Source organism: Dreissena polymorpha, chromosome 15 (genome assembly GCF_020536995.1).
Source record: "Dreissena polymorpha isolate Duluth1 chromosome 15, UMN_Dpol_1.0, whole genome shotgun sequence".
Lineage (NCBI taxonomy): Eukaryota > Metazoa > Mollusca > Bivalvia > Myida > Dreissenidae > Dreissena > Dreissena polymorpha.
The window spans coordinates 21592731-21655251 of NC_068369.1; the positions used below are offsets into that span (position 1 = coordinate 21592731).

The 62521-nt window shown below is 35.9% G+C and overlaps 3 protein-coding genes across 3 annotated transcripts in view; 2 read left to right on the top strand and 1 right to left on the bottom strand.

Annotated features, from left to right (window-relative positions):
• Positions 1 to 10167, top strand: part of LOC127859396 (membrane progestin receptor gamma-like) — a 418822-nt gene extending 408655 nt beyond the window's left edge. The window contains exon 3 of the transcript XR_008039352.1: positions 10152 to 10167. The gene's annotated coding sequence lies outside the window, so the exon portion shown is untranslated. The remainder of the gene's footprint in view (positions 1 to 10151) is intronic.
• The window catches only part of LOC127859405 (kinesin-like protein KIF28), a 36914-nt gene extending 19318 nt beyond the window's left edge, over positions 1 to 17596 (top strand). Inside the window, exons 13-23 of the mRNA XM_052396779.1 lie at positions 640 to 923; positions 1703 to 1851; positions 2554 to 2688; positions 5427 to 5510; positions 6972 to 7034; positions 8828 to 8974; positions 9398 to 9523; positions 11769 to 11927; positions 12638 to 12718; positions 13118 to 13256; positions 13534 to 17596. Coding sequence (XP_052252739.1) covers positions 640 to 923; positions 1703 to 1851; positions 2554 to 2688; positions 5427 to 5510; positions 6972 to 7034; positions 8828 to 8974; positions 9398 to 9523; positions 11769 to 11927; positions 12638 to 12718; positions 13118 to 13256; positions 13534 to 13961 — 1795 coding nt within the window. The 3' untranslated portion in view covers positions 13962 to 17596. The remainder of the gene's footprint in view (positions 1 to 639; positions 924 to 1702; positions 1852 to 2553; positions 2689 to 5426; positions 5511 to 6971; positions 7035 to 8827; positions 8975 to 9397; positions 9524 to 11768; positions 11928 to 12637; positions 12719 to 13117; positions 13257 to 13533) is intronic.
• Positions 17597 to 21476: 3880 nt separating this feature from the next.
• On the bottom strand, positions 21477 to 54692 carry LOC127860011 (cyclin-dependent kinase 4-like). Its single transcript, XM_052397705.1, has 8 exons — positions 54595 to 54692; positions 42453 to 42972; positions 38282 to 38417; positions 36799 to 36966; positions 35648 to 35757; positions 33050 to 33100; positions 30601 to 30736; positions 21477 to 29008 (listed from the first exon to the last, which is right to left on the bottom strand). Exons 2-8 carry the CDS (start codon positions 42689 to 42691, stop codon positions 28835 to 28837), a joined length of 1014 nt encoding a protein of 337 aa, XP_052253665.1. The 5' UTR covers positions 42692 to 42972; positions 54595 to 54692; the 3' UTR covers positions 21477 to 28834.
• Between the last annotated feature and the right edge of the window lie 7829 nt (positions 54693 to 62521).

Genomic DNA, 62521 nt, shown 5'->3' on the forward strand with positions numbered 1-62521 from the left:
TGATATATATGAGTATCCCTTTGGGGAAATGGGACTTAGTGCATGTGCGTAGAGTGTTGTCCCAGATTAGCATATGTGCAGACCACACAGGCTTATTAGGGACCCTTCTTTCCGCTTGTATGGTATTTTTGTTTAAAGTAAGTCTTTTCTTAGGGAAAATCCAGTTCAGGTGGTTAGTGTCGTCCCTGATTAGTCTGTGTGAACTCCACAGGCTAAACTGGGATGATGACACTAAAGCACATGCATTGAGCCTCTTTTTATCAGAGTCTGAGGTTGATATATAGTAGGGTGATGTATGGGGAGCTTTAGAAGCGACACAGTAGGGCGTTTGCTTTGGAACCAGGAGGACCAATTTTGATCTTAAAAGGGACTGGGGATTTTTCTAGCTGAATTACATTTTAAGTCCATAAATAAGCAACATTTTAAAACATATTTTCAGTTTGTGGAGTTCAATTAATTTACTTATGTTGTTTTTTTTTAAATAAGAGTTTTGAACTTTTATTAATAGTTATAGATGTTTACAGTAATAACAGGCTTTGTTGAAATTAAAAGCTCAATCCTGAGATAAATATAATGTTTTTGCTTTTGCATTATTTTAATAACTGTATTTATATTTAATAATTTCTTTGTTTTCTTCAGTATTACTGACATGCACTGCAAGATCATGCACAAGGATGGCGTGTTCACCTTGGAGACATTCCCTAACGCTCGCACGCTCCGTAACGGCAAGCCCGTTACCGCAGAAACGAAGGTCCTGAAGAACAACGACCGTCTGCTGTTTGGCACTTCTCAATTTTATGTGTTCTGTAACCCCAAGGACACGACACCCTCAAAGGTCACAGACCCGACCTTTGAGATGGCCCAGGCAGAAATTGCAGAGAAATCTGGCGGCTTTGATATGTCTGGCAACAATAAGAGCAGAGGTGGGTTGAAAATAGGGGTTCAGGTGGGTGGACAAATAGAGGTGCAGGTAGGTTGATAATAAAGGTGCAGGTGGGTTAAAATTAAACGTATAGGTGAGTTAAAAATAAAGATGCTCTTGCAGATTGGTTGAGAATAAAGTTGTATGAGGGTTTAAAATAAAGATATCGCTGGGCTGAAAAGAACCTAACAGGTGGGTTGAAAATAAACTTAAGTACCAATTATAAGATAAATCTTAAATGTTATTTAACTGCTTATCACATAATATCTGAGAGGTAATAGTGCAGTGTTCTACAGAAGCACCAGCAGTCGGGGATTTCACTCGTTTCTAGCAATCTTGGCACAGGCTACCCTCCCCAAATATATCAATTCAAAACAGTGCAAAAAACACCTGTTTTAGTTCTTAGTTGCTGGTTTCTTTGAAAATATAACTGGCTACTCACATATTTATGGAGAACACTGAATAGTGGCTTAATATCGCAAAAGTCCAAACAAAGTGGACTAATGGCAGTTTTGTTGTGTAAAAAATGGGCAAATTGCATGTGCGTAAAGTGTAGTTCCAGATTAGCCTGTGCAGTCCAGACAGGCTAATCAGGGACGACACTTTCTGCCTAAATTGGATTTTTGCTAAGAAGAGACTTCATTTAAACGAAAAATGTCATTAAAGTGGCAAGTGTCGTCCCTGATAAGCCTTTGCGGATCTGGGACGACACTTTACACACATGCATTATGCCCAGTTTTCTCAGAACACGACTTAATGGCAGTTTATTTCCTCCACCAGATGAGTCTCTACTGCAGCAGGACCTCATAGAAATCATGCCGGGTGTGGAGGAGGCCAACAGCATCAGTGAGGCCCTCGGCAAGCAACGACGCTTTGACCTCGTGATTGTCTCCCCTGAAGCACGCGGTGAAATGACTGGACGCACTGAGGTAGGTGGGCGTGGCAGTTTTGGGGTGTTGTATGGAGTTGTGTGCTAAAAAATATTAATGTTGCAGTGGTGTAACGGTTATGGTGTGCTCCTAGTGACGGGGAGGTGACGGGTTGGATCCCCACCGTTGGATTTTCTTTAGATCTCCCCCAAGACACCAAGGACTGGTTCTAGACCCAGGAAACGGACTTGAGAATTTTTCAATAAGCCTCAGGCTTTCGACACAATGGAACTAAAATATATAGGTTTAAACTAATAAATATTAACTATGTTAAGTTAAAACAATAGAACTCATGTATTGGATCTTCATGTCAGGTATGCAAACTGGGATGTTGTGTAACTGTTATTGTTGTATAAAGTATAAAATGCTGAAACTATTTAGAAGTAGTTATTATACCTGTAGTTTGTTGTAGTATGTGGGAGATATTTTAAAAAAACTTTATTTGATCAATTTTATTTTTCAATTATCAATACATTTTCTTTGTTAAACCATTTAGATTGATTGCATGGGGATAGAGCCATTTTTCAGAGTCTCTGTAGAACCAGTTCTTTGTTACTTTGAGGTACCTTTTGAGAACATTTGTAGAATCGGGATTGAACCTAAGATATTACGGGGCCTCAATATGCGATACACCGCCACAACCTTAGTGTGTAGTATTATACAGTTAAAGTGTATTTCCAAAATTCCTTCCCTAACCTACAGGTCATGGTGAAGATGACAGATATTGAGACGAAACACGAGTGGTTCTGGAACAGACAGAAATTCCTTGACCGCAAGTGCCTCATGTCCGAACTGTTCGACAAATTTGAGGACGGGGTGGACGTTAATGTACCACAGGTAGCTATATTTGCAGAACATAGAGGGGATGATGGTTTTGGATTGTATCATTTCTATAGTGCATTTTTTTAAATCCTTAATTTGTATGATTTCTATTGAGCTTGTTTACATAAAGTTGTTTTATACAAAATTAGTCTCTTGAAATGTTTGCTGTAATACTGGCAAACCATGCGTTGCCAAACTATAGACATACCTATGCAGGAGCTTTTAAGCATCATAAACTCTTGGGTATATGCTTAATCAGATATACATATCTAAAGAAAAAAAGTACAAATGAAATAATTATTAATAATTATTGTGTGGCGTATGGTACTAAATATTCTCGCATTATATGTTATCCTCTGCTAAAAATACATGTTTAGCCTCAATTTTATTATGCTTCCTGTTTCTGTTTCATGGCCAATGGGAATAAGCCATAGACAGTGTCACTAAAAGTCTTGAAAACTTTTCAAATAATTTTAGCATTCAAAACCTGTTTAAAATGTACTGCCTAAATCCTGCTTTGTTTGAATAAAATGTTTGATTGATTCAATATATTTTTGTAATTCTTATACTCATTAATCAATAAACACTTGTGTTAACAGATTGATATGTTCAAAATAGAAGAATTGGCATCTGTATTAATGACATGTCGCTATTCCCAAGGTATTTTAATTGTGCCCCCTAAGTGTTGTCTAAATGTCAGAGTTCATGACCCAATTTCCATTCACTGTCAGAAAAAAGGTGCATCTAAGAAAAAGAGCAATGAGCTGGTAAGTGGTTGTTGTAATCAATAAGAAACACGGATTTTCACCAAATTTAACGATATTTTGTTGGATTTTTCAGTATTTTAGCTAATTTACAACTTGTATACACTTTGTTTTTTCACACTTGCCCAATCTCATTAATATGCAAAGTTTGCTAGATTTGTGCATCATAGGTTGCACATCACTATATAAAGATAAGGCCTGAAACCACTTGGATCTAACATTGTTGGATTCTCACCCTGAATATGAATCAGGTCTTAAATGGACCTTTTCACAGATTTTGGCATGTATTGAAGTTTGTCATTAAATGCTTTATATTGATAAATGTTAACATGGGATCTAAAGTCAGCTCCTAGCATATACATGTAACAAGAATAAAACTAAAGAAAGAAAAAAAGTAAACCTCAACTTGGCTTGAACCACTGACCCCTGGAGTAAAAATGTATAGCTTAGAACACTCGGCCATCCGTGCTCATACTATTGGTAGCATGTTTTATACCTTATATAATCAATCCTCGTCACAGTATCACAAAATATACTGACAACAACAGAACTCTCCAAATTATTCAATTCTTTCGCATTGCAATGCTTTATAAATGTCATTTTTTAAATTCCCAAAAGATGCATATCATGGATATTTTAGAGATTGGTAAATGTTCAGTATAACTGTTTCCTCCCAATTTTCATAACTACAACAAAAATTTGCGATTTTGAAACAATTTATAAAAAATAAAAATACCAAAATGTGAAAAGGCCCCTTTCAAGGTAAGATTATTAGTTACTTTATTTACAGAAAAGAAGAGGTTGTAAAGAAGCTCTACATTATAATATCTTTTCTTAACCAAATAGTTGCGTGCCAAATTTGACCAACCTTCTGTGCTAATAATTAAATGGTATAATTTGTGTTGGTTTTTAGAAACTTTGCCAGTTCTTGGCATCACACATTCCATTAAGCAAAACTAACAGTGTAGGTTTCTAGAAATCAACAAACATGGGAATTTGAACCATCTAAATTTTCAAGAAATTATTAGCCAAGGTCATCTTGTTTGTTGGTTCTGTTGATTTACTAGGTTTGAACATATAAAGTGAACTTTAATAGAACTGTAATGAATCTTAATAATGTCCGGTTTTCTGTAAAATAAAAAGCTGCTATAGCTTTTCACAGATCAGATGTACAAACATTGTCATTAAGTGTAGGTACATTAATGATTTGCAAGCAATTCACATTTTGATGAAACATGATAGTCTAGTCCATATGTCCAGCAGTGCATGATACATTTACATGTATTGCCATTCATGATTATCAAATAAACTTGTGCCCTTAAATTAGATAGCACCTAGTTTGTACTATGTATTATCCAATCACCAGTACTTTAACCCTTTGCATGCTGGGTAATTTGTCTTCTGCTAAAATGTCATCTGCTGAATTTCTAAAATTAGCATTTTCTTTGATTTTTTTCAAAGAATACTATCAAAATAGCAAACAGTTTGGATCCTGATGAGACGCCACGTTCTGTGGCGTCTCATCTGGATCCAAACTGTTTGCAAAGGTTCAAAAATCGGTTCCCGCACTGAAAGGGTTAATAAATACATGTAAAGATAAAATGTTTCATAAAAAAATAAACAGATAATATTTTCTCATTGAGACATTTATTAACCACTTTACCTTAGTTGAATAAATTCTGTATAAGTGCATTGGAGAAAGGGATTTGGGCAGCAAAACCTGATGAACATGAATCACCAATTATTCAGGCATTTTGGAAGTTAATAGAAGTTTTATATATATTAATAAAATTAAATTGCAGCAGCCAATTCCCCCACGGAATATAATGTAGTGATAGTGGAATATATACACTTGATTTTCAAGGTGTGTTAAAGAATGATATGAGTTTTAAGACTCCATTCTAATTTCTCCATGCCACAGGGCTTATGTATGATAAAATGGCCACATGGCTGCTAATTAGGAAATTATTATTGTTAATTGTATTATAGGACAAAGACCCGTTTTATGATGATCCAAAGGCTGATTTCCACATTGGAAGTGTGAAGATGTGGCTGCAGTCCATTTCATACATGGTAAGATTGCATTTATTATGTAGTAACGGTCCTGCTGACATATGGTAAGGTAGCATGTATCATGTGGCTACAGTCTTTCTGATAAATGGTAACTTAGCCTGTATTATGTGACTACAGTCTTTCTGATATATGGTAACATAACTTGTATTATGTGGCTGCAGTCTTTCTGATATATGGTAACAAAGCCTGTATTATGTGAATGCAGTCTTTCTGATATATGGTAACATAGCCTGTATTATGTGAATACAGTCTTTCTGATATATGGTAAGGTAGCCTGAATTATGTGACAACAGTCTTTCTGATAAATGGTAGCATAGTGTGACTACAGTCTTTCTGATATATGGTAACATACCTCTATTATGTGGCTGCAGTCCTTCTGATGTATGGTAACATATCATGTATTATGTGACTACAGTCTTCCTGATAAATGGTAACCTAGCTTGTATTATGTGAATACAGTCTTTCTGATATATGGTAACGTAGCCTGTATTATGTGAATACAGTCTTTCTGATATATGGTAATGTAGCCTGCATTATGTGACTACATTCTTTTTGATATATGGTAACATACCTCTATTATGTGGCTGCAGTCCTTCTGATGTATGGTAACATATCATGTATTATGTGACTACAGTCTTCCTGATAAATGGTAACCTAGCTTGTATTATGTGAATACAGTCTTTCTGATATATGGTAACGTAGCCTGTATTATGTGAATACAGTCTTTCTGATATATGGTAATGTAGCCTGCATTATGTGACTACATTCTTTTTGATATATGGTAATGTAGCCTGTATTATGTGACTTAACAGCCTTTCTGATATATGGTAACGTAGCCTGTATTATGTGACTAATAGCAGCCTTTCTGATTTATGGTAATGTAGCCTGCATTATGTGACTACATTCTTTCTGATATATGGTAATGTAGCCTGTATTATGTGACTTAACAGCCTTTCTGATATATGGTAACGTAGCCTGTATTATGTGGCTACAGTGGCTACACATGTATCACTTAGAATTGAGGATATCCCAACTTATTGTCTCACAGTTGGAAAAAAAAGAGAATAGCTTTTTCTTATGGTGTTAAATAGCAAGAACATGGATAATTACAGTATATACCGGTACAATTACATAACTGAGTAATTATCACTTGCAATTTAAAAAATAAGGATAGAATAGTTAGGAATCTGTTGTTGTACATAAGATTCTGTTTTCAATAATAATTTTTAAATTCAAAGAGTAATCTAATACCAAGTCAGTACAATTACTTTGCACTTTTTAGTCCACTAGCTTCAGTATAATTGATTTTAATTGTATTGTTATTTTATTAAAATAATTTCAATAAACATATGTATTATAAAAAGTAATAATAATATAAAAATTAATAATACAAATAAAAATAATTATTATAATTATAAATTTTAAAATTAACATTCCAATGTATATCATTGTTGTTTCCAGCTTGAATCCAGTGAAACTTTGGATATCACAGACTTCAAAGGATCCTCGGTTGGAAAGATGGCTGTAAGTTTGAAATCATTATTATTCAGAATTAAAAAGATAGCTATAAGTTTTATAGACCCATAAAGACTCAAAATCAAGGAATCTATTTCTGAACATATACCAGCAAACGCGAGACTGGATCCGGGTAGTTTTGGAAGAATCATGTAATCATGAGAACAACGCTGTATTTTATGACACTGCCCGAAGCCTATCTCGTGTTTGCTTATAAATGTTTGGATATCATCACGGGAAATTCACATGGAATATATTGTCTGTATTTTTTGAAATATTGTACTAAATATTCATTGATTTTGAGCATGTGTGGACTTTAAAATGTATATTGTTTAAAATATAATCAGATAAAACAACTTGAAATACAATAGGAATTCCTTTTGTTTGTTTGTTTTTAGTCCCCTTACAGTGTTACCTAAGGGGACTATAGGTTTACCCCCAGTTTGTCTAAATCTGGATCTTGCGATCACTCAAGAAGTATTCTAAAGTACTTTAGCTAGGGTGAGGAAACTTGGTATGTTGATAAAGGACCGTATTGGGGTCATGCACATTATTATCCCGCGCCATAGGCAGAGGGATATTGTTTTGGCGGTGTCCGTCCGTCTGTCTTTCCGTCCGTCTTTCCGTCCGTCCGGAGCAATATCTTGGAAGTGCTTTGGCTGATTTCATTGAAACTTGGTATGAGTATTTATATGGATAATAGGATGATGCAGGCCAAATGGAATTGTACACCATCTGATAATAACAAAGTTATGGCCCTTTGTATCTTGAAAAATGCTTTTTGTGTGTCCAGAGCCATATCTTGGAAGTGCTTTGGCGGATTTCATTGAAACTTGGTATGCGTGTCCAGAAGCATATTGGTGGGGGATATCAATTCAACGGATTTGCTTGTTTCAGTTGTTTTGTCCGACCACAATTTTGGTTGCTATGTTTACAGACATGATTGAAAGTCAGAATATCCATCCTGCCATATTATCTATAAGGTACCAAAGCTAGGTGAATACATTTGGTGGGAGAATTAGATCTTTAGATCTCCCTCGTAGACACAAAGTACTGGTTCTAGTCCCAGAAAACTGTAGAGTGTTTAATATAACTTAAATAACCCTTTGGCTTTCAATACAATACAATACAATACAATCAAGCTCAAATGAATAGGTTTTAAGGAATCAGACAACATTAACACAGTAGGGGATGCTGTTTTGTCTGTGACAAAGTTCTTGTTTAAGTAAATACTTAATTGCTCATGAGGTCTAACAGATTTTAGGTATTTATTTGTGTGTCAGTTGTCTTAAGACTTTTATAATATTGTTAATACATGTAATACAATTATTGTTGTTAACTCCAGCTCAGCAGTGTTTGTAATTGTTCTAAATGAAATTATAACATAAAACATTTAAGTTTTATGTTGAACATATTACAATTAAGTTCTCAAATCAATTTGGTCTAAAGGAATTTAAACTGAATTGAAGAAAATAGTAAAAACAGAATTTTAGATAGATTTCTACAAATTGACGAAAATTCACATTGTAAAACAATTGTGTCCCCTTTGATTATCCCCCGTAAAAGGCGGAGGAATATAGTTTTGGCATTGTCCATCGGTCAATCAGTCCATCTATCTGTCACAAACATTTCAGGGATATGTCTCAGAAACTATGTAAGATGTCAACATTAAACTTCATGGGTGTATAGATATCAACGAGGAGAAGGCGGAGGATATTAATTCTACGAGTTTGCTTGTTTCTTTTGAATTAAAAAAAAAAAAAGGTTTGCAATCTTTTACCCATTTGTTATTACCATAACAGATCGGGGCATATCCTTGCGATGCAAAGGGTAAAGAATACACAGAGAAAGACAACAAGTTTGTTGAGGATCCTTCAAAATTGGTCGGTGTTCCAGTCGACTTCAAGGTGAAGATTTTGAACGCCCGAGGTCTGCCAAACAGATTCACTGTAAGTTAAGTTTGCTTTTCATGGTTATGCTTATGCCATTTAATTAATATAAATAGTCTATAGAGATATGTTTAATTATGTTCAAACCTGTTTATTAAAGTTTCTCGTAGAAAATGATAGATATTTTTTGAGAACAAGTATTTGTATGTTTGGGAAATACTGATAACTTATATTTAATTTAATGTTCTTTGTTACAAAAACATTAAGTTTGCTATTATCATTAACAGAACGTGGCATCTCATCAGGATCCAAACTGTTTGCTATTCTGATAATATTCTTTGAAAAAAATCGAAGAAAATGCTAATTTTAGAAATTCAGCAGACAACATTTTAGCAGACGACAAATTTCCCAGCATTCAAAGGGTTAAAGCCTTGTTTTCCAATACCGCGGCTAAATTATCCTAAATGCCTCTGTTATGTTCAGGATGTCTACTGCAAGTACAAGGTGTATTTGGAGGAAGGATTCACTCAGTCCAAGGTGATGAAGGACACCATCAATCCTGACTTCAACCACGAGAGAGTTATCTCCCTTGGAGCTGGAACACCGGAGGTAACCAACCGCCTGTTATCTCTTTCAAGCTCAGAAGCAAAGTTGAAATGGCTAATGTAACCAGCATAAAACCAGAACAGTCTGCGAGTCTAAAAATACTAAAAATTAGTATTGTATACACAGATATCTGGCATTGGGATAAACATGTAACACATTCAGACCGGGAAGTCGCATTAATGTTTAGCCCTGTCAAAAACAAGTGTCCCCTAATGATTATTTGCAGACATAATAACTTGGAAAGATTCTCATTATGGTTTTATCATGTATTATTGCATGTTGTTTTTGACTGCAGTAAAATAAACATTATCATGTTGCAACTTGTGATAAAAACCTCGTGATATAAAAGCCAATGACACCAAACTACTTGTATATTAAGGTCTAAGGAGAGTTGATTTACTCTTTATAAAAATTATTATATGGGTGTTAGCACAAGAAGCAAAAAAAAAAAACATGTACAATTTTCTTACAACATGATTTTAGGGATTTTAGGGAAAATAAATTGTTGAGCTTGTAAGTGTAAAATTATACCTTTGCTTTTTAACCCTTTCCCCATCAGAAGCAAGTGAAAATGGCTTGTGCAACTAGCATAAAACCAGAACAGACTGCGAGTAACTCGCAGTCTGTTCAGGTTTTATGCTGTTTGCTGCTCATCAGTATCTAAGGGTTGGAAATGAAGACTTTAAAACCTGAATCTAGAAAGAAAGGTCTTTAATTAAATTTAACTTTCTAAGGGACTTCAAACAGGTCAAACTAGAGTTTTGTCACAGACGTGACGTATACCCCCACTTGCCACATTGACGCAGGCTATTTGGCATGCTGTCTTCACAAAACAAGAGAATCTAATTTATGGCGATTTTAAAGAATTATTATGCCATTATTATTAATGGCCATTTGACCTTTGCACTCTTGAATTCTTTCACATGACATGCCGTCCATGACTGTGAACAAAATTAATGTACAGAGTCATTATAAAATCTCACAATGAATGACATAGTTATGGCCCGGACGAGCTCATTTATGGCCATTTTTCACTTTTGAACACACAGTGTGACCTTGACCTTGAAGAAATCGACATAATTCTATCGCGCGACACACCGGCCAATGATGGTGAACTAATGTGCCAAATGATTTTAAAATCTCACAATGAATGACATAGTTATGGCCAGGACAAGCTCATTTCTGGTCATTTTTGACCTTTGAACTCAAAGTGTGACCTTAACCTTGGAGATATTGACGCAATTCTTTTGCGCGACACACTGGCCAATGATGGTGAACAAATGTGCCAAATGATTTTAAAATCTCACAATGAACAACATAGTTATGGCCCAGACAAGCTCATTTATGGCCCTTTTTTACCTTTGAACTTAAAGTGTGACCTTGACCTTGGAGATATCAACGTAATTCTTTTGCGTGACACACTGTCCAATGATGGTGAACAAATGTGCCAAATAATTTTAAAATCTCACAATGAACGACATAGTTATTGTCGGGACAAGCTAATTTTTGATATTTGAACTCAAAGTGTGACCTTGACCTTGGAGATATCAACCTAATTCTTTCGCGCGACACACCGCCCAATGATGGTTAACAAATTTGCCTAATGATTTTAAAATCTCACAATAAATGATAAAGTTATGGCCCAGACAAGCATTTGACCTTTGAACTCCAAGTATGACCTTGACCTTGGAGATATTGACCTAATTCTTTCGCGCGACACACCACCCAATGATGGTTAACAAATTTGCCTAATGATTTTAAAATCTCACAATAAATGATAAAGTTATGGCCCGGACAAGCATTTAACCTTTGAACTCCAAGTGTGACCTTGACCTTGGAGATAACGACATAATTTTTTTCACACAACACACCGTCCCATGATGGTGAACAAATGTACCAAGTTATTTTAAAATCTAACGATAAATGACATAGTTATGGTCCGGACAAACTTTCGGTTTAGAACACACTAAGTGACCCCCTTACCTAGTTTTTGATCCGGCATGACACATATTCAAACTTGACCTATACATCATCTAGATACAACTTGTGACCAAGTTTGGTGAATATCGCATGAAATTTTGGGACAGACTGACAGACCGTTCGACCGACAAAGTGACTCCTATATAGCCTCCATTACCAATGGTAATGGGGGTATAAATACGTATCTAAGTGGTAAAGAGTTAACATGCATAAATATCAACCTATACAGATAATACAGTATTTCTAATTAATTGCTTTTCTATTGAAGATTGTGGAGTTTCTGAAGACGGGGGCGTTCACCGTTCAGATCTGGGGCAAGCAGAAGGACATGAAGCCAAAAGGCGGTAAGGGCGGAAAGGTCCTTGTTCCAAAGACGTCCACTGTCGTCCCAGGTGGCACTATTCATGCTGTGAATGACAACGTCAAGGTACTTCACTCAAAACTTGCGAAAAGGGCAAATAAATCACTTTTCTGCAATCACTATTATTCCCAAAACTTTCTTTGGAATTGATGACTTCATTTAGCTTTACTTCTACAAGTTGCAAGATACAAGAATTTATACTTACTTTTTTTTTAACTGCAGTAACTGCAGTTAAGTAAGATAAATATGAAGCTTGCTCTGTGAAAAGGGGGTTTAATACATGTGCGCAAAGTGTCACCCCAGATTAGCCTGTGCAGTCTGCACAGGCTAAACAGGAACAACACTTTGCTTGAACTGAATTTTGTCAGGAAGGGTCTTTCTTTAAACAAAAAATACAATAAAAGCAGAACGTGTTTTTCCTGATTAGCCTATGCGGACTGCACAGACTAATTTGAGACAACACTTTACGCACATGCATTTAACCCCCTTTTCGCAGATCGAAGCTTGTGTCTATTGTATTAACCTATTTATATTAGTCAAATCATAATCTTTTTGAATGGAAACCCAAACTAATGGACTCAACTTAAATGCGCTGGTGGCAAAATGTAAAGCTACCAAAACCGTCAATTATAGAATATACAACGTGTGCAATTGGTCAGACGATATTAAAAACTGATTGAGTCGAATGTAAGAATGTGTTAAATGTTGTTTATATAAATATGGTTGAATGGTACTGTTCACATCATTTTCAATGTTTGTTTTTTTTAATTTTCCAGCGTTTTGACCCTGAAAAGGTCAAAATCATGATGGAAGTGACGGCCCTGAAGAAACGCCAGGAAAAGATGGAGCAGAAACTGGTACATAATTGTCCAGAGGATTTTCATAGTCACACAACAGAATAATACAAAGATGTTCATTGGCTGATGAACAATGAATATTTTATACATTGTTTATTTGATAATTATACATGTCACTATCTTCCTCCCCCCCCCAATTATCTTTTACACCTGCATACTCTCGATTGTGTTTCCCAGGCACTCATGCAGTGGATGATTGTTTTACAATTTGGGGTTGAAAAACATATATATTTTGATACATTCAATTCCAATTAAAAACATAATGATTTGAACATACATGTTATATTTTTCCAAAACTCTTGATCTACCCCCCATACTACCCCCCCCCCCACTACCCTCTCACTACTCCCCCCACTACCCATCCACAAATACCCACGCCATCTCGTCTGTGTTTGCCAGGCCCACATGCAGAAGATGATAGCGGTTGCAGAGGAGCACAACAAGCGCAAGCTGCGCACAGCGCTAATCAAGGACATCTATGTGGCACCCACCAACGACCAGGCAGAGAAGTGCATCAAACTCATCCCGCTGGAACAAGGTAGGAAGCAGTGGTACGTGTCAACGCCGCTAATTTTCTACTTTTCGTTTTTTTTTATTAAAAAGGGTTTATTGTTGACTTATTTTATGTTTGTCGTCTAGTTAATATAATTAAGAAAACAACAGCTAACAATTTATTGAAAAATGTGCATTCTATTGTTGTTTTATATGATTAATTAAGAATATAAACTGCAAAGTATCAAGAATAATGAATTGACTTGATTCATTTTGAGCTTACATTAATGTGACCCATCTTACAACTGACCAATTTCTTACAGATTCTGACGATGAAGATGGCGGGGGGATTGTAGGAGGGTCAAAGGTCGTGGGTGTGGTCATTCCACAGAACAAACAAGACATTTCAGGGGGTGAGGCAGATAAGGGGGGAGTTGATGGGAAGGGTACAAAGGGGGGTAAAAAGGGCGGGGATGGAAATAAAAATTCTGACGAGGAATCAAAGAAAAAGAAAGATAAAGGTCACAAGGGTCCAGATTCTGATGATGATTCTAAGAAAAAGGAAGTTAAAGGTCACAATGGAGGTCGCCGTGGCAGCCATTCTTCAGATTCTGAGGATGAATCGAAGAAAAAGAAAGCACCTCCCAGTCACAAGGGAGGTCGCAGCGGCAGCCATTCTTCAGATTCTGAGGATGAATCCAAGAAAAAGAAAGCACCTCCGAAGAAATCCAGTGCTTGTGTATTGCTTTAATTGGCTTCCTCCAAAAAAATCATTCCTGTGCATTGAATACACAATTAAATTTTAAGTTTATTTTTTTGGATTAAAGAGGCTTACCACTAAAGAGTAAAAAAAGATTTTGTGTAAGTCTTGATGTCAGTCTTTAAAAATGGGAAATTAAAAGCAAGTTCAAATCATTATCAAAGTGTGACCACTGACAATTTGTTTAAAGTAATGTTGTATTGTTACAGTTACGGTTCTTAAAAACATAAAAAATAAAGTTTTTATGTTCCTTTTGTTATTAATTGTTTGAATTTTAAAGAATAGAGACGAGGGACTGAGCCCCGGAACTCTAATCATGTGCAACCCCTTGAAATGGTCATGTTTGTTGTATATTTATAAAACATGTTTCTGGTATTTAATGTTTTTTCTACATTTGCATGTAGAAACAGATATAGTAGTATTATTGTAAGTATTAAATATTTTATTATTAAATTTGGGTTGAGGTTATGCCCACTGATTTCTGTTTTCGGTTTTGATGCATATAATTGTCTATTATGACATGAGCACATTTGTAATATGTTGATGACATGGTATTGTTCATTGTTCAATTATTATGATTTTTGTGTTACGAGTTTTGATTTTTTTTTGGCCTGTCTCCATTCCGTCCAACATTGATTAAAAGTGTGTCAGTATGTATTTTTTTTTATTGTTTGATTATTAATATACAAATGTAGTATACATGTACATGTATATGGTTTTTATTTTATTATTTTTATTTAATATTATCCCTTTTCACAATGCTTATTCACATATCTTGTCGTTTCATTATCACATTTCAATAGCTTATCTGGATATATTTTTCATCCTCATTTTTCTGTAATTTTTTACATAAAACATTAACAATCTATTATTAATATATTATTAACTTGCAATACATTTTGAATGCTCTTGTAGCTTAGCATACAAACTATTTACATGCTTGCATAATCTAATTTATGAGGTACATGTATGAAACTTACTCTTTTTTTAGTGTGAAGAAATTTCAAGCTCATATCGCCCCATTACTGCAAAAAGGTACCAAGTGACATTACATTTCAATGTAACATGGTACTTTTTTGCACCAATCGGGCTATATTCAATAGCATGACACTACACCCTGCTTTATCATTAACTGCTGGTCCAGTACACACGTTACTCAATTCTTCTCAATTCTTTAGCACACGAAAAGCTTGCAAGATGAAGGCAAATTACGTAATGAATAATACAGCTGCATATTACTGTTTTCATGAATTCTCAGACTATGAATATTTTTGCAAATTGCTTTCTTTATAAATATGATATGTATTCAACTACAATTATTGTCCTAAACTATATTAGCTAAAATCAGCAGTGTGACCTTATTGTGTTTGTATTTACTGGTAATGCATATGTATTCATGCAATGTTTAATTATTTATGATAAAATTTATTTATAATCAGAAAGTGTAACCCAAGTAGTTTAGTTTATACTGTTGAAATGTTGCTAAATTGTATGTTGTCATCGTAACAATAAGAAAAAGCTTCTTATGTTTCTTAGCAGCATGTAATTTAGTGCCCATTTCAAGCTCAGAGGCAGTGACTGTGATGATTGATGAATTGTTATGGACTTTTTTGTTGCCATAGCAACAGAAGTTCAGCTCGGAGCAAAAACTGTGATTTGTTGGAGACTGTGATATTAATTTAATATAGTTGATTTAAGTAGAAGAGTTTTATATCATTATCAATTAATATTTTGCAAATAATTATTAGTGAGGATTTTTTTTTAAGTTTGTTTAAATGATAATATGTTAATTAATTCACATTTTTATACTAAAATAGACACAAAAGTTCATTTTTCCGTATGCAATTGTTCTTTAAGAATAATAATTAACCATAATCACATTAATCCTTACATTTACATTATCATATGTTTATATTCATATGGTTTGCTGTTCGGATATTTACCAATCAATAGTGCTCAGTCGTTTTTGCCCGTACCCACACTTTTGTATTCACTAAGTCTATCTTAAGGAAATGTCTTTTTCGTTTTGGAAAAAAAATATTGTGCTTTCATAAATATATATATATATAAGTTCAAAAAGTAAAACCAAATTTATTGATTTGTGTTTTTGGTTACAATTTTTATTTTGACATGTTTTTGTTTGTGTGTGTTTAAAATGGTGTGACTAGATAACGGTTTTAGGGTTATTAGCTTTGATACTTTGTTTTTTGCCTTCCAGTTTCAAAATTGTTTGTTAGTTGATTTGATGTTGATCGAAACTGGGATAAATATAACAAACAAAGTTCACATTTAGATGTAGCAACAGTTAAAAATAGTTAACTGCCAAAATATTTGACAATTCCTTTACAAAGGGATAAACGCTTATCAAAGCAAAACTGTGATATTTTGTATATAATTTTGAATCATTTTGTTTTGATTTAACAGTAATTTATTGTTAACATGTTTTGCTGTGTACACACCATTTTAACATAACATTTTCATTTCATATGGATTTTGTTTCATTAGTTCATGAAATTAAAACTAAATAAGAATAGAATCTAGAATATAAAGGTAAAGATTTTGAAAAAGGCATTGAATGGTAGTTTTAGTACCGGTCAGATGTTATTTTTTATGTCCTATCAAATTGTATGTTAAGAATGCTACTTTGTAGAATGCAGTTTGATAGGCTTATATTGTCCATTATTTATAAAGCTGAGTATTTTCTAACAAAAACACCTGTTTTTAAAGCACTTTTGTTTGTTATTTGTTTCAATGTTTGTGAATACATATGCATTACCAGTAAACACATAAATGGGTCCTCTGTTCGAAATATACCATGCATGAGTGTGAAAACGTTCGAAATTATTTTTATGAAAATGTATCTTATTTCAATGTCTTGTATTTCGTTTTCTCTCTGAAATTACATAATATCTGTCTATTATATGGCGAGCTTTTTACCATAATTTCTGCATATTTCGTAATGTACTTTGGTAGAAATATCAATTTAAAATAACTAACACAATTTTTTGAATTTTATTTGTAGATTTAAATGCACAATATTTTGCCCATTTCACAATCTGCGTTTATACATGTAGTGATAAAAATAAGCTTATGGATTGCCAATGAGCGACTTGAAATCCACAGAAACACACCTTAAGAAATTGTATTGACTTGTACATTCATGCTATGATATTTCTATGTAAACAATTTTCTGTATTTTGTCTTCTTTAGTTCTATAAATGGCTTTTAATATGACCAATTCATAGATAGAGTATTTCAGTGATTATATAATAAATTTATGTTTTCTTTGATTAAACACAATTTTGTGTATTATATACAACATGTATTACAACTATACATACTTAAAATTTAATTTGTAGAAGTCGAGTATAAAAAACCATTGTTGGAACTGTACAAAATGTTAAACATGAGTTACTGACTGAACAAAACACATTTAATTCTTCACAATATTTCTAAAATAAGTTTTTGGAACAGAATTTAAAGAAATGCTTTCAATTAATAGCAATTAATCAATTAATAGTTGTACATTTTTTTTGAAATCCAAAACCATTCATGATTTTACAGTTTTTTGTAATATTAATTCTTACTTCACGAGTGTTTGATGTATGAAGGAAAATTGGTATAGCTGTAGATTGTAGGACATAAGCCCCCCAGGACAAAACCCCCCCAATGAAAAAATGAACATTTGGACAATTGCCCCCCAGTAGAAATGACAGATAGGATATCAGCCCCCCAGTGCTTATTTTGCATCTGGACATTAGCCCCCCCAGTGCTTATTTTAGAAGAGGACATTTGCCCCCCAGTGCTAATATCATATGTTGTTTCCATTAAACTAGTATATCTCTGTCTTTGGATTCATTATTATTTCATATCTCACAAATATATAATCATAGAAACTTGGATCATTATAATTTAAAATAAAAAAGGTCCAGAAACTCACTTGAATTTCCTAATCTTAGGTAAAACAAACATCTTAAAGAATTGTTCTTTAATTAATCAATCAAAAGGATTATCAGCTTGTTAAAGGTGTGACATGTGGCTTTGATCATATACTTGTTAATGAAAATTAATGGCTTCTTTATTTAATCAATCAAAAGGATTATCAATAATAATCATCATAACTTAGTACAAATAATGATAATTAAAGTGAACACATATAACAACATTTAAAGGCAATAATTTGTGTAGTTACATTGTTTGAGTGACAATTAACTAAAACTTAGTATATAACGAAACTATCACATTTCAAACGATACATTTCATCATGGAAATTATTAAGAGTAATAAAGGGTTTGAGAAATTACTGAAGGATGGGTACTCTTACACCAAAAAGAAGTCTCGTAAAGAATCAATACATTGTGAATGTTCCAAGCGCAGAAGCGCTTCATGTAAAGGAACCTTGACAACTAATCTTGATGTAAGTATAATATTAAAATGCTATTTGTTATCTTTGCTATCATAACTTTTAAAATAGCGATTTGCAAAATTAATTCCAGACAGTATTGCATAACTTCACAAATTTAATTATTTGAAGTAAAGGTAAATGTAGTATTTGTAAGCTTTACCAACATTCAAAATATCAATTCATTTACATAATTAATTCCAAACAGTTATACAAAACGTCACAAAATAATTTTATATATAATAAATTAAATGTTTCATTGCTATTACCATTAGTTACAATATTAAATAATTGTTTTTATATATTCAGGTTACTTTGTTACTATGGTCACATCATCCACAACACACAGTAACAATGCTGACCACTTAGCCATAGAAGTTATGAAAGTCAGAGAAGAGATCAAATCCAGTGTAGCCTTATTTATCCCTTCCATTATTTAAGCCTTTCAGTGGTGGTAATTGGATAAATGGATTATCATCTCAAAGGTTTCGAGTAATCAGGTGGTGATAATTGGACATGATTATCTGCTCAATCGAGTAATGTCATTGAAAATTAGGCACTGGGGGGCAAATGTCCACTTCTAAAATAAGCACTGGGGGGCAAATGTCCAGATGCAAAATAAGCACTGGGGGGCTTATATCCTACCTGTCATTTCTACTGGGGGGCAATTGTCCAAATGTTCATTTTTTCATTGGGGGGGTTTTGTCCTGGGGGGCTTATGTCTGGATCCCATAGCTGTAGTCTATGATTATAATTATTGCACAATCAAGTTAAAAGCTCAATGATTTTTATTTATTTACGAAGACCTTATTCGGTAGAATTCCATGAATAACTTCAAAGTATTGCAGATGTATACCGGTATGTAATTATTATTGTTATAATTTAATAATGTAATTTGTTTTGTTTTTCTGAAAGAAACAGAAGTTTGAAGAAGACATTGTTTTTCCTGCATACATATTCTGTCTGTCTGTTTACTTGAAAGGAGTCATAAAGATATTGTTTGCCTTTTGGAATCAGAAGTTTTAAGTAAGAGCTGCTCCCTAAATGTTAACATATATTTCCAAACTTTGAGCTGTTTTCATCAGACTGACACAGAAACAACTGTTTTAAAACGACCATGTCTTTACAACATCAAAGTGTACGAAAATGTCTTTTTTTATCATTAGCAGATGTATTTTCTCATGCCGTTGTTACAGATTGCTGCGTGAACTTGAATATCGTGTTGTGATAGGCTCAATAAATAAAATTATACAACACCATGTTGCAGTTTGGTTGTCTATTATAAATGCAAATGCATGTATGTATAGTCTTATTACATTTGCCCCCCCCCCCCCCCCGCCGATCAATTGAATATAAGTTGTCCATTTACATTCGGCGTAGTTTGCAGCCAGCACAGTGGCTTTTTTCCCTCAAAGGTACCCATTTATACTCCTGGGTGGAGAGTAGCAAGCGTGGGATTAATTTTTTGCTCAGGAAAATTCTGTGGTCTGAGCAGGATTTGAACCAGGGACCTTCCAGTTGGTTCCTAGACTAGCATCCTACCACTAGACCTACCACATTATACAACACCATGTGTCACTTTGGTGGTCTTTTCTTATACTTATTATACAACACCATGAGGCAATAATGGTTGTCTTTTTATTATACTTATGCTATGCATTTAGAGCAAATTTGTTGATTTCCGAGTAAGATCCTATGAAAGGCTATGATAATTTTGTAAGCACTTGTATAGAACTTTCACGAGTACCTGGTTCACCACTTATAATATTTATTTTACCATTATATATGACCACAAAAATGATATGACAATACATTAGACCCTTCAATGAATGTGCTTTTTATATCATGTTTTTTTGAAAATGAAATTAATAAATGTGAAATTTCACTGGGTGTTATCAAATCATACATATATTCTATTAACTCATTTATGCCTAGTGGACTCTCCCATCCTTCTAAATTGGATCAATTTATTTCTAAAATTAGGGATGTCTAGTATGTGTATTTCTATATTTAGAATATTTCTTACAGAAATTCCTTTAAGCAAACAGCGCAGACCCTGATGAGACGCCGCATCATGCGGCGTCTCATCTGGGTCTACGCTGTTTGCCAAGGCCTTTTTTCTAGACGTTGGGCATAAATGGGTTAATATTCTCTGGAATACCTTTAGATGTAGGTCAACAGTCGGAGAAATAAACAGAGAATAATAGGTTGGTGACGTGGATGGAGAATGGTTATCTGGCAAGTCGGAGATCCTCCGACGAGCCAGATAGCCATTCTCCATCCACTTCACCAACATATTATATTATTTATCATGTCATTCAACAGAATCCAACAATTTTGTGTTTTATTTATGCCTTTTTACCGTTCATTTACATTGTGAAAGAGTTAAACCAGAGAATTTCGCTGATATAATGACGTCACTTTGTCAAAAAATGACGTCATTTCACAGTAACTTTTGGGTTATTAGGTTACATGGTCAACTAGCCTAATAACTTGGGTTTTTAGGTTACATGGTCAACTAGCCTAATAACTTTTGGGTTATTAGGTTACATGGTCAACTAGCCTAATAACTTGGGTTTTTAGGTTACATGGTCAACTAGCCTAATAACTTTTGGGTTTTTAAGTTACCTGGTTATCAGTCTGATTTAAAGGCATGTGACAGGATAAACGCTCATAACTTTCTTGTTGATATGGCTCAAAGTGAGCAGCATTTAAAAATGAAACATTAAAAAGATTATCTTCATTAAGTAGTGGTGGCTCTGACAGTTGACCTGCACCTTGAGGCATTCTGCCTTGATGTCAATAAGCTAATTTCTAAGTGTTGACTGGCTCATAATTTTGACATAATGTCAAATTAGTTACCAAATATGGCTCTTGTGGTCATTTGAAAATGTTTGATGGTTGAATGTGATCCCTGAAGCCTTTCCTGAGAAACTAGCTTAACGAAAGATTAAGCTAACGTTGATGCCCATGCGAGTAGAATAGTTGTTTGATGTTGAGCCAACAAATGTGAAGTGCAATATCCTTTTTTGTCTATATATGTCAATATTTTCAATGTACACATGGGTTTGTAGCCTTCAGGCAACAAGTTGAAGTAAACTTCATTTTATTACATTACACATTTTATTAGAAAAATAATGTACAAAACCATAAAGAGAGAATATCAAAATACAGCAAAATCATCACAACCACGTTCAAAGAGGTTATAACAGAATGCCAGATATTTTTTTAGTTGAAAACTCAACTATTCGACACAGTATGGTCCCATTTTATAAGTCAAGAGCCAAAATGCCCTAACATGTGACCCAAAAGTATAATACAGGTACCCTTAACATGCTTTCAAAAAGCAATATAAGGCAATGTACCAAAATAGCCACTGGTGATGCTTTTTAACCCTTTCCCACTTAGATATGTATTTTGACGTGTTTGTAGTTCCTTAGAAAGTTAAATTTAATTGAAGACCTTTCTTACTGGATTCAAGTTTTAAAGGCTTCATTTCCAAGCATTAGATACTGATGAGCAGCAAACAGCATAAAACCTGAACAGACTGCAAGTTACTAGCAGGCTGTTCTGGTTTTAAGCTGTTTGCAAATAGCCATTTTCACTTTGCTTCTAAGTGGGAAAGGGTTAAAGGACCTGAACCATGTTAAAAAAATTAGTTATAACAAAAAAGTTCTGAGCATGTTTTATGATGAGTAAGCCAAAAAAAATGTGACTAAGGTGGTTTTAGTATAGCTTTAACTGACAAAAACAGCCCTGCCATACATGCCATACGTCCCGATCTCGGCGGGACAGTCCCGCTTTTGGGCCCTTTGTCCCGCCGTCCCGCCATGAGACGATTTGTCCCGACATTCGTAAAAAACGATGTAAGGTGTATAGGTTCCCAATAAAATTCGCTATTCAAGCTCTGTTTCGCTAACACTTAACACCGCTAATCCCTTTATTGCCCCCCAATTAACAATCCGATTCTACTTATCGTGTGTACCAGTGTTGTTTATGACACCTTATCAGCGATTTATCGGCTAATTATTGATTTCATCAGACATTCACACCATGGTGGTCTTCCAGATAGTGGTCGCTTATTGCTATCGATAGTTTTATAATTATGAAATAAATGTTGAAAATGTGTTTATTTTGTATTTGTTTGAAACGGTTTACAAAACAATTGTTTTGTAATATTAACGCTACGTCATAAATGAGTCTTTTACATTCAATGTTTAGTTCCAATATAGCGGGATATTCCGAATGTGCAATATACCAAAATCGCAACAAACAGTCCAATAAGTGATACCCATCCTGTCTAGTGTAATTGTAATAAAAACAACGAGGTGCTATGCATGACAGTTTGACCCTACTCCAATTAAGCTAAATACAACGAGGTGCTATGCATGACAGTTTGACCCTACTCCAATTAAGCCGCGACAATTGACAAGTAACAAACTGCGCATGGACACATGCTTAAACAAACATCGCAACAAACAGTAAAAGAGTTACCCATCTTGTCTTGTGTTATTGTAATAAAAACAACGTGTTGTTATTCATGACAGTTTGACACTACCCCAATACAGCGCCTGACAATTCACAATTCAGTTTAATCTGTGTATATAGGAAGAAAACAAAATACGGAAATGTGTACGGCCGCGCATTCCGTGTGTAACTGTTCGGTAGATAGTGTACTGTAACCCGTACTTTCAGTCAACTGGATAGCCTCCCCTGCGTTAATGTTTGCCATTGAAATTAATATAATGAGTATTGTTGTCGTAATGTTCTAGATTTTGTACTCTTAAACAGATGAATATTATCTTCGTTGTTTGCTATTGTCTTATTTAATAAAACTGTTATTGTTATGTTTTAGATTTCATGCTTCATATCAGATGTTTTATGTCTTGAATAAAAGTATCAAGAGTTTTTGTTAGTACTATACTGACTATAGTAAAGGTGGAATGATAGATCGTTTTAGGTGTCCTGCTTTTTGGTCAAATGTCCCGACATTTTTTTATGAAATGTCCCGCTTTGGACCTAAAAAATTATGGCATGTATGAGCCCTGCCCATGCTAGCCATATGTTTCAAATGGAGCGAAACCATTTTCCTACTCTGCCTATCATCAGTAGAATACGTTTCCAAGAAAGTGTAATGATGATTGTCAGAAGAAAATGTCACTTTAAGTGTTCATAAACTTTTATCGCTTTGATCTCGTTTCAATCCAATTGGACCCATTTGGAACACATTGAAGAAATCATTATGGCAAATAAAAATAGCCTCAATCATTTGGATCGGGATGGTAAATGACAGGCAAAGGCAATTACAAAAGCTCTCCATGAGCGTATTACGTTCAGGTCAGCTAAAGATAAAATCTAAATTTCCGTTATCCTTAAACATGAAATCACCAACAGCAACCATTTCAAGATTATTTACAGTAGATCAAACTTCATTTCTATATCATTTGGTAAACAGAGCACAGAATTTATGACGCACATTTACACAAGAAATTTCCACCTTGCAAATAAAAGAATACTTTTGAAATATCACAAAAGACATTTTCATTTAAGTGGACTTGTTCACAGATTTAAACTTGTATAAACCATTTAACAGGTTAACCTCAACCAATTAGATATGTATTTTGACGGGTTTGTATTCCCTTCAACAGTTAAATTTTATTAAAGACCTTTCTTGCTAGATTCAACTTTTAAAGGCTTCATTTCCAACCCTTAGATACTGATTTGCAGCAAACAGCATAAAACCTGAACAGACTGTGAGTTACTTGCACATAGCCATTTTCTCTTTGCTTCTGAGTGGGAAAGGGTTAAGCATACCAACTAATTGTTCAAGTGATAACCTGATTTTTGTTATATATTAAAATATGTGAATGTGACAAATCCAACAAAATTATATGCTATAGAGGAGAGGGGGAGGAATGATAATTAACAATGAACAGTATACAAAGTGTAGAAAGTTCATTGTTAAAAGACTTTGGCAAACATGAAAATTCTTGACTTCTTACCTTAAATTTTAATCTAGTAGAATACAAAATTGTACAAGACATATCAAATGATCATTATAAGAAAAACACTTAAAAATAAAATTAGTTTTCACCAAGGCATTATAAGTCACAGAAAGGAAATTCAGGTTATTGACTTTTGACCTTCAATGGTTTGACCTTTTGTTTTAGCTCGACCTTCAACTGAGGATTGATAAGAACTATATGATAAGCGTAATTGTTATTAATAATCCAAAGTTATATTAAAATCATCCATGACATGAAAAAAGTTACAAAAATAACTCGAACTTTGTCATGTTATTGACCTTGAATTACGAACTTGACATTTGACTGAGGAGAATGGGAGTTCTTTGGGACAGGTTGTCTGATCATGTGGAATAAAACCCCAAAGTTTAATTAAAATCCATCCAGAGTCCAGACATGGGGAAAGACCATCACAATTTACAGGCCAGGCTGGCCAACCAACAGGGAAAAAGTTACAAGCCAGTTGTGAAATTCACAGGCCTCATCTTTTGGTGTTTTAAAAATCAGACACAGATGTTAAAGTAAAAGAGCAAACAGGTATAAAATATGGATAACTGGAACCCACCCCCTACAACTGTATAAACATTTTCCCAAACCTCGAGTGTTTTTCTATCATGACATTGAGGTAAGACAAATGCATTGACCTCACTATAAATAGAATGGCTCCTTGGCAAGAAAGCAAACATGTGCTAGACTGTTGACCTCAGAGAACTGAAATATGGTGTAAATGACAATATATGAAACAATATTTCATCATGAAAAACATCAATACATACTAACAAGACAAGTGACTTCAAACACAAAATAATGGGTACCGGTACATCAACACACCTGAACACAAACAAATACACACAATGACAGCAGATCCAAACCAGTCTAAATGTATTCAAAATATCTAGAAAGCCAGTAAGTCCGTCAGTATATGCACAAAGAAGGCTAATACTCCATGCTGACTTTTAATGGACCTTATAATTTACTCGTGTTAACCAAACAAAATGCATGCACATTTTATCTATTGTCAAGGATATAAAATGGAAGTTGAGACTATAAACAGCTATTTGTTACATTTTAATGCGTATAGTTTAATGTTAAAAAAATTCATGCGAAATAGGATCTCTTATATTTAACTGTCATATACACAGGCAGATTGGAGATAGTCATAACTGTTCATGGAAACAAATGATGTGGAGAAAAAACATGTGACTTTTGCAGCCAATCAAAATTTAGGGCTACCATTACTAAATAAATTGCATCTGATTCGAATTATCATGTACAGAGAGGCCACAGATTGTCCTGTTAAAAATCTCAGTATATTGAGCTTTAGCACACATATGTGAGTAGGCAATCATCGCAATTGTTATTAAAGTATACTAAAGTTTACTATATGGTAAATCATACCAATATTTGTGAATTACTTCTATATTTTTTTTAACATGATAAACAATATTTGATAGTATGAAATAATCTTTTGGCCAAAATTGTATGTGGTAGAAGACTTGAAATTGAAAATCAGGGTTATTTGTTTACTATTTCTTTAACCAGCAGCCAGTTACCTTGCAGCAAGTGGACATTCTTAACAAAACGAATGCAAGAAGAAAGGGAACTTCAGCAAATTGCAGCTCTGTCCCCTTTACCACTTAGATATGTATTTTGACGTGTTTGTAGTCCCTTAGAAAGTTAAATTTAATTAAAGACCTTTCTTACTAGATTCAAGTTTAAACGCCTTCATTTCCAACCCTTAGATACGGATGAGCAGCAAATAGCATAAAACCTGAACAGACTGTGAGTTACTCGCAGGCTTTTCTGGTTTTATGCTGTTTGCACATAGCCATTTTTACTTTGCCTCTGAGAGGAAAAGAGTTAATCCACAAAATATAATTAATCTGTCAGGCCTTCAAATCAACAATTGGTTGAACAGCATCTAAACAATGTTTTAATACATAACTATTTGGAGCAACACAGGCCCATACGCCTCACGTTTGAATATCATAATTATTCAAGCCATTCCATTCATTCATAAGGCACATCATTCAAATATTATGTGAGAGGATAATTTCTTGACAATACGATAACAAAAATACACAACAAAAAAATGCATATCTGGCAAAAGGTAAGGTACATACATGAAAACCAAAATAGCACACTAACAACGATTCTAATACATGATCAGAGTATAAAAAGAAAACTTTAAAAAAGCTTGTGAAAAAAAGTGACATCAACCATTAGGCTCTTTTTAAACATAATTGCAATATACAAACACAAATTCAAGACATAGTTCCAGTAATCATGTTCAACCAATTCAAAAATATGAACAAACAGTCATGTTCTTCACGACACAGAAATGGTTGCAAAACAAGTCCAGAACAAGAAACCGTCGGAGATGGGTGATGCTCCCCAAAGGTTTAATTTGTCACAATATTGCACTATATATTCAGATAAAAGGAAACGTCTTGAGGGCACAGTAGATGGGGGGACAAGGATTTTTTTTTTTTTAATTTCAAAGGGTCATAACTCTGTGAAAAATCATCCGACCGGAACCCGCTGATAATATGCACATCTCCTCTTAGGAGTGAAGCTTCCCATAACGTTTCATTGAATTCCTGTCATTAGTTGCTGAGAAATAGCCCGGACAAGAATTGCACTTAATGTACAGTTAATGGAAAATTTCAAAGGGCCATATCTCTGTGAAAAATCATCCGACCAGAACCCGCTGATAATATGCACATCTCCTCTTAGGAGTGAAGCTTCCCATAACGTTTCATTGAATTCCGGTCATTAGTTGCTGAGAAATAGCTCGGACAAGAATTGCACTCTATGTACAGTTAATGGAAAATTTCAAAGGGCCATATCTCTGTGAAAAATCATCCGACCAGAACCCGCTGATAATATGCACATCTCCTTTTAGGAGTGAAGCTTCCCATAACGTTTCATTGAATTCCTGTCATTAGTTGCTGAGAAATAGCCCGGACAAGAATTGCACTTAATGTACAGTTAATGGAAAATTTCAAAGGGCCATAACTCTGTGGAAAATCATCCGACCAGAACCCGCTGATAATATGCACATCTCCTCTTGGTAGTGAAGCTTCCCATAAAGTTTCATTGAATTCCGGTCATTAGTTGCTGAGAAATAGCCCGGACAAAAATTGTACACGGACAGACACACGGACGGATGGACAGACGAAGCGGCGACTATATGCTCCCTCCGAAATTTTTTGGGGGGAGCATAAAAAGTGTAGGTTTTAGATATGCTGGTGATTAAAAAATAATAATCAAACACCTAAAAACACTTATAATCTATCAGACCTCATCATCAACATATGCTATATATGGGATGATATATTTACAATTGATGGTAAATTCAACATTTCAAAGTCAATCAAAATGCATGTCTAGTTTTCATAATATTGAAAACACATGACAGTAACCGATGATTATACATCATTCTATACTCCAAACGATTCACAGTCTTCCATAAATGTGTGAACAATAGAATTCCTGAATTGATTTCACAAATATGGTGTGAAATGACAACTCGTGTAAGAAATGTTTAATGACATGATGTCATGATCCGTGCTCTGAGAAAAGGGGGTTGAATGCATGTGCGTTAAGTGTCGTCCCAGATTAGCCTAGCCTGTGCAGTCTGCACATGCTAATCAGGGACAACACTTTCGGCCTAAACTGGTTTTTTGCTAAGAAGAAACTTTCTTTAAACAGAAAATATCATAATAATGGAAAAAGTCATCCCTGATTAGCCTGTGTGGACTGCACAGGCTAATCTGGAATGACACTCTACTCACATGCATTAAACCCCCTTTTCACAGAGAACGGCTCAAACATCTTGGTTCCAAGGTAGAACAGGCATGCCCTACGAAACCTAATGAGGCCCTATGAGGGGTATATGTTTTGTTCATAAGAACCACTGGCGCAAATGTTACTGAAAAATGACATAGTAGGCATCACAGAGAACAAATTTCCTTCACTTCCATTCAAATCTAAAAGCCTTAACCCTTTGCATGCTGGGAAATTTGTCTTCTGCTAAAATGTCGTCAGCTGAAGTTCTAAAATTAGCATTTTCTTCGATTTTTTTTCAAAGAATACTATTAGAATAGCAAACAGTTTGGATCCTGATGAGACGCCACGTTCTGTGGCATCTCATCTGGATCCAAACTGTTTGCAAAGGCCTTTAAAATTCGGTTCCCGCACTGAAAGGGTTAAAATTACGATTGCATAAGAACCACACTGTGACAGTGTTTATTTTTCATAAACAATGAGAAATGCATAAATTGCTCCTTTGCAAATATTATAAAATATTCCTTGCATGAACATTCAACCAATAATTTCCCGTGCCAATCACAGGTCCATCACATTTGCATAGCTTTAATATATTCTTTGCCTGAATATTCACCCAATAATTCCCCGTGTCCATCACGGTTTTGTTTCTATTTGCTGACTGGAGTATCAGACCGGCTGTCAGCACTGTCTCCTTCTGAGGTCGATGTTGGTGATAAAGATGCCGATGTACGAATGCTTTCAATGTCCACGTCTTTAATGAAAGGATGATTTAGCGCCTCACTTGCACTGATGCGTCGATGAGGGTTGAACATTAGAAGTTTCTACAACAAAATAAACAGAAACATTTTGGTAGATGTTAATTTGAACTTCACGCTTATGTATGTCTGTTGATATCAAATGAAAGGTGATCATTTTCTTTTTTTTAAATGATACTTTTACAGTTTGGATATTTGTAAACCTTAGATTAAAAACAAAATCCAATTTCAACAAGAGATGTGTTTTTCAGAAACACAATGCCCCCTATTGAGCCGCTTTGAAGCCATATATTTGACCTTTGACCTTGAATGATGACCTTGACCTTCACCTACCTTTCACCACTCAAAATGTGCAGCTCCATGAGATACACATGCATGCCAAGTATCAAGTTGCTATCTTCAATATTGCAAAAGTTATCGCAAAAATTTAACCAAGGTTAAAGTTTTGAGACAGAATGACAGAGTGACAGGCCAAAAACAATATACCCCCGATCATTCGATCTGGGGGCATAAAATGGAAACACTTTGTAAAGAAAATATAAATAAAACCATTTAATTTACACATTGATTAGATCAACTACTGTTTGTTTTAAGGAAAGAATTTTTAACTATTTGGTTTTTATCAAAAACAGTTTGACATTTTTAATTTATGTCAAAATATATCAAGATGAACTCAGGAAATCGCAAACAAGCAAACCTGGAAATATATGAAAACAATCTACGTATGATTCTAGTGGTTTGAAAAATGAGTTAAAAGTATGGGAACCAAGATTCCACCAGGATCAGGCTATGCAGTCCTCCAAGATACCTACGGATGGACATTTCTTTTGAAAAGGAGTGGATTAAAGCTGATTAACAGTAAAATTTACACAATTTCCTGGAAACAGAAAATCCATAGTAGCGGAAACTGGTGTCCTTGAAATTGTCATGAAACGTGCTTGTAAAATGAAAAGACTTACAAACAAGTCTTCCAACAACTACGATAATCATTTTTCATTACAAAATATAATTCAAAATAAAACTGCCACTTTTTTTAAGACTGCACAAGCTGATCCCGGATTAAAACACACAGATATTACGCCCTGGTTTTTCCTTAAAGCACTTAAAGCCCAATTATCACTAAAAATCAACGAATGTTTTGTAAAATAGTTCGTAAATAAAGTTAGCCCATACAAAATCACTATTCCTTAAAGCAATAGCCAAAATTTCCATGTAAGATGTGGTATGGTTACATAGATTTAACAAGATACAAATGCTTGTATTTATTTTTTGTGTAACAATATTTTACAAGTGAATTTCTGATTTCTGGCGACTATATCCAAACATTTACGAGTGATATTTCCTGGATGAACGACACAGATATTTTGCCCTGGTTTCCCCTAAACCCTTTCCCACTGAGAAGTGAAAATGGCTATGTGCAAGCAGCCTTAAACCAAAACAGCCTGCAAGTAACTCGCAGTCTGTTCATGTTTTATGCTGTTTGCTGTTCCTAAATTTCTCATGGTTGGAAATGAAGCCTTTAAAACTTGAAACTAGTAAGAAAGGTCTATAATTAAATTTAACTTTCTTAGGAATAACAAATGCTGAAAAATACGCATCTAAGTGGAAAAGGCTTAAGACACTTCAACAAACTAAAATAAAAGTCTAAAAGGACTCACATCAAACAGGTTGGTGGCCACTTTGTCCATCTCTGGTATGTAGGAGGCCACAGGTCTTGGGGGAAAGGCCTGGAAGGAAGTCCAGGGCAGGGTCACCCCTGCAGGCCAGTCACTCTCCATGGGGCGACCTCGCAATCTGCAAACCATGGGAAAGAATGAAGCCTTGTTCTGGTAAAATAGGGCTTAATGCATACACGCAGTGTCTTTCCAGTCTGCACAGGCTTATCTGGGACGACATTTTCATCCTAAACTGAATTTTTGTTACAAATTGGCTTCCCTCAATAAAAAATGACGTAAAAACAGTAAGTGGCATCCTTCATAAGCCTGTGTAGACTGCACATGCTTATCTGGGATGACACTTTACGCACATGCATTAAGCCCTGTTTTCCCAGAATAAAGCACAATTTCATAGATCCATTGTGACACGTAGAGGGGAATAGTTATCTAAACCTGCACCTGCATACATGCCAACTGTGATTCATTTACTGGTAAAGTAACAGAAGCTGTCACAGGACAGCGCGCTCGACTATTCGAGTGCTTGACAGAATAACGTAAGCCATCATGATGAAATTGTTCATATTCATTAATTTATTAGACGATTTTTCAAAAATAAAAAAAGGAAAAAACATTATTTTATTTCTTTGAGGGGGGTAGGGGGGGTTAATAGGGGGGTATAATGTGGGGTGTGGTCATTTATTAGACGATCTTTCAAAAATAAAAACATTAAAAAAATATTAATTTATTTTTTTGGGGAGGGGGGGGTAGGGGGGTTGAGAGGGGGGTATAATGTGGGGTGTGGTAATTTCTAAGATGATCTTTAAAAAATAAAAAAAGGAAAAAAACAATTTATTTTTTTTGGGGGGGGAGGAGGGGGGGGGGGGGCAGTGATTCTGGGTTAGGGTGTGGGATATTGTTTGGGTGGAATCCATTGTGGTATTCAGGTAAGTGTTGTTTTGTCAAAGTATTAATAAAATCTGATCATAAAAATAAAGAAGTTATGGCAATGTAAGCAAAATGATCAATTATCTCAGTACAAAAGGGGCAATAATTCTGTCAAAATGCTTGATACAGTTGTCTGCTCTTGTTTATAGGTTGGGGTCATGATGGTAAACAAGTATGCAAAATATGAAAGCAATATGTCAAGGGACATTGGAAATATTTGGGGTAGTACGCAAACTTCAACAAAGATTTATCAATAATATGCATATTCTAAGTATAAAAGGGGCAATAATTCTGTCAAAATGCTTGATACAGTTGTCTGCTCTTGTTTACAGGTTGGGGTCATGATGGTAAACAAGAATGCAAAATATGAAAGCAATATGTCAAGGGACATTGGAAATATTTGGGGTAGTACGCAAACTTTAACATTCGCACGCTAACGCCAATGCTAGTCGAGCTAAAAATGTTAATATAAGATAACCGTGAAACCATTTATTTTTGTCAGCACAAAATTTTGTCAGTTTAAAAAAAACAAAACACTTTTTCGTCAGCATTTACGTTCGCAAATGTCTGACTTTGAATTACAAAAAAAAATGCGTCAGTCAATATCTGATTTGTTTGTAAGACAAATCTGCAACACCCTGAAAAACACAATACACACAATGGGTAATAAGTTGTAAACAATTAGCGCTAATCATAACTATTCTACCTAAACGAAGTAAACGCATTCGATACAACTTTATTGCATTTGCGTTTTAGGGCAATGTAACGTGTCAGTTAAGTACACTGTATAATGTACATCTCGTTGTGTCAAAATCAAATTTATCTTGACTAGAAACAGATAAAGTATGTATGCGAATATGTTGGATTTTAATGTCTAATGCCTACAGTCATTCAGTCGTAATTTTGTTTACACACTGGACATAATTATATGTTCACATCATAAATTTGTCCATCGGTCCACTGACAAAATAGACGAAAATTAATGCCCGACAAATAATAATGGTTTCACAGTATATTATTGTTTTATTGAATAACTTGTCTGTTCATTGGACTGCAACTACATTCACAGACATTGTGGCATTGGAAATAAGTATATCAGTAAATTCTTGTTCTTGCTATTTCCTCAAATACAGGGGAGGCAACATGTTGTATTGCCTTACTTTTAACATTTTTTTCCATTAACAACAATAATACATGCTTACATTATTTTGACGATTTTTAGAGAAAAATGTATGTATTTGTTAAAATAGCCATCCATGAATCATTATAAATGTCCCAATTTTAATTGTAAGATTTAACATCTCTTTTTATTAATTTTTTAAAACTTGCTAAATAGAAGTATATTTATCCAAAATGTATTAGTTAGGCATTTTTACATAACTTAAATAATGTAAGTTTTATAGCCCATTGAATGTGTTTCTATCTTTATTTGACTTTTCATTTTGTTGAAAGACCTGTATTTTGAGGCAGGTTCTCTTACCGGTCTGTTTCTACATTGTTTACTCACTCAAATATCTTGATGAGCTGATCTATGTCTGATTGTCCAAGAAATACGGGTCTGAAAGAGTCATCAACATATAACAAATTTTCATTGTCCACAAAATTAGCTTAACCCTTTGCCACTAAGATACATATTTTGACACATTTGTAGTCCCTTATAAAGATAAATTTAATTAAAAGACCTTTCTTACTCAATTCAAGTTTTAAAGGCTTCATTTCCAACCCTAAGTTACTGATGAGCAGCAAACAGCATAAAACCTGAATAGACTGCGAGTCACTGGTACTCACAGGCTGTTCTGGTTTTATGCTGTTTGCAAATAGCCATTTTCACTTTGCTTCTGAGTGGGAAAGGGTTAAGAGTCAAAACAAGAGGACCAAAGGCCCACCTAGGTCACTCATGTGAGATGAGAAAGAACATTAATTTAATATCATTATAACAAATGTACCAAGCAAGTAGAATTATGATTCGTCGGAAAATTTGACTTCCAAAGTGTTCGCAATGTTTTACTTAATCTACATATGGAAAACTGCCTTGCCCCTGGCCTGCATATTTTTCAACGGACCATAGCAATTTTTGCACTCATCAGAGACAGTGTTTTAACCCTTTGCATGCTGGGAAATTTGTCGTCTGCTAAAATGTCGTCAGCTGAATTTCTAAAATAAGCATTTTCTTCGATTTTTTTTCAAAGAATACTATCAGAATAGCAAACAATTTGGATCCTGATGAGACGCCACATTCTGTGGCATCTCATCTGGATCCAAACTGTTTGCAAAGGCCTTTAAAATTCGGTTCCCGCACTGAAAGGGTTAAGAAATGATCTGAAAAAGTTTCATTAAGATTCAACAACAAATTTGAATTCTTGAATGTTCTGAAGGTTTCACAATTACCATACAAAGACAACTGTAAACACCCAAGTCTTGGCTAGACAATTACCATACAAAGAAAACTGTAAACACCCAAGTCTTGGCAAGACACTGTATTGTTCAGTGGACCAGAACCATTTTTAAGCTTTATGTGTAGATTATCCTAAAGGAATAAAATGTAGCTCAGAAATGTGTGTGTGAAGAATAATTGCCCTTTGTCTGTTTATCCACTCTAGAAAACAGACAAGATTTTCTTTGAGCAGTATCCACTTGCCCGTTTTATGGGCCCATTTCAACAGCAAAATGGTAGAAAACATTCTCATTTTGAAAAAAAAATCCAAATTTAAAACAAGAGATGTGTTTGTGAAGCACTATGAATCCCCATATATTTGATTTGACCTTGAAGGATGACCTTGATCTTTCACCACTGAATATGTGCAGCTCCATGAGATTCACATGCATGCCAAATATCAAGTTGCTATCTTCAAGATTGCAAAAGTTATGACCAAGGTTAAAGTTTTGGGACAGACAGACACACACATACAAAGACAGACAGACCAAAAACAATATACCCCCTCTTCTTCGAAGGGTAGCATAAAACGCATTTTTAAATGTGTCTCTAATAATTATTATATATAAATTTTATTTCAATTAAATATACAAAAGTATATAACTATAATTACTATGATTTTGTTCTTATAAAAATAATTTGAATGCTCATAAAGAGCTTTGTTCAATAAGTCGACTGTTATTCAGTATCTGTTTTGTTGAAAAATATAGGGTTTTAAGCCTATTATTTAGACAACCAGCAAGGTGAGACTCACTTGTGGTAGAGCTCAGCCAGATCAAGGACAGGCTAGAGAAGGAGATTCACTGGTACTGGCACTGGTCCATGAGGGGGAGGGAGGTTCATGGGAATTAACAGTTAGAAACACTGCAGGGACCTCGAGAAGTCAATGAGGGGGAAAGGTATGTGGGATTTCGCAGTTAGAAACACTGCAGGAACCATGAGAAGTCCATGAGGGGTAGAGAGGTAAGTGAGGATAAGTGATTGGCAATAGTGAAATTTTGTGGAAAGAAAATGGTGTAATGTCCATAAACTGCCAGCTCAAATTAGAGTATGCCAGTCTTGTTAAAAAAAGGGTGAACAAGGGACAAAATTGTCACAAAACCAGGTTTTCATTGTGAAAAAAAAATCTGATAAAGGGAGAAAACTCAAACTGAACTTTTGAAATGAACAAAAAAAATTAACCTCCTTTGTAAGTTTTTTTTTTTTTTAAATCTATTTTTAGTCGTGGCGACCTTGACATTGGAGATATTGACGTGATTCTTTCGTGCGACACACCGTCCCATGATGGTGAACAAATGTGCCAAATGATTTTAAAATCTCACAATGAATGACATAGTTATGGCCAGGACAAGCTAATTTATGGCAATTTTTTACCTTTGAACTCAAAGTGTGACCTTGACCTTGGAGATATCGACGTAATTATTTCGCGCGACACACCGTCCAATGATGGTGAACAAATGTGCCAAATGATTTTAAAATCTGACAATGAACGACATAGTTATGGCCCGGACAAGCTTGTTCCGCCAGCCAGCCCGCCAGCCAGCCAGCCAGCCCGCCCGCATTCGCCAATCTAATAACCAGTTTTTTCCTTCGGAAAACCTGGTTAAAAACAGGTGCAAAAAAGCAGATTTTCGTCCCTGTTGTTTATTTTAAACGCATGGTTAGACTCACTTGCGGTTAAAGAGCTCAGCCAGGATGCACCCGACACTCCACATGTCCACGGGCGTGGCGTACTGGGCCTGTAGGATCACCTCAGGGGCTCGGTACCACAATGTCACAACCTGCAGTGGGCACAACACAGGATTTAACCCTTTCAGTGCGGGAACTGAATTTTAAAGGCCTTTGCAAACAGTTTGGATCCAGATGAGACGCCACAGAACGTGGCGTCTCATCAGGATCCAAACTGTTTGCTATTCTGATAATATTGTTTGAAAAAAATCGAAGAAAATGCTAATTTTAGAAATTAAGCAGACGACATTTTAGCAGACGACAAATTTCCGATCATGCAAAGGGTTAAGGAGTAAACATGAGCCTTATTCTAGAAAATCTGGACTTCATGCATGTGCTTAAAGTGTCGTCCCAGATTAGCCTATGCAGTCTGCACATGCTAATCAGGGACGACACTTTCCCCTTAACTGGATTTTCCTCATGAAGAGACTTTAAACAAAAAAGGTCCATACAGACGGAAAGTCTCTCCCTGAAAAGCATGTGCAGACTGCACAGTCTAATCTGGGACAGCACGTTATGCCTGGGACAACACTTAACTCTTTCAGTGCGGGAACCAAATTTTGAAGACCTTTGCAAACAGTTTGGATCCAGATGAGAAGCCACAAAACGTGGCGTCTCATCAGGATCCAAACTGTTTGCTATTCTGATAGTATTCTTTGAAAAAAATCAAAGAAAATGCTTATTTTAGAAATTCAGCAGACGACATTTTAGCAGAAGACAAATTTCCCAGCATGCAATGGGTTAATAAACACGAGTTAAGCACAGTCTTCCCAGGACGATGCTTATATGCAATGAATGTGATACTCGCTAATTCTCCTATAGACTGAGAAGTTTTTTTATAAATTTGCAAGGCACTAACTTATGATTATGACCAATGCACTTGTTATTTTTTGGAGCTGAGTAAAGCAGACAAAATCCCACCAAAAAAACAACAAACAGTTGCACATTCTTTAACTCTTGAGACATATGACAGAACAAAACCAAGTCTGAACAATACAAGAAAAAAAGTGCATTATTTATTTTAATTTAATAGAAATCCTGAATATTATGTTATTTTTGGACTAATTTACTATCAGTTCAAAGTAGGTACAAACCACTTGTGTGAGAGCCATCTGGAAAGCGTACACACGGGCCAGCCCAAAGTCAGCCAGCTTGAGCTGTCCATCGGCCGATATGAGAACGTTTTGGGGCTTCAGGTCGCGATGCACTATGCGGTTAGAGTGCAGGAAGTCTACCCCGTTCAATAGCTGATACATGAGGTCCTGTGATAAAAACAGATGCACGAGGAAAAGTTAGTAATTTTTTTTGTCCAATTGAGAAAGTACCAGTACCAGCCAAATTGGGAAAATTTTGCGCGAAAAATCCTGAAATTTGAAAAATTCTTGTTTTTAATTCTGCATATTGGGACATTGGTGTATTTGATTTATTGCCTCAAAATACTTTAAAATGTATTACTTAATGTTGCCAAGTTGTCAATATAATATTTACTGAGGTTCAAGCCGTAGAATTGCAGAGGGAAACTAATGCAATTAATTTCATTTTATTTATAAAAAAATAATTTATTTATTTTAGAAACCTTCTATTGGGAATTTTGTTGACAGCAATTAGGGAACTTGTAGGTTTTTCTAATTGGGAAAGTGCCGTTTTCTGGTGCTTTATAAAGAAGGAACAAAATCGCAGTAAGTTGGTACATGTACAGTCATAAGGACCTTAGGAATAAGAAGACTCTCCAGCATCTTTTGAATTAATCATCTTCATCACAATATTTAAGCATCATTCAGACAGACAAGATAACAATTTGACTTTCATTCTGTAAACTGCAGTTGTTGAAGCTAAAAATGTAAACCAATAATAGTTTTAAAACTGTTTCGACAAAAGCAATCTGTACAATTCTAATGTAAGTGTGAAAGCCACTCATACTAAATACCAAGTTAAACAGGATTTTGATTCAAAAACTGCACAAAGTAATTACCCCAGAACAATTTAACACTCTCCCACTCAGAAGCAAAGTGAAAATTGCTATTTGCAAACAATATAAAACCATAACAGCCTTGGAGTAACTCGCAGTCTGTTAATGTTTTATGCTGTAAGCTGCTGATCAGTATCTACATTTAAGGGTTGGAAATGAAGCCTTTAAAACTTGAATTTAATAAGAAAGGTCTTAAATTAAATTTTACTTTTTTAGGGACAACACATGCATACAAATATGTATCTACATGTAAGTGGTAAAGATTTAATGCTGCTATTTGAACAATCTAGATCTTTCTCAAATGTTTGACTTTCAGAACCTGTACATCACTTTGTTACAGGAATAGCATCTATGCCAAGTGAATAGTTCAAGGGCAAATAATTCAGGAATAGGCAGATCGATGCATGCACAAATTATAACTGGCAAATCAAGATGATGACATTCTTCAAGTTTTAACTCTATCTCTTAAGAAATGTAGTCCACTCCTATAACTTATAACATTTTACCGTATATGGCAGCCATACACATGGCCCAAGCACATATTTGACAACCACAACATTGGTGTTTTCTTTGTTGTTCTTGGACCACTTCAAGTTCAATCCAGCTACCTTAATTCTCTCCAGTCCTAGGCCAGGGGGCGGGCACTTCTCGAGGTACGTGGACAGGTCCTGGTCCATGTACTCAAACACCAGTCTCAACTGGATCTCTCCACTGGACGTCTTGGTCTGCCACACATCCAGTAACCTGCAGTAGAGTTACATTTGGGCTTATCACACGTAAAGTAACCTGCAGTAGAGTTATATTTGGGCTAATAACACGTAAAGTAACCTACAGTAGAGTTACATTTGGGCTAATCACACGTAAAGTAACCTGCAGTAGAGTTATTTTGGGGCTAATAACACGTAAAGTGACGTGCAGTAGTTATTTTTGGGCTAATCACACGTAAATTAACCTGCAGTACAGTTACATTTGGGCTAATCACACGTAAATTAACCTGCAGTAGTTATTTTTGGGCTAATCACACGTAAATTAACCTACAGTAGTTATATTTGGGCTAATAACACGTAAAGTAACCTACAGTAGAGTTACATTTGGGCTAATCACACGTAAAGTAACCTGCAGTAGTTATTTTTGGGCTAATCACACGTAAATTAACCTGCAGTATAGTTACATTTGGGCTAATCACACGTAAATTAACCTGCAGTATAGTTACATTTGGGCTAATCACACGTTAAGTAACCTGCAGTAGAGTTACATTTGGGCTAATCACACGTAAAGTAATCTGCAGTTGTTATTTTTGGGCTAATCACACGTAAAGTAACATGCAGTAGACTGTAGAGTTACATTTGGGCTAATCACACGTGAAGTAACCTGCAGTAGAGTTACATTTGGGCTAATCACACATAAAGTAACCTGCAGTAGTTATTTTTGGGCTAAGCACACTTAAAGTAACCTGCAGTAGAGTTATTTTGGGGCAAATCACACGTAAAGTAACCTGCAGTAGAGTTACATTTGGGCTAATCACACTAAAGTAACATGCAGTAGAGTTACATTTGGGCTAATCACATGTAAAGTAACCTGCAGTAGAGTTATTTTTGGGCTAATCACACGTAAAGTAACCTGCAGTAGAGTTATATTTGGGCTAATCACATGTAAAGTAACCTGCAGTAGAGTTATTTTTGGACTAATCAAACGTAAAGTGACGTGCTACTAGTAGAGTTATTTTTGGGCTAACCACACGTAAAGTGACCTGCAGTAGAGTTATTTTTGGGCTAATCACACATAAAGTAACCTGCAGTCGAGTTATTTTTGGGCTAATCACACGTAAAGTAACCTGCAGTAGAGTTATTTTTGGGCTAATCACACGTAAAGTAACCTGCAGTAGAGTTATTTTTGGGCTAATCACACGTAAAGTAACCTGCAGTAGAGTTATTTTGGGGCTAATCACACGTAAAGTAACCTGCAGTAGTTATTTTTGGGCTAATCACACGTAAAGTAACCTGCAGTAGAGTTATTTTTGAGCTAATCACACGTAAAGTAACCTGTAGTAGTTATATATGAACTAATCACTTGTCCAGTAACCTGCAGCAGCATTACCAGTGTTTTTTTTGTTTAAATTTGGGTCCGGTAAGGGGACCAATTCCCAATGGAAAAAAGTATAAATTTTTCCCAAATGGAACATAAACATTTCCAATTGGAGGTTCCAAAAAAATTTTTTTTTTAATAAGTCTAACCATGTAAATTATCTCAAAGTCAAGCTCTAGAAGTTGAACCTTAGAAAATATCATATTTAAATCACTATTATTATCAAATTTCAAAGTTTGTGTAAGCATAAAATCAACAACATTAATTTTCAAATTTACTCAAAAGAATGAGATATTTCCCAATATAAAGGGACCCAGCCCCATTCCCAAAATGGTTAAAAAAAACACTGATTACTTTTTTGATATTGTATTATTAATTGCTTCTGCAATGTCATACTTCTGCTGTTAAAAGTATCTTTTTTTTAATCAGATTTATATGTCAGGAAATTCCCAGTTGATAGTTTGCTTTCATTAATTGGAAATACAGTAATTAGTTAGTGTCGAAATAAAGACTTTTGAAGTTGTGATGATTTTTAATGACCTTAACTGTTTTGCTTTTGTAGGATCGTTTTTCCCAATTTAAATTAAATAGTGCTAAATTTCCTATATAATTTTTAAAGTACTTATGTCCCAAGCTTTGTACAGGGTAAGCAAATAGACGTTTATTTAAAACAAAACTCTGCTAACCAGTGTAATTTACCTTCAAATTTGAGTCCAGTAGGGGGACCCATTCCCATTGGAAAACAAGAGATGTGTTTGTCAGAAACACAATGTCCCCTACTGCGCAGCTTTGAAGCCATATATTTGACCTTTGACCTTGAAGGATGACCTTGACCTTTAATCACTCAAAATGTGCAGCTCAATGAGATCCACATGCATGCCAAATATCAAGATGCTATCTTCAATATTGCAAAAGTGTATATTAAATGAGCGCTTTTGACCCATATATTTGACCTTTGACCTTGAAGGATGACCTAGACCTTTCACCACTCAAAATGTGCAGCTCCATGAGATACACATGCATGCCAAATATGAAGTTGCTATCTTCAATATTGCAAAAGTTATTGCAAATGTTTAAGTTGGCACAAACAAACAAAGCAACAAGCAAATTCGTTGAATTGATATCCCCCGCCAATATCCTTCTGGACACAAAAGTGTTATATTTGACACTCAAAAAAGCATTTTTTCAATATACAAAGGGCCATTACTCCGTTATTAACAGATGGTGTACAATGCCATTTGGCGTGCATAATCTGGACCTCTTATCCATATATATACTCATACCAAGTTTCAATGAAATCCGCCAAAGCACTTGCAAGATATGGCTCCGGACGGACGGAAAGACAGACAACGCCAAAACAATATCCCTCCGCCTAATGGCGCCAATGGTGGGGGATAACAAAGCAACTAAGCAACAAACCAACAGACATGGCAAAAACAATATGTTCCCCACTATAGTGGTGGGGGACATAAAAATTACATAATTTTTATAAGTCTAAACATATCATTTTTCTCCAAATCCAGCCCTATCAATGATCTTAGAAAATGTAACATTGAAATCGCTTTTATCATCAATTTGAAAAGTATTTGTTAGCATAAAATCAACAACATTAATTCCACAATTTTAGTAAAAAGGCCGTGATATTTGCAAATCTAAAGGGACCTGAACCCATTCCCAAAATGGTGAAAAAAACGCTGCTAACCCTAGACTGTTCTAAAAAGCGTTGTAATGGTACAGTGTAATTGGTTGTCATTTTCTAGAAAAACATATTTCAATAGAGCATATGGTTTCGCAAAAGTGAAAAGCATAGATTGTCTTTCTTATGCATTGCCATGAGTTTTGTTTGACTCCAATCGTGACCCTCCGACTCCTGGATATTTAGAAATAATGATTTTTGACAGTTCAGTTTTTACAATATAGAGAGTAAAAAAGACAAACAAAAAAACAAACATTACAAAATATTTCTGAATCTTAAATATGTGAGCATTCAAGTCTGTTTTAAGTCTTAAATCTTGAGTTTATCTGATCACATAGTAAGGAAAGCTATGTTCAATACCGTTACTTTCCTAATTGTACTCTATATTAAAAAATCAAATTAAATTAACTAAGATTTTTGTTTTATTAAGAAAAGCTGTCACATCTAACATTATATAAGCAGCAAATTTTTTTTACCAATTGGGAAAAGTACTGGTACCAGCCCAATTGGGAAAATTGTGCCCGAAAAAAACCTAAAATTGGGAAAATTCGCGTCGTGAATTCTTCTTATTGGGAAATAGGTGCGTATGATTTTTTGTTCCAGAATACTTTAAAATTGATAACTAAATGTTGTCAAATGGGCAATATTATATTTACTTAGATTCCAGCTATAGAGCTGCATAGGGAAACTAACTGAATATTGCATTTTATTTATAAAAAAAAAAGTTTTTTTTTTTTTAAACCTTCAATTGGGAATTTTTTTGACAGCCATTGGGAAATTTGTAGTTTTTTCCTAATTGGGAAAGTGCCGTTTTCCGGAACTTTATAAAGAAGGAAAAAAAAATGCTTCTAGGGCTTCAGTAATAATACAAAAATTCCCATTTGCAAACAACATAAGCCTTCAAGCCCTGCACAGTCATGTTTTGAACCAAACCTGCTGAGCTTCTGGACAATTTGTGTTAAAATTGCGTAATAATGCATATTGAACGCTATACAAACTTGACAATGTTTGGGTGTTCATATGCCTCGAGCTGTTTGAGCAGAGCAATCTCTCGTATAGCACTCATGGGCATCCCCTCCTCGGCACTGTTCTGAAGCCGTATCATCTTCATCGCAACAAAGCGGCCATCGTTATTTAAGTCCCGACCCTTGTACACAGTCCCATAGGCTCCGTTTCCTATCACCGTCACCTCCTCGTACTTATGATCCCCAGAGTCGTTTCGACCCCGAACTGACATGGCTGAGTTCACATGGAACTGGTTTTTATTTATTACGGGGTCGAAGTGGCACTACATTCTCAAGGCCATTATAGACCTTTGGTATTTTGTGAGTTTTGAAGACTGGTTTACATATTTTCAGTTACATTTTTCTAATAATAAAAAATAATTTCACAGAAATGTATTGAAACAATTTGTTTGCTGCCTGCAATTTTGATAAAGCTTCAAGAGACTTTTTATATAACAGTGACAGTGTGGTCAATCGTCGCCTTAGCTCATCACAATCTTTCTGCTGTATTATTCTGCAAAGATAACAAATGACAAGCATTAGACACTTCTATGGTTGTAAAATGAATATAAGAATACATGGTTGTAAGCAAAATATTCAAATTGAGATAGGGCAATTGTGCAGCGATTTCCATGAACTCGGTCTCATTCAATGCAGAAATGAATTTCCTTTCTCGAAATGTACATATCTTGCAATATGTTTTTAAATGCTGGTTCATATTGTAAGAAATAAAACCATACACAACTTGTGTGACCTACACTACAAATATGACCTACTACATTTGTATTTCTTGTTTTAATGGTACCATTTGCATGAGTTTGTGCTTAAGACAAGTAAAAGTTGATACGTTTTTGCAGTATCAGTGTCCCTTAGCATTTTCAGTGGTGATCAAATTTTGCACCTTTGGACAAAAGACGACGCATGGCAACTCTCAGCAACCCTTTGGGTTATAAAGCTAAGAGTTGAATTATTGCAACTACCCTGGGTTGGGCCACAGTAAAAAATTCCTGCATAGGCCCTGTCGAGGTATTCTTATCTCACGCGTTTTGGATTTTTCCAAACATTAAGCACGCCGATATCTATCAAAAATTGTCGAGCGGTCGTTGCTGCATTCAAAGCAATTCACACATTAGTTGCAATAATACAACTCCCAGCTATTGACCTCTGAGTCGTTGGGAATTGTGTTGCATAATTGACGTATTTATCTTGTTCGCAATAATGTATGCCCTGGTTTACTTCAGTATGGCCAGAACTCATTAGTTTGTTGACAGTTGACGTACACTCGTAAATGGGGTCAGTCCGTTTGAATGATGTTTGTTTTCGGGTCAGTGCAATTACCAGATAAGAATACGTCCGTATATGCATTTCAACAAATTGGTTTGACCCATCAAGTTGACATGTTTATGTAACGATACATGTATATAAGCAATGTGTTTTGGACACTAAAAAACAAGAAGGATTTAACAAATAGGAGGGACGCTAGATGTTTATCTTCAGGGACCCCTTAGGGGTGGGGTCATATCAGGATGGATTTGCACGGATTTTGTCATGTCTTGCAAACGTTATTAGTTACTTGGAAAATTACATGGACTTGGAAATATTGCATTAACAACTGATTTAAAGAATTATCTGGACTTGGAAACTTTATGTTATTGTTAACAACTGAATAAAGAGCAAAGAACTAATCCATCGAGTTTATTTTCATATGTGTCACTACGGCACAATTGCAACTGATTACATATTTATTCATGTAAAGATGCCGCCCAGAATCTAGGCGGGGCTTGAATCGGAACTATTAGTCAAATGAACGATTTTCTGGCATAAATAAACACAAATAGATCGTAAATATATCCATAATCAGCATTTTTTACCCAATTGGGAAAGATACCTGTACCCCTACAATTGGGAATTTTCCACGTCGTCAAATCTTCAAATTGGGAAAAAAATAGTCGCGAAATCAATGAATTGGAAAAAATTCGAGTCGAAAAATTGATGAATTGGGAATCTTTAAAATGCATTATATCTATCATTAGGGGCTATATTCTGCATTACATGTACAAAGCATTTTAACAGAAAAGCTACTAGTGATGATATTTTGACAATCATATCATGTCATGTGAAAATTATGTTATTGCCACATCAGTTGAAATGTACCTGCCAATGGATTTTTTTTTCTTCTAGTGATAGGCATAATCACTATTGTTGCATAAAAAATAATATTAATAACTAGACAGTTATTTTTTGTGTGAACATTTTCAGTGATATCATTATTAACCGTTTAAAATAGGGATGGCAACGGTTATTCGGTTAACCGGTTATCCGTTTTTAAGGGGGTTAACCGGTTACAAAATTAATAATCCGTTACTCTTTCAGAAAACACAATTTTTTGTTGAACGCAATAAATGCTTAAATCATAAGTTTTGCTTTACTTCATTTCACTTTATTGGCTATTCTGCCTATCTTATCGTAAATTATCGGCAATTACCACCATGTGATGCCCCCATGTGGATCTAAAGCAATTAGAGTTGTAAACCATCTGGGTGCATGGATTAATGAGCAGGCACACGAGCAACTAGCACCAACTCTGCAGAGTGTTTGTTTATCTCTTTACATTCTATTGTGTTTCAATTATTCACATATTGATACATTTAAATTATAAACCGACCTTTTTTGCATTAACACATGAATGTCACAATTTACATGTGCCGTGAAGTATGTCATTGTGTTGACTACCATTGCTTGATAAAAATCAATAAAGCTGGACACTGTGATTACAACCGATGACTGTTGTTTTAACAACTATTGTAAATTAAAACGCCCTAATAAAGACATTGAGTATCAACAGGCTTTAACAACAGAGGTTTGTTAACCACTATCCCCATTGCAAAATATATTTACGCTAATTATCCCCCGCCATAGGTGGAGGGATATTGTTTTGGCGTTGTCCGTCTGTCCTTCCGTCTTTCCGTCCGTCCGTCCGGAGCAATATCTTGGAAGTGCTTTGGCGGATTTCATTGAAGCTTGGTATGAGCATATATATGGATAAGAGAATGATGCACGCCAAATGGCATTGTACACTCTGTTAATAACGGAGTTATGGCCCTTTGTATCTTAAAAAAAAGCTTTTTGTGTGTCCGGACCCATATCTTGGAAGTGCTTTGGCGGATTTATTTGAAACTTGGTATGGGTATGTATATCAATAAGAGGATGATGCACGCCAAATGGCATTGTACACCATCTGTTAATAACGGAGTTATGGCCCTTTGTATCTTGAAAAAAAATGCTTTTTTGAGTGTCAAATATAACACTTTTGTGTTCAGAAGCATATTGGCGGGGATATCAGTTCAACGAATTTGCTTGTTGACAATTGTTATCAAATCAGCAAACTGTTAACGCACCTAATTCTTAAAGGATAATGAGTGTTAATAGGAAACAACATAATTCAAATTCTGCACTACCTTTTATTGATCAACATGTAGAAAAATAAGTATATGTTAATGACATGAAGGTAATATTACAACAAAGAAATTAGGTTACAAAACAATCAACAAGACAGAGTATATTTGCATATACATGTTATTGTTTATGAACGTTTTGCGGATGTTTTTTCCTTTATGTGGTACCACGTCAGTCGGTTAACCGGTTAACCGCTCGAATATCGAAACAGGTTAACCGGTTACAGATTTACTTAGGTTTGCCATCCTTAGTTTAAAATAATAATAATGAATCATCAAATTATATGTTTAATTTCAAACAGGTGATGATCAAATCAAAGTCAAACATATCTCAACATGTAGGCCGGAAGGAGTCTTTAAAATTGCGAGCGCCCGGTACAGTCTTGTCTTCTTTTTTTAATCGTTTCCGGTAGTATTTGGCGTTACGACTCATGATGATGTCCAATAAGAGATTTGTTTTGATGAAGTTGATGATAAAAATTAGTGTTGAGAAAGTTTATTTATACATGTATAAGGAAGAATGGTCTTCATGATGGAATTCTTTCACGGGAAAAATCCATCATTCGTGGCGATTATGTAAACCAGTCATATTTTACACGACGGTTAGAGTTGTGCCCCTTTGAAAAGTTTTGTTTACTTTCTACGCAACGATTTCCGGCCAAAATAAAGGACAGAAAATGAAAGGCTCGCCAATTTTAAAAAATATTTCCAGCGAAAATAAGTCACTGGCGATTGGGAACGGCACCTAGGAATGTAGATATGGAGATTTGAAAAGGTCAGGTAGGCTTTGGGAAAGGTAACGATCCCCGGTACTAGTTAAAGAAGGAAAAAAACGCCGATAATGCGCAAATTAAAACAACTTACTTGATGTGGTATGCTAGCATAACATTGATATTAATCCAAAGTTTCAAACATGTCAAAGGTTCATTTAAATGTGTATGTTTTTGCAATGGACAAAGCTGAGTATTCCGACGAATTTCCGAATTCGAAAACAGGCTATAGACTATCTCCGCAATCCTTGGCAAGATAGATCTAGTGTCTAATCAACCAATTGTAATATACCGACCATCTCAGGAACATCCGTAAGATAGATCGAATCATCAATTAAAAACTTTGGCTTTTGGTTTGATACCACTTTTCAGGGCTTTTTTAAGCGGACGCCCGCTTGTCCGTGCCAGGTTAAAATCGTCGCGGGCAAGTGATTTTCCAAAGTAGATAGTCCGCCGGGCAAGTCCGTTTCGTATTCGCATAATTGCAATATTTTTTCGACTTTTCCCCTTGTATCTATTTATTTTAATTGGGTCAATAAGCCAATCTAAACGCTCAAAACAAGTTTTACTCGGCAGACGTTTCAACATGGTGGACGGTATATGCAGACCGTTTAAAACTTGCTAAGAATGCATATGAAGAGTTTTTCACTATTGTAAACTGTGAATAATTTGTATGTTACATATTCAGTTAAGAATAGTGAGAAACTCTTCATCAACATGCTTTTCAAACTCTGAACAATCATTTTTACAGTACTATTTAAAGCCCTCCCCCCTTTAATCTATGCCATAACTTGTATAGATATAGTGACAAGTATACCGTTTTAAAAATTTAATAGTAATAAAATCTTCATATGTATTGTATTCAATAGTGACTATTCAATGAAATAAAACTGTCCAGATTTTGTTTTGTTGACAACTGTATATTATAAAAACGATTATTATTTTATTTTTGATAACATTGAATATAGCTGAAATTAAATCTAGCATAATAATGTATGTGAATCAATGCTTTAAAGATCAAATGACAATAAAAAATTGACTTCAAAATAGGGCAACCAGTTTTTAATGAGGGCAAGTAGATGTTCAAAGTAACTTGCCCCCCGGGCAAGTGAGTGTCAATTTCTTACGTTAACCCCTGCAATTTTGTATACGAACGTTGATTGTTATTGTTTACATTTCGGTATTTCCGCGCATGCGCATTGACTGGAGGGCAAAAACACTGGTTACAGTAACGTAAAGCATGTATAAAGGGCTTTTGTTTAGTCAATAAATTGATAACAAATGCGAAATAAAAATTGAATATCTTAAAAAAAACGAAGTAGCTATAAGCATCAGAGTAAACGTGGTCGGAATACTTAATACTGAAAATCCCACACTTATTAATTTTATTATAACTATAAGTGGTTGGATAGGTGTTTTTTTTTCATTAGCGATCGAACTTGTAAGAGGTGCATTTAATCAATTATCAAACAAAGCCAAAAACGGAATACATTACAATTTGAAATGTTGTGGTTATATTCTTTTCCATTGAATAAATTTTCGTTTTGTTAACATTGAATGCCAATATTAATAAATTTTTGCATACAAACGCGGAAAAAAACCTGCATATTATGCAAATTGAATTGTCTTTGCATGTATATTGAAATCTCTTTACTATAGTGACACGGAGCGTATATTGTCATCTAGAGTCCGTGCTAGTGATAGTGATAAAATTCTAGCAGTTTATTATAAATACATCTATATATTTCATTTCTTTAACGCAATTTTTTACCATATTGTGATTGCTTCTTTTCATAAAGATATTTTGTACACTGCAGTATCGTACAATCTTTACACGTACTAACAAAGTTTTGCCGGATCCGTTTATTGCGTAGCAGTAATACGGCACAATATGTTAAAATGATAGTTATTGAACACTCTATTATCATGATTCAATTAACTGGCTAATATAATGCACTAGTTCTTGTTAATCCATTTCCAACAGATTTCGTCATTTTGTAATGTTAAAATATTTTATTTAAGCAACATTTCAGTATTTGGGCTTTAAAATTTTACTTCAATGATTGCTCAAAATTCCAAGAGAAGGTATCATTAATTGTGTTTAATGACCAACCAATCGTCTGCAACATTTGGTTTATGCATGGACCCAAGGTGCCTTGGTTTATGACACCCTGTTGTCTTTGTAATTGTCTGGACGGTCTCCGATCATAATGAGATAATCGATTTGTAATGAACAAAGGTGCAATTTAATACCTATGCTGCAACACAGAGTGTCAAAATGGTGTAACAATTAAATAAATCAATTACATTAATCAAGAAAATTTATTTAATGTGTAACAAGGAACGTTTTTTAGACATAAGAAGGTTACTACAGTTACTACATGCATATGTTGCTTACATAAAATCTACCTATTTGTTGTTTGTCTTCATCCTCATTTGTTTTCGTTCATTTAATCTATTTTTTTCTGAAAGAATTACAATTTCTGAGATTTGTTTTAACTTCAAATGGTCGCGAAGAAGTGCAAGTAGAGAAATTTTGTGGTAACCATATACCGGGCTCTTAAATGGTTTCCCACTCCCGAGTTCGTTTGAAGTAATAAAAACAATATAATTCAAAAATAAATTTCCTATCATGCTAATGTCTTTTCAGACATAATAAGTAAAATTATATTTGATATTATGCATGATTATCAACAAAAACGTTGATTCTGTCAAGGCAGTACTATGAGATACCTAGAGATTGAGATAGACCTTCTCACTTTTCCCTCCAGTAGACACTCGGGTCATTTAGCAGGTGCGCGTGACGTCACTCGTCAACGTTCGTTTAAAGTTTTTGTTTCGAGTATTTCTCCACAAATCACTCCCAAATTGATAACAGGTTTGTTACGATGTATTAGGTTGATTGAACTTGATTTCATAGACATATGTGATAAATTATTTTTTGACATTAAAATCAGTTTATAAACAAGAACTCTGAGCTGTACGTATGTGCTTATAAAAGCTCAGAGCATTCAAGAAGAACTATCCACACATTAATTAAAGCGAATGTAGGTAAATTCTATATGACACACAGGTACTTGAAAAAAAAATTTAACCTATATACAGTCCAACCCCTCTTAAGCAGCCAGTCAAGGAAAACGGTCAAATTGGCTGCTTAAGCGAGGTGGCCTCTTAAGAGGGGGTTGGGTCATAGGGAGTCTGGAGTTGATGAGTGCATGGCCAACTGTTCATTTTTTGTATAAACAAAATGGTAAATATGTGTACATATACTAAACAATGTATAGACTTAAAATAATTTTATTTCTTCCTTTCTAAAATCAGCTATAAATCAAAATTTTCATTAAAAATAATAAATAATATTCATCTTTCTAATCATCATCAATATCATCATCATCAGAATCAAGTCAATGAAAAAGATTAATTCTCATGATTCATTGTTTACAATGCGCGTTGTATGGCCCCAATGCACTTAAGATGGGAACAGTTGCGAATCAGTTATGCGTGAATAACTCCCATGTCACTATCAATCGATAATTTAATTGGTTTATTGCAGTTTTATGGCTTTGTAATACTTACCGCACTAATTGGTCCAGACAGTGATCTCCTCCACGATAAAATCGTGGCCAGTAACTTAAGAGACTGGTAATAGCAACCGGGTGTAATCCTCCTGGCAATCGTGCTTTTCATGCATAAATTATAAAAACATTTTTTTGCTGCTTAAAGGGTTTTTATCAAAGTAAATATATTGAAATCATTATAAATAAAAAAACAAATATAAATAATTTGTTTTATTCCCAAATGAGAATACCGTAATAATTTGTAATCCGAAACACACTCCTAATTGTTTTATGTTAACGAGACGTTTACAAATTCTAGCATCAAAAAAGTCCTCATGTATTTCCTTTGTCCCGACAAAAGCTCGCGAAAGTTATGCACCAATGTACAATGTCACGTGAAAAGCGTGCGTGTATTGATCTTAGGATAAAAACTTTGTAGCACAGAGAACATGTAGATCAGTTGATTTCGGCTTAATGTTTCATTGTTCTTTTTAACTTTTAATTGGCCGATAATTGTCACAATGTGTGATTGAAATAGTATGATTCAACAACTACAAATGATAAATTTTAAATTAATAATCTCTTTTCCAGTTATAATAAATAACTAGAAATGGCGCGGCAGAGGCCGACGCGTATCCCCACGCCGAATGTTTGACCTAGGTGTGCCCCAGGTTTGGTAATGGGGCCATGCATAGCTGAGATTGACCGTATTGTCATAAGAGAAGTTCATAATCAATTAGAAGTGAATTGGTGTAGAAATGAAGAAGTTATAGTAAAAGGCAATTTTGGGTGGGTGTGACATATGTGGGCAGGGCGCCCCAGGGTTGGTAATTGTGCCATGCATAGTTGAGATTGACCGTATTGTCATAAGAGAGGTTCAGTATCAATTTGAAGTGAATCGGTGTAGAAATGAAGAAATTATAGTAAAAGGCAATTTTGGGTGGGTGTGGTCTATGTGGGCGGGGCGTCCCAGGGTTGGTAATGGGGCCATGCATAGTTGAGATTGACTGTATTGTCATAAGAGAAGTTCAATATCAATTTGAAGTGAATCGGTGTAGAAATGAAGAAATTATAGTAAAGGCAATTTTGGGTGGGTGTGGTCTATGTGGGCGGGGCCCCAGGGTTGGTTATGGGGCCATGCATAGTTGAGATTGACCCTAATGTCATAAGAGAAGTTCAGTATCAATTTGAAGTGAATCCGTGTAGAAATGAAAAAATTATAGTAAATGGAATTTTTTGGTGGGTGTGGCCTATGTGGGCGGGGCGCCCCAGGGTTGGGATTGGGGCCATGCATAGTTGAGATTGACCCTAATGTCATGACAAAAGTTCAGTATCAATTTGAAGTGAATCCGTGTAGAAATGAAAAAATTATAGTAAATGGAAATTTTTGGTGGGTGTGGCCTATGTGGGCGGGGCGCCCCAGGGTTGGGAATGGGGCCATGCATGGTTGAGATTGACCGTATTGTCATAGGTGAGGTCCAGTATCAATTTGAAGTGAATCGGTGTAGAAATAAAGAAGTAAATGTAAAATAACCTAAAAAAATGAGTGATAATTTCTGACGCGGCCCCACCCCAACCCCTATAACTTTTGACCCAGGGGTCAGATCAAAATTCCAAATAGTGCAGGGTCGCACATATGCTCATAGCTACCATGTGTGTAAATTTCAAGGTTCTAGTGCTTTTAGTGTAGGAGGAGATAGTGGCCAGGACGGACGGACAGACGGACGGACAGACGGACGGACGGCGGAGATCACCACAATATCCCCACCTTTTTTTCAAAAAGCGTGGGGATAATAAACAAAAAGATCAAACGGTCGCTTTAAACCCGATAACAACCCGATAATCCGTTGTTTATCGATGGTCGCGGCACAGACCGGCCGCCTACACGGGGCGACCGGCCATGAGGGGTGACCGGAAGTAGGGGCTGGACTGTATATATAATAAGAGAATATATATAAGGCTAAAAAAAAATTCAAGTAGTCTGTGTCTGTGATATGAGGTTGATGTTATGTGCAGACGTGCATAACAGATCGTATAGAGCAGACTGCCATTGAGTGTATATCCCAGTGTGTATGCGTCATCAGAAATTGAGTATTTTCAGTTTGTATGCAGGTGTATTCTCCGGAACAGATCTATATAGATGCCGACTACAACTATTAATTGTATGAATTTTATTTAATTAACATTTAATAAACATTATTTGTCTGCTTATGGTATGATGTTTATTTAATAAACTATATTTATATACATCCGTACAATCTTCAGATGTTTCAATATGTTTTTTAAATTGCAATTGATAACAAATGAAGCCCTATAATCTGCACCCAGTTGACATTCCCGTATTCTTATACGGTCTCTATGCTATATTAAAAGGTATTATTAAACTAATGCTTATACGGGCTTTATTCCATTAAATGCGATATGAACACCTTATTTACGTCTAAACAATCTAAGAAGATTCTTTGAATTATATGCGGTTGATTTCGACGGAAAACTATTGCAGCCCTATCAATCTGCATGTGTTTCAACAGCATTGAAGATTTATAAGTGTTTTATCCCGTGTGTTATAATCTCTTAATTGCATTTAAAACCTAGTGAGTCCCTAATCATCTGCGTCCAGGTCCAAAGTCTGAGCAGGTTCCGATTTTAGTTTCATGCGACGGATAACTACTGAAGCCCGAACAATCCGCATGCGTCCGATAAACTTTACAAGGCATATTTCAGGTTTTTATATGTGTTTAATTTGCGAAAGAAAAATAAATCATAAAGCCATATAAATCTGCAGGCGTTTCGACAACATTCACATGGCATTTCTAAGATTCTTATTAAGTTTACTTGCGACGGTCAACCAATGAAACCCTATAAATCTGCATGCGTTTCAACGCATCCTATCAGATTCTTATATGGATCTAATTTCAACGGGAACTTGTGATACCCTATTAGTAAGACCGTATATATGCGCATGTGAATGTTAACTGGGTGCAGATCAACAGGTACTCATCATTATTAAACCTGAATGTGGCAGAGTCCCGGTCAACCCCGAAAAAGCTACGGTTTATCCCGGTGAAGCCCCGGCAGAGCCCAGGTTGTCGCCGGTAATGCCCAGGTGGAGCCCCGGTAAAAGCCGGCAGCGTTCTCGCAAAGCCCGGTCTACCGTAACTCCGCCGAGACTCACCGGGGCTATCCTGGCAACAGACCCCGGCAGAGCTACGGCAACGCCCCGGTTTAATCGCGGTCGTCGCCGGTAATGACCAGGCGGAGCCCCGGTGAATGCCGGTGGCGTCCCGGCAGAGCGCCAGTTTACCAATGAACCTGGCTATACAGGGACTCTGCCGGCATTCACCAGGGCTCCACCTGGGCACCACCGGCGACAACCGGGGCTTTGCTGTAGCTCTGCCGGGGTCTGTATGGGCCCCGATGGAGCAACGGTGCCGTCCGGGTTGTTCCCGGTGCCGTCCCGGTTATTCCCGGTGCCGCGCCGGTCGATGCCGGTCCTTCACGGTAACTACCGGTTCATCCCGCAGGTATTAAACATTTTAATACTAACCCGGTGGAGCCTGGAGCCCCCGTTGTCCCCGGTCGTCCCCGGTTCATCCCCGGTTCATTCCGTTAGATCCCGGATCACGCACCGGGGCTCCACCGGCATCATAGTGAGAGTGGGCCTTAAGGCCGTATACGTGCATTTCAATGTACACAGATCAATAGGCAACAATCTCGTATAATCCAGAATTAAATCGTATAAGCACGATGTGAAAGTTATCTGGATACAGATTTATAGGTGCTCATTTGTTCCCCAACGCTATACCACGCGTATAAAACTTGCGAAGATCGTATAGAAGCATGTAAATAGAAGTTACACAATGCACTATTAATCTGTTTTCAGAACTCAATCTGTTGTGCACGTCTACATCTAACGCTTACATGCAAATAGAAGTTACACAATCTGCACTATAAATCTGTATTCAGAACTCAATCTTTTTTTTCTAACGCTATTATAAACCACAATTCTACGACAAATTATTGACGCAGACGAATAGGGTTTCATCATAATCTGCACTAAACATCTGCATTACAAATTCTAATAGGGCCGCAAAATATACACATCCCACTGTTCATCACGTGATACACAATCTGCACAAAAAATCTGTTTTCTGAATTCAAACTGTTATGCGCGTCTGCATATAACACTAACCGTGATATGACATGTCAAGTAAAATGTCAAAGGAAGACGAACTACAATATCAAAAGACGAATATAATTGCATCTGAGGGAACAAGCATGTGAACTTATAGTGGCAATCAATAAGCTGTAACGGAGTGACAAATATGCAATAGTATGGTATATAGGGATGTACCTTATAACAAAAATTCCGCGTGGAAAGTAATAATGAATAACTTCGCGTTCTGAAAATATTTGCTGTTGTAATAGTTGCGAGGTCGCTTTTCAAGACTGGCCACCGGAATAATTCATATCTGATCAATTTCCACGCTGAGTTGTCGGTCTATGCTCTCACATACAATCTCTGCCATCACAAGAAAATCCTTCCAGATTGATAAGGAAGAGAGGCGGTCCATGCTAAGAAAAAAGGTTTTGGAGAGGCCTCAAGAGCGAAGAATTAAGAATGGCCACCAGGGTTCACCTCGAAAATAATGTAACATATGAGGAACTACGAAATATATAATGCTCTTAATGTAAACTTGTACATAATTTGTGTTTTATGTGCTTTAACTATGTGCTTTAACATGTACGTTAAATGCTTATATAATATGCTTAATCTTTTTTTAGCCCATTTATACTTGTTATACTATATACATTTGTTTGTCGGGAAATATAGCTCATGAGCTAATGTTTGCTGTTCGTATCCGACGTTTAATAAAGATTCTTGTATCTTGTCCGCGAAGAGAAATTCAAGGTGAGGCTTCTAAAGGGCAAGGATAATAGACATGGGATATGGAAAGTGAAACAGCTTGCTGTTGAGACAGCTGCGTGTTAAAGTAACGAATTAATGCAGCAGCTAATGAAGAAAATTGAGAGTCTCGTTCGCAAGTTGGAAGACTTGAAAAAAGAAGGACAAACAGGTCGGCAGATAAGCAATGAAAGAGCTGCAAATAACACATGTGAATACCGGCAGAGAGGTTTGCAGAGAGGCGGATACAGGAGACGCCCCAATTATTATCAGAATAACCGGAATGATGATCATACTGCAAACCCCGATAAATCCACCAAGAATCAACCAGCATCAAAGGAACATTTAAACTAACAAACGTCGTCATTGAGGGTCGAAATGACGACGTTTCCGGTTCTGACCACAATCCACGAAAATGTAATTTATTTGGCTTATCGGTTGTTCCAATTAATCCGATATTTGTATCAATGGTTTACCTACACGGGCTTTGATTGACAGTCGAGCGATGGTAACGACTATAAGTCAAAAATGTTATCAACAAATGGACCCAAAGCCATTTCTCTATAGCTTAGAATATTTAAAGTTGTCAATACAGGAGCTAACGGAACCGAACTTTTATATATGGGATACATAGAAGCAGCCATATCCGTTCCAAAGAAAAGTGAAGAAACATTTGACGTACCCGTTTTGGTAGTACCCAATACGGAGTACAATATCAATTTGCCAAGTCATCATCGGTAGCAATGTGATACGACATCTTCACTCACTACCATTAGAAAACCTATCTGAGGAATGGAAAGCAGCTGTAATGGCTACGTCTCTGGCGACGAACATAGGCTTGGTGGTTTCTACGAACAGATCCATTGTAGATCTACCAACGTACGAAACGATGACAATATCCGGTTTAGTTCGAAAGTCAACACATGACTCGGCCGCTGTTACTGAGCCATCAGAGAAGGCGTCAAGTCGAATTGGTGTATGCCCGCGTGTTGTCCGCCTTGACAGCCGAGGAAACACTGCCAGAGTTCCTGTCCGCATTTTCAACTTGTCAGCCAAACCCATTAAAATTGTCCCTAAAACCGTCCTCTGTGGATTGCAACCTGCAAAGGTACTGCGCTCATGGACACCAGATACTGCAGAGACACCATTAAACGCGACGTGTGCACCACAACAACAAATAAGGAGGATATAGATAGGTTCTGCGATAGTCTGAAAATTGATATTAATCATTTAGAACCGGAACAACAAGAGCAACTCAAATCCTTGTTGTTTGAAATAAGGGATTTTTTTTCGTTAGGGCCGTTAGATCTGGATAATACCGATCTCGTTCGCCACACAATACGGCCAAGTGATAACAAACCATTTAAAGAACCTTACAGGCGCGTACCGCTTGGACTCATAAATGAGGTTCGTGAGCATGTGCAGGAAATGTTGGACATCGGCGCTATTCAGCCATCATCCAGCCCGTACTCATCCAACGTGGGCATTGTCCGGAAGAAAGACGGACAATACGCACAAGGATGCGTATGCCATTCCCCGCATTGACGACACAATTCACCTCCTTTCCGGTTTCGGTTACTTCACTTAACTTGACTTGAAGGCGGGGCACTGGCAAGAAGAGATGGCGGAAGAAGACAAAGAAAAAACCGCTTTCCAAGTGGGCAGTTTAGGTTTCTTTCAGTGTAACCGGATGCCATTCAGCCTTTGCAACGAACGGCTACATTTCAACGATTAATGGAGCGTTGTATGGGCGAATTGAACCTAAAAGAATGCCTAATATACCTTGATGACATCATTGTTTTCAGTCATGATTTTTCAGAGGCTTTTCAAAGACTTAAATCAGTTTTACAGCGTTTAAAAGACCATAAGCTTAATTTTAAAGCCTTAAAGTGTGAATTTATGAAACCGGGAGTGATATATCTAGATCATTCGGTCTCAAAAGACGGTATCAAAACCGACCCAAGTAAGATCGAGGCGATACTTAAATGGAATGAACCGATATCCATCAAAGAGGTTTGAAGTTTTTTAGGATTCGCCGGTTATTAGTTATTATCGAAAGTTTCTTAAAAAAACTTTTCCCAGATAGCCCGGCCCCTCAGCGACCTCCTGATCGGCACCTCCGGAAACCAGTCAATTACGAAGAAAACATTTACATGGGGTGAAGCACAACAGCTTGCTTTCGACGATCTTGTTCACAAATTGTCAACGGCCCCAGTTCTTGCGTATGCTGACTATTCGAAGCCGTTTAAGTTGCATACGGACGCATCTTCGCAGGGTCTTGGTGCAGTATTGTATCAAGCACAACGGCGTGGATAGAGTCGCAGTCTAAAACATATGAGAAGAATTATCATGCAAGTAAGCTGGAGTTTCTTGCTCTTAAATAGGCAATCACCGATAAATTCCATGATTACTTGTATGGTATCCCATTTGATGTCTACACGGACAATAACCCACTAACATTTGTGCAAAGCTCAGCCAAACTATAGATGCATGTTGTCATAGATGGGTCGCCGCACTAGCTAACTACCACTTCAAAATACACTACAGGTCGGGAAAGTTGAATGTTGAGGCCGATGCACTTTCTAGGCTAGATCAGGACGTGGTACAAGCTGTCCTGGTAATGCATTCAACGCCTATGAATTCAAGTTCTGTTGTCGATCAGACCAATATAAATGAGGCCTGCAACCCACCGGAAGTTCTAAAATCCGATGACGGGATAAACGGTCAAAATGCTGATCAAACAATTTCACAGGTCAAGGCACTAATTGCTCTGAACTGGAGACCTAATCAGAGTAAGGTTCGCCAACTTTCACCGAAAGTTAAAAAGAATCACTGAGTATTCAAGAATCTGTATACATGTATTGATAACAGAATTTGTATGCATACAGCCAAATTACATGAACAAACCGTACACCAAGTTGTTTTGCCAGAATCTGCCAGAGTACATGTACATGTATTTAAAGCATTGCATTGTGATGTGGGCCACCAGGATCTCAACACCGTCAACATACGTGAAAGAGTTAAAACAACACTTGGGGACGCTTATAAAATAGCTACCCGCGTATCACAAGAACGTGGAAAGAAAGCCAAACAACAGTACGACAGGAAAGTACGTGAAACTGTTATTGACGTGGGCGCGGGAGACAGAGTCCTGCTACGCAATTACGGATCGAAAGGAGCTCACAAAATCGCAGATATATGGACCGAACATGTATATATCGTGATCGGCCAACCTGATCCGTCAATCCCGGTATCCGTATCCAGCGTGAGGGTGACAAAAGCATCGTCAAAACAGTTCACCGGAACCATTTGTTACCAGTCCGCCAACTGCCGCTGGACATCACTTCAATGTCTGAAACGGAAACTTCATACACTCACGAGACATCGGATGCAGAGTCCGATACCTCGAATTCTGTACTGTCGTCAGCAAGCAGTACGTCGAGGTCGGTGTATGTTCCACCACACAAGCGGAAGCCGGGAGAGCCAGGGTTATTACCACGCAGAACAAAGCGCGCTACAAAAATACCAGCGTGGATGCGCACAGGAGATTACATAGTGTAAGTTCAATAATCGCCTGCCAATCATGAAAATAAGTTGAATTTATTTTAACTAGCATTGAAAGATGTTCATTTCAGTATGTTTTCTGATTTTGAAATATGCTAGTGTACATTATGTGTGTGATATAAGTATAAAAATATTATGAATTATTGTCTGAAGTTGCATGTGTTTTATATAAGATCGGAGTTGCGTTTTCGACGCTCCGAAGGTGCATTGTCCTCATTCGATGAATATACTCGTTCATAATTTATCAACGATTATTCCGCGAGTTTTGTTTTCAATTTGATTGAAGCATATGTCGAGGACGACATCAAAATCGGAGGACGGTAATACAATGTATGATATAGGTCAATTTTTATTATAAAGTAATTTATTAAGTTTATTAAATAAATATTAAAGTAAACTGTGTTGTGTTGTTTTATTGTTTAATCAACAAATTTTATATTTAGTTTATTTAAAAAGTAAATCACGAGTATTTTGTGGGAATATAAATTTAGTCAGTTTTGTGGATTGTCTCCCGATCAAGACGTCACCGTGTCTCTCGGGAGGCGGAAAACTACAACGGGCGAGGCATGGTATGGTATTGCGCAAGGGGGGGGGGGGTTAGAGGGTAAGGGTAAGGGTCAGGGTTAGTGTTAGGGGTCGGGTTAGGGTTTGGGTTAGCCTAAACCCAACCCTAACCCTAACCCGACCCATAACCCTAACCCTTACCCTAACCCTTTTTTGGGGTTATCACCCCTGACCATGCCTCGCCCGTTGTAGCGTTGTAGTTTTCCGCCTCCCGTGTCTATCGCATTGGTGGCCGAGTGTATTAAGACTTTATCGAAGTGGAAAGCATGTGGTCCCGATAATATCACACACGAACACTTACTATATGGTAAAGACATAATCGCTTTTTTTTTAATCAGAGTTTATTTACAGGTCCTACCGGCCTCTTCACGAGGTCTTTGAGGTCCGACCTGGGACATAATCGCTTTTTTTTTTTTGAATCAGAGTTTATTTACAGGTCCTACCGGCCTCTTCACGAGGTCTTTGAGGTTCGACCTGAGGGACATAATCGCTTACCCCTTATCTCACTTATATAGGAGGTTTTTGTGTGACGTCACAAGAGGGGTTTTCCGTTACTAAAAATAGATTGGCCGTCAACTTCTCGATCGCGGCCTATTATATTGTATCGGAGTAAAGGTCGTCGGAAGACTTAATACTTACAATTTCACAAAACAAAACTATAAATACCCGTATTCTTTTTTAAGTAAGACTTTAATAAATTATATTTCAAAAATTATAAAACATATACTAATTTGAATATTATTATAAGTGGTGTGGATGCGATAGTGTTATTTTTCATCAGAGATTGAAATTAAGTGTAAGGGGTGTATTGAATCAGTCATAAAACAAAGCCCTTAAATAGCTCAATAAATTTCAATCTTGAAATGCAGTTTTAATTTTCTTTTACATTGAATGAATTTTCGTTTCGTTTACATTGAATGAAAATATTCATAATTTAAGCATTCCAATTGAAAAAAACACCTGCATATTTTGCAAATTGAACTGTCTTTGCATGTACATGTATATTGAAAACCCTTCTCTAGTGATAATGAGCGATACAAATCTAGCATTTTATGATACCATAAATCTACACATTTAATTTATTTTCCGCAAGTATTTTATATCCGTATATAATGACCAAACGCGATTGCTTGTTTTCATGATGATGTTTCGAACACTGCTGCAGTAACGCACGATCTTTACACATTATAGCAGAGTTTACATTTTGCAGTAACCCGTTAAATACCTTAATTATGTAGCAATAAATTTGTAAAATATTTTAAATGTATAGTTATTAAACACTTTATTGTTATGTTTAAACTGGCTAATATATATATAGTTAATAGTTCCTAGCTGTTAATCCATTTCGGACAAATGTCTATTTTTTAAATATGTTCAAATATTTTATTAAAGCAACTGTAAAGTTTTTGACTTAATATGCTAAGAGATGACATGGAGGTATCATAAATTGTGTTTAATGACCAGACACATGTGGTTTATGCAGAGACCCCATACAAAGTCATACAAGTATAGGTCCCTGGGTTTATTACACTGTTTTCTTAGTAATTGTCTGGACAGTATCCGATCATATCGAGATAATCGGTTTGTGATTGATTGATTGATTTTATTTGGTAAACATATGAACATTACATAGTTACTACATAATGCAGACAATATAAAATATATTATCACAGCAATATACATAGCAAACCATGGAATGCACACACAATACCAAGGATAACACAAAAAAGAGAAAAATGATTTTCACTTATTTCCATTGTGGTCCTTGTTATTGGTGGCAGTAACCATGAAACAGTCATGTATTAGATTTTAATAATGTATATGTATCAAATATGTACTGTTTAATAAAGTATATTACTGATTAAGAATGAATAAATATAATCACATGTTCATTATTATCACAGAAGTTGCATAAGAAAGTTACACACTGCATAGGTAGTTAATAAACACACTTTGTAGCATACTATAAGTTAAAGAATAATTATGAGATCCTTGCATCTTATTGATCATAAGACTTAAAAATGTATCACAGTATTTTAACAGAACATAAAATTCATAATAAAAATTATACTATAAAAAGCTATAAAGACTCTAAAAACTGTTTCTTGATGGCACCCTTGAAATTGTTAGGTTTAGGTACATCCCTGATGTTTTGAGGAAGATTGTTCCATAAACAGATACCATTATATGTAAATGTTTTAGAACCAAAACTTCCTACTCTTGGTTTGGAAAAACGACCAGAGTCTTCAAATGTAAAATTTTCAGCAAAATGATCAGATTCTGGCTGAGCTACCATATTAGACCTAGTACAACGATTATGTACGCCAGACACTGGCTTAAAATTCTCACCCATATACTCTGGTGCAAGGCCAAACACTGGAACACTGGATTTAAAAACACTGGATTAAAAATGCTGAAACAAAGAGTGTCAAAACTGGTGTGAACAATGAAATAAAAGCATTTACATTTATCAAGAGGATTTATTTAATCTGTAACAAGGTAAGTTTTTACAGACAAATAGGTTCAAATCAGTTTCTATATGTTGATTACATAAATTCAATCAATTTGTTGTTTGTTTTCGTCCTTATTTGTGTTCGTTCATTGGAATCAATTTAATCTGAAAGAATTTCAAGTTCTGAGTATTTTTTGTTCTTCAAAAGGGTCGCGAATATGATTGTAACCTTATCACGATGCGGTTCATCACATGCAAACAATAGCAGAATGGCCGCAGTTTTGACGGCCAAAATTTGAGCATGCGCAAACGTGACGTCATTATCGGAATCCCCAAAACCTCTACTGTTATGTTACGGTCCGGATTAATCCCCGATAGAATGAAAGAAGGTGACATTATTACTTTGCGTAAAGGTGGACGAAAAAGGCGAGATGAACCGAGCAACTATCGGGCCATAACATTATCTTCGACTTTGCTAAAAGTGTACGAGATGGTCTTGCTTGACCGGTGTTAAGGCAATATAATGACCTCCACAAGGAGGTTACAAGGAGGGTTCCAAGACGGACTTGGATGCATCATGACAAGTTTTTCTCTACGGGAATGCCTAAACTACTCTAGGGAGCACTCATCACCTGTGTACATGTGTTTTTTGGATGCACGCCAAGCGTTTGCCAGGGTGTGGCATGATGGCTTATTTTACAAGTTGTCCTCTCTCACTTCCGGTGATGACGCCCATACGCCAGCCATCGACGCTAACTCGTTAGTGGCTTTTCGTGATATGTATTAGTTTTTAGA

What these genes read in the sequence shown, in the direction of transcription:
- LOC127860011 (XM_052397705.1), bottom strand. Translation starts at nt 42,691, where the DNA reads ATGTCAGTTCGGGGTCGAAACGACTCTGGGGATCATAAGTACGAGGAG. An exon ending in TAGGACTGGAGAGAATTAAG is followed by an intron (nt 36,967 to 38,281) that starts GTAGCTGGATTG and finishes TTTTTATCACAG; the next exon opens with GACCTCATGTATCAGCTATT. An exon ending in GCTGAGCTCTTTAACCGCAA is followed by an intron (nt 33,101 to 35,647) that starts GTGAGTCTAACC and finishes TGACTCTTTCAG; the next exon opens with ACCCGTATTTCTTGGACAAT.